The following is a 71,059-nucleotide window of genomic DNA, read 5'->3' as shown; positions in this document are numbered from 1 at the left end:
CTCTTACTTTACACAATAGGGATAACAATATGTGTATTACCTTTGCATTTCCTCTTAACAATACATCTTGGTTATCTTTCCTTGTTGGTACATATAAATTCACCTTCTTCTTTTTAACTGTTAAATGTTATTACAATGTATGACTATAGTATAATTTATTTGACCAATTCACTGTTGATGGATATTCAGATTATTTTCCATTTTTCACTACTGTAAACAATGATGTGATTCTTGTACATAAATTATGGCACTCGTGTGAATAGATCTACAGCACAGGTTGGTGGAAATAGCACTACTGGTATTTCTATTTTTAATTTTGATACATCCTGCCAAAATATCTGCAAAAAGATTGCACCAATTTACATTCTTACTAACAATAAATAAAGGTGCCTGTTTTCCCAAATGCTTGCCAACACTGGATATTATCCATCATTTTAATTTTTAAAAATCTTGGATTTCTTTGTTGCTTTATCTTGTATTTCTCAAAATTCACATGGAGCAGATCTTTTCAGATATTTCTTGGACGACTATACCTTTTCTAAAAATTCCTACTCATACGCTTTGTGTAATTTTCTATTGAATTGTCTTTTACATGTATTTATTGAATATTCTGCATATTAGCAATTTAAAACTTGGCTATGTTATAATTAAATTATCACAATCTGTAACTTACTTTTACATTTTGCCTTCATGGCATCTACAATATATGTCAATTTTTTAAAATCATACAGTCACCTTCTGTATAGCACAGGGAACTCTGCTCAGTATTCTGTAATATTGAGAAATGGGAAAAGAACTTGAAAAATAATAGATATATGTATATGTATAACTGAATCACTTACCTGTACACCTGAAGTGAAGTGAAGTGAAGTGAAGTGAAAGTCACTTAGTTGTTTCCAACTCTTTGCGACCCCCTGGACTATACAGTCCATGGAACTCTCCAGGCCAGAATACTGGAGTGGGTAGCCTTTCCCTTCTCCAGGGGATCTTCCCAACCTAGGGATTGAACCCAGGTCTCCCAGATTGCAGGCAGATTCTTTACCAGCTGAGCCACAAAGGAAGCCCCCCAACACAATATTGCAAGTCAATTATAGTCAATATAAAATAAAAATATAAAAAAAGAGGGAAAAAGAGAAAATAAAAATCATATAAACTAGCCAGGCCTTCCTTTTAGAGATTGTGAGTTTGGGGGTCTTACATAGGAAGGTCCTTCCCTCTCTGAGATTAAACATACTTTCTACAGTTTTTAACAATTTCTTTTAGTTTTGTTTTATTTATAAAATGTCAGTCCATCTGAAATTTATTTTTGTATATGGAATAAGGAAGGGGTTGAGCCTACCCCAACTGTCAGATATCAAACTATTGTAATGCCATTCATTAAGTAGTTGAATCCTTGGGCACTGATTAGAAGTATAGTGTATGACATAGTGTATTATTCGTCATACACTAAATTCTCAGATTGGTTTGTGACTACTACGCTCTCTCTTGTTCCTTGAAACTATCTGCATATTTCTGTCAATGCTTCAATATTTTCACTGATACATTTTTTTCACGTTCTTTTTTTTTTAATTTATTTTTAATTGGGGGAGAATTGCTTTACAATGTTCTGTTGGTTTCTGCCAAATGACAACACGAGTCGGCCAGAATCATACAGGTACCACCTCCCTCTTGTGCCCCCTCCCCTCCCCTCACCCACCCCTCTAGGTCGGATATAGAGAACAGACTTGTGGGCACAGCGGAGCAAGCAGAATGAATGGAGAGAGTAGCACTGACTTACCTCCACTACCGCGTGTAAAACAGATCGCTCCTGAGAAGTTACTGCTGCAATTTTAAAGTAACTTAGGGACAGTGGGAAAACTCACTATCACCTCTCCACATGTTTTTTAAACACTGTGGCTAATCTTGACTTTATTTTCCAGTGAGTTGTTAGAACTGACTGATCAAGTTCCATTAAACAAAACATTGGAAGTTAGCATGGGATTGCACTGAATTTGCAGATTCAGAGGGAAAAAGAGTTAACATCTTTGCTGCACTGAATCTGAGGATTAATAGCAATTCATTCACATAACATTCTGCTTCAAAAAATTTTGCCACTGACATTGGGATAAAGATAAAACTCATCAGTGTCTGATTTTCACATCCTATCCTCTCAAATTTGGCTTAGCCACCTCACTGAATTTATTTCCCTTTACTCTTATCCACAAAGTTTCTCAAACAAAGTAATCCTTCATTACCTTTGCTAGGCATGCTTCGCAATTAGAAGAGAGAAAGCAGATATATCCTTTGTCCACACACCTTCCCTCTGAAGCACTGGCTTTGTGGGTCTATCTGCACTCCACCATCACCATTCAGCAAAGCAAGCATAGGTGTATTCTCTCTTATTAAAAAGTTCTGATGTTGAGGGCAAAAGGAGGGAATTTCTATGGTTAAGCAACCTATGACAACATACTGCTCCTTCAGCATTCCTAGGCCAGATAACTTGGTGTCGAACAGGACAACAGATAACAGGATCCAAAACTTAAGAGGTCTTGTGTGCATACATGCTAAGCTGCTTCAGTAATGTCCAACTCTTTGTGACCCTACGGACTGCAGCCTGCCAGGCTCCTCTGTCCATGGAATTCTCCATGGACATCTTCACTCATTCAGACAACAGAAAATGAAATGGTCAGATGGCATCACCGACTCAATGGACGTGAGTTTGAGCAAATTCCTGAGGATGGTAAAGGACAAGGAAGCCTGGTGTGCTGCACTCCATGGGGTCAAAAAGAGTCGGACACAACTTAGCAACTGAACGCATCCATGGAGACATGTTCCCATGTCCATGGAGAATCCCACGGATAGAGGAGCCTGGCAGGCCACAGTCCATACAGTTCATCAGATCAGTCGCTATAGTTCCCCTGATCCTCCAGGGGAACCTTCCTGACCCATGAATCGAACCTGCATCTCTCATGTCTCCTGTGTTTGCAAGTGGGTTCTTTACCACTGGCACCACCCGAGAAGCCCTTGAAGAGGTCTTGCTGCTGCTAAGTCGCTTCAGTCGTGTCCGACTCTGTGCGACCCCATAGACGGCAGCCCACCAGGCTCCACCGACCCTGGGATTCTCCAGGCAAGAACACTGGAGCGGGTTGCCATTTCCTTCTCCAATGCATGAAAGTGAAAAGTGAAAGTGAAGTCACTCAGTTGTATCCAACTCTTAGCGACCCCATGGACTGCAGCCTACCAGGCTCCTCCATCCGTGGGATTTGCCAGGCAAGAGTACTGGAGTGGGGTGCCATCGCCTTCTCCGTGAAGAGGTCTTATTGCCACCCAAACTTGTAACATTCAGGATACATTTCTCACAGAATCTCTGAGGAGAGGAGAGGAATATTAAAAAGCATCAGAAGAGGTCAGAAGAACTAAGATAGTAGTACCTGACGAGAATTAAACTGAAAAATGCTTCCGAGGAGCTGGGAGCCAGTTCAGCCAACAATCTGGCGAGAGCCTGCATTACAACCAAGCAGCCGCAGAGAGGGAGCAGAGGACCAGGAATGGCGAGGGGCCAGGGTGACCACACGAGGGCAGCAGAGAGCAAGCTAAACAGAAACGCTCTGGGTAGGCGTGAACAGGTTATTGGAACCAAATGAGTCCGTATGGCCAAAGTTATGGTTTTTCCAGTAGTCATGTAGTTCTGTGAGGGCTGGACCACAAAGAAGACTGAGTGCCAAGGAATTGTGGTGCTGGAGATGACTCTTGAGAGTTCCTTGGAGTGCAAGGAGATCAAACCAGTCAATCCTAAAGGAAATCAACTCTGAATATTCATTGAAGGACTGATGCTGAAGCTCCAATTCTTTGGCTAGTGAAGAGCTGAATCACTGGAAAAGACCCTGATGCTGGGAAATATTGAAGGCAGGAGGAGAAGGGGATAACAGAGGATGAGATGGTCAGATGGCATTACCGAGTCAATCAATGGACATGAGTTTGAGCAAATTCCTGGAGATGATGAAGGACATGGAAGCCTGATGTGCTGCAGTCCATGGGGTCAAAAAGATTTCGAATACAACTTAGCAACTGATCAACAACCTAGACCCAAAGAAACGCTTTCTATTCAGACAATGGGCACAGAGCAAGATTGTATTGCACACCAGGTAGAACAGAAATATTCCGCACGCATCTGCTCTAAGGTGAAGGGGCACAGAAAGAGGTAACTAACATGGGTTGCATTCTTAGCTAGGAGTTTTGCATAAATGTCTTCATTTAATCTTCACGACAAGATGGAAAATAACAAAGTGGAACGCTTAACAAGTGAAAAGATTGATCTCAAATAAAGGAAGTGGCACAGTTGATATTCAAGCCCAGGAAAGTCCAACTTCAAAAGCCATGCTTTGTCCTGCACTATGTTATAAGAAGTCAGGAATGGCTCCTTGCAGCTGGACCCAGAGCCTGTTTAACTTCCTTAGAAGGACACACAGCCACTACTGGCCTCCGTCATCCACACCACACTAACCAGGGTTTCAGGTGATAAAAGGTAGTGGGGTACTAGTCCACCAAGAAACCTTCAGACTGGACTCTCTGCTGGCAAATCTCAAGTGTCACCTGGCCGGGGAACGCTACTGGAGGGGTAGCAAGCTCTGGAATTTCAGGGCTTAGAAAGGTCTTAGGACCAACATGGATCACAGATGATCATGAGTCAGCCAAGGAAGACCACTTAAAAATCAAGGGGAGCAGAACAATATACAAGAGAGCCTGGAACAGACTGATGTTCAACTCATAAACATCAGCCACGGCCTCTCTTACCTCCCGGGACCTGTTTTGAACTCAACTATCTAAGAGGAAAGAATCAGGGAAGAGGTTCTGAAATGATAAAGGAATTGGCAGAAGGTTAAGAATTAGGACACTTTACCTGACATATAGGAGGTTGAGGAGCAATTTACTAACAGTGTTGCAGCCTCTAGAGAGACGTGTCCTAAAGGCTAGGAAAGAGAAAGAGAGGTCTTCTGTCATGAACCAGAGGGGAAAGCCTTATATGATAGTAGGAGGTTCTTGGTTGTAAAATCAATGTGTCAAATGAAAGAATGTGGACACTCTTCTCCAAATGTGATGAAGGAGAGAGTCCTCTTCCATGAATTCGTTCAAACAACACTTAATAAGCACCGATTACGTGGCAGCAACCTAACGTGCACCGTCCTTTCGGTTTCTGCCAACACATCTTGGCAGATAAATTGACAGGGTTTCTTTCTTCATGAAGCTTATATCTACTGGGAGAAGGAATACAGACAACAAATAAACCAATGATAAATTATTTTTAAAAACAGCAGAAAATGCTAACTGATCAGAGAAGAAATCCACTTCAGTATTCTTGCCTGGAAAATCCCATGGACAGAGGAATCTGGCAGGCTACAGTCCAAAGGGTTGCAAAGAGTCAGACACGACTGGCAACTGAGCAGAGGAGCTAATGGATTACAAGGGAATGGGAAGGCTTCTCCGAGGAGGAGACATTCAAACTGAGATGTGCAAGCAAGAGCAGCTTTGTATAGAGCAGAGAGGGAAGTTTAAGATCAGGAGGACCAGCCAGTGCAAAGGATTAGGGTGGGCATGAGCTTGGGTGTTAGAGATACAAAAAGGACAAGCTGGGAGTGACAGTGTGGCCGAAAGGTAAGACGAGGTCAGAGACATAGGCCAGGGCCAGATTGCAGAGGGTTTTACAAACACCGAGAGGAAGAGTTGAGGAAATTATGTGTTGAAAGATTCGGTGATATGTTTTGGTTTTAAAACTCAACACAATAGACTATTTACAGATACAGCTCTCTCCGGAATTAGTGAGTTCCTTGTAAGGATCCACAAGCTGTGGTGTGCTGTTTCTCAGGAAAGTCAGGACTGAGACCTCATCTGAGAGCCCTTAGTAGCAGTGAGGTCAGGAATTTATATTATTACCATATGGAATGAGAAACTCCAGGATACCTGTGTTATTTTTAACCAGTGCCCCCACCTCAGGGCTTCCTTGACATCAGGACTTCTCTGGTGGCTCAGCTGGTAAAGAATCCACCTGCAATTCAGGAGATTCCAGTTCGATTCCTGGGCTGGGAAGATCTGCTGGAGAAGACATAGGCTACCCACTCCAGTATTCTTGGGAGTACCAGCTCAGCTGGTAAAGAATCCGCCTGCAATGCGGGAGACCTGGGTTCGATCCCTGGGTTGGGAAGATCCCCTGGAAAAGGGAAAGGCTACCCATTTCAGTATTCTGGCCTGGAGAATTCCATGGACTGTATAGTCCCTGGGGTCGCAAAGAGGACTGAGTGACTTTCACTTCACTCTCCACATAAGTCTTATGATCAGGCACAGGTGGATATATCAAGTTTCTCTGGATGACCAAGAACTCCATCAGTTAATGTGTAACTTGTAGGAAGTTACCAAATTTCCTGAGCTTCATTCTTCACCTGTAAAATGGAAATGCTAATACCTATAAGATACAGGGCTAGCGTAGAAGACTACAGTGATGTAAGCATATGCAAAGTTCCAGGCACGCAGGAGGTGCTCCATGGATATCGAAGGACTGTGTGACCAGTCACCCTTCAGTATCCACAAGGGACTGGTTCAAGGCCCCCGCCCCCACCCCAGCATACCAAACCTGCAGATGCTCACGTGCCTCACAGCTGGCCTCCGCATGGTCAGGTTCTGCATCCTCCTATACAGAGGGCTAACTGTATGTTTGTTGGGAAAACTCCACACGTAAGTGGACCAGGGCAGTTCAAATTTGTGTTGTTCAAGAGTCAACTGTATATGAACTCCATGCATGAATGAAAAGCTAAATATATACACCCAGTTCATTCTCTGCAATCCTGTTTTGAGCCTGCAGAGAGCTCTCTTACCACCAGCAGAGAGCCCGGATCTCAAAGAACGGAGGTGAGATCTGGTACCAAAACCTAGTCTCCACCCGCTGCCTCCTACTTAGCCTTTCCTCTTCCCTCCTGCTCAACTGGCCTAGCTATTCAGACTCATGACTACCCCATCCCTTCCCACCCCTTCCTTCCCCTAAAACGAGAAAGAGCGTGCTCAACTTTTCTTCCTCTCCAGCCTGGCCTGAAGATGACCCCAACTGCTTGCTGGGGAGATGGTCTGAGTAACGGTTGCCCTTAAATGCAGGCGGTTTCTGCCAGGAACTGTGTGGAGACCAACCTCATCCCAGTTTGTCTGGATTTTTCCAATTTTAGCACTGAAAGTCCTAGAAAATGCCTCTGGCAAGCTGGGACAGCTGGTCAGGGTACCTAACCCCTTCTGCATACAACTTACCGTTGCTTGGCGCCGCTGCTTGCGTCTGTATCCTCCACAGCATCGTCTACGCGTTGTCTACATGTTGACCTCTGGGTCCAACTACAGGAGCCTGGGGTTATCTCCACACTACCTACAGGATCAGACAAAACCACCCTCAGTGGGTCCTACTCAACGTCATGGAGCTGGATTGGTGGTCCCCAGAATGGTCAGGCTTCTGAGTCAGATGCTGTGTAGCCTCCAGTCCACCCATCCACTACGGCCGGAGTTACCACTCTACAACGCAAATCTGGCCCTGACATCTCCCTGCTAAAACCCTTCCGTGACTCTTTGTCATCAGGATAAAGAGCAATCTCCAACATAAACTCCCTTCACAATCTAGCCACAACAGACTATTCTGTTTCTTGTTTTGGACATCCTTTTCACAGTTGGCCAACTCCCTAGGCATTTATTAAGGTTTTCTATAAATTTAATCCCTGCCTCTTCCCCGATTCTAAGATGCCTTATATATCGCTGCACTGTAGCGATATATCACATGGTATAGCGATTCTGCACTCGCCTATCTTTCCTACTGGACTCTCAGTTCCTTGAAGGTAGGTTTCATGACTGACTTATTTTTGTATTCTCTAGAGGCCAGCACTAGACATGGCATCTTTAAAATATTCACTCTGACTTTATGATTCTAAAGAGAAAGCCATTAGTGTCAGTTTGGTCTTTATAATCATGGACTTCGCATCCATAAGTATTATCCTATCCCTGACCCTTGCAGTATTCCTCTTAGATAAGATGAGGCTCAAAACCAGGGTGGGAATTGGAGATGGGGTAAGAGCATCCACTGATCATTTCGTTTTGTAATTATAAAAATGAAACCTGGGTTTATAGATTTTTTTTTTTTATAGACTGCAACAGAACAGCTGGGTCAAAACAGCCACTTTGAACTAGCACCATGCACTGCACATAAAAGCTCAATAAACTGTAAATGCATGAATGAGTGATGAAAGAGTTCTATTCTGGACAAATGATTTTTTTGTCTTCTTATACTTCAGTGTGACTATAAAATGACAAAACCCTTATTTGATTTTGTTTGTACTAACAAATAGATCAGAATGCCACTGCTCAGAAATTTTCTAGGGCTCTGGGAACTGCCTTCAGAACCAACATATTAGTCAACCTTTAAGCCATTACTATTACTTAATAGGCAACTCTCGTCTTTGTATGACCCAACATGAACTGTCACTTATCCATAAGGCTTGGATCCCAAAGGTCTTTGGCTATTTTCAAAATTAAAAGCTAACCTCCAAGGATGGAAATTTTCCACAACTGAAGATATGCAAAAGGAAATGGCAGGCTCTAAGTCAATTCCAAGAATTACAAAATGTTATCTTAAATAAGTGGATGAAAATATGTGTATTAGAGTCATTCACCTAATTTGGGACACACTGTATCTATATGAACACATACAAACTCAGGAAATATACCAACGAAATTAGATTATATACATGTTTTTGTTTCTGAAAAAAAAAAACTGATCAAGCCTGTGTGTTTGTAAATATATCGTTGCAGCTTAATTCAATAGAATTAACTGAGAATCAACTACTTTTTCTCTTTCTAAGCTAAGCACTGGGAATAATAAGATTCATGAAATATCATTCTTGCCCTCCGTGAGCTCACAAAAGAGAAAAACATGTAGACAAACCATCACAACACAGAGGGGAAGGTGTAACAGTGGAAGGATATAGTCAATACAATGGCAGCACCTAGCAAGGAGTGATTAACTCTGTACAGGAGGCTTCACAGAGTCAACGACACCTAATCAAAGTTTGGGTGAATAAACACAAGCACAAGTTTCATCAGGCTTAATGAGATGGGCAATGCAGGTATAGAAAATGGTAGGCGTAAGGACACCGAGGCATGAAACAACGCAGAGAGCTCGGGAAATTACAAGTCCTTTGATATTGCTGGGACCCAGGATGTAAGGGGACGGGTGCAGAGATCGTTCGTTGGAGAGGCCACAGATATCCATGCACCCAAAATGTGTATTTTCATTTGTGGATGATTATACGTGCCTACTGTCTTTCCAATATACATCAATCCGCCTGTAGCCAAAGCAACAGTGGCACACATACTTATTACCTGATTTTATTTTTGCCTGAATTCATCACATAAAAGTTCCCAGGTCTGCACTCATATTTGTTCTATTCCCCTATTGTGCTCTCCCCTTTCACTCATTTCCCCCATTTGCTAGCTATCTTGCTCTTTTCCCCTTTGTATAGTGTCCTCCCATATCGATCTGGGTCCATCTGTAGTCTTATGGGTCATCCTCCTTTCTAATATCAAGCAACTCCCCTTCTCTCCTTTAGAACAAAGCTCATGTGACCTCTTCTCTAACAAGCCTCCTGGGCTAAGTCTAGTGGTTAAAAATTGACGCTGTGTAGTAAGACCGATCTGTCTTGGAAACCTGTGTCTCTCATTCAACATTTTTGTGATTTTGGCTTCTCTGGGCCCTGCTGTCCTCATCTGTAAAACAGGGGTGAAGGCACACCGCACGGGGAACTTGTGAATATTAAAAAGGACAATAAAGAGTTTAGCATGGAACCTGGCAGATCCTTAGCCTTTAACAATTATTGTTCACGATAAATTCAAATTGTCTAGAGAGCTTCATGCTTAAGTCACATGCATATATATGGTGATTTCACTGGTAGGTGTTTATTTTGACTTTAAGTGCTTTCCCGATGCACTGTGGGAGGTAGGACTGCTGTGCTGCAAAACTCCAATGGGAACAATGGCCCCAGGGATGGCTCAACATGGGAAGTCTGGGGAGGAGAGAAGCCTTTTCCTTTTAGTTTCTTTCCATAGTTTGATTATTTTAACTCTGTAAACACATGACTTTAACGTTTTAAAGTGGCAATGGGATTTCTGGGCATGGAGAATTTGGGCTTTTTGTTGGCTTGTTTGGTTTCTATTTTGTACCACTATTTATTTTTTTTTTAAGCTTAACTAATAATACACTCTCAAGACATTCAGTAATTTAGAAGTTATTCAAGTCAAAATTAGTTAGGATTTTGGGAAAAGCCCAATCAGAAAGCATTTGTTAGCAGAAAAAGAAATGAACACCAACAGTAGGTTTGGATTCACTGTTTACAAATTACATAATCTCATTAAACCTTTGTTTCCTCATATCTGTAATGCAGCTAATAATCTCAACCGCATTAGGGTATTTCAGGTATTAAATGACATACCGTGCAAGTAAAGGACCCAGTGCAGTCTGGCGTACAACAGATTCTCCAAAAAATGGTATGTGCTTAGTTGTCAGTTGTGTTCGACTCTTTGTGACCCCATAGACTATAGCCCACCAGGCTCCTGTGTCCATGGGGATTCCCAGGCAAGAATACTGCCACGCCCTCCTCCAGGGGATCTTCCCAACCCAGGGACTGAACCCAGGTCTTCTGCACTGCAAGCAGATTTTTTACCAGCTGAGTTACCAGGAAAGCTTCCCCCACTCCCCTTCCCCCAAAAAATGGTACCTACGACCATTTTTATTATGAACAAGTTGCTGTCCCAAATTGGTGGCTTACAACAGGTTAGAATTAAGATGCTGCTTAAAATTAACAATTAAATTGGAGTTGGTATTAGGATTAGTAGTTAGAGTCTATAAAAGATTAGGGTTAGGGTTGAAATTGGAATTCAATTAAGGTTAGAATTAAAACACATACAAAGGTTTTTATTAAGGATAGGGTTAATTAAAACTGGATAATAGAAATAAGAAGCAGTATGAGGAATCTTGGGTTACTTGGGTGGAAGATTAAAGAGGAAAGCAAATGTGGAAACCTGTGTAGAATTTACTGATAAAGAAAAAGTCATACAGAGGCCAAGGGTTAGAGGGCAAAGCAGAACTGAGCTAGGGTTCGGAGGTTTTTTCCTGCAGGTGCTCTCACCCCCCTCCTAGATGAATATGTAATATTCACCCCACTCAGCCCAAGTTCCTGCCCTCCTCCATCCCCAAGAGGAGCCACGTGGGGAAAGGAATGCCCAGGGCCCACACAGCTGCATCCAGCCCAGAACCAGTGCCAGGGCCACATTCCTCACCCTCAGCCACCCAGGCTATTGCTGAGTGGACAAGGGCACCCAGGAGCCAGCCTTCTCTCCACTCCTCTTCTCTGCTCCCCCCAGTTCTCACTGCGGTGACCAGTTCTTGAATCCCACAGACAACCCACTCTAGACTCTGTGCAAGTCTCTGGGGTACACTGACTGTGTATCATAGCATTTTACAGTGAAAAGTAACCATAGTGATCACAGTGCAACATGGATACTTTTATTTTACCTGTTTTCTGGCTGAGGATAATCCTTGTAGTTCAGGCTTTCTTTGTAAAACTCTTTCCTAGTGAATGTGCTGCCTGTAAGAGGCTGGGTGCCCAGGGACAAAGAGCATTAGAATGGTTAGAGGTAAGGAGCTGTTCCAAATGGATCCATCTGCCTCTGCAGGAGACATGACCCTTTCACTCTGAGATAGCCAGGAGTGGGAATTCCTCAAAGTGGACACTCCCAGAGAAAAGCGATTCTCCTTATCCCTCCTGCTCCCATGGGTATATCTGCCTTATTTATCCAATACTGTAACCCCTCTACTCCACAGCTGTGTGAACACAGAAGTCACCTAAGTCCTCTGTGTTTCATTTCCTTTATCTGTTCAACAAGGGGTATTCATTAGGTAATCTTGAAGGTCCCTTACAATTCTAATACTCTTTTATCCTGTATTTCTAAAAGCCAATGACTGCTTCATATTCCCAGATCCTAAAGTGCTGCCAAGATGATGCTGATGATGCAGAAAAGAGAGAAGAAACTAGTAGGAAAAGAGCATTCCAGAGTCTCATTTGCTCACGCTTAATACTCTCCACAAAAGCTCTCCCCCTCTCCTCCCACCCTTGGTTCTCTTCCCTTGCAGTTACAGTAGAGGGTGGGGCCAGACCAGCAGAGTCATTAGAGAATTAAAGGACAGGCAGAAGCGGATCAGCAGAGCAGCAGATGGAAAAGGTGATTAGTTACAGAAGCTTGGGACCTAATCCTACATCCTAGCGTCCCAATCCCACCCATCCCCACTCTCATTCCCCCCAACACTAACCTGTCCTCTCTTAATCCCACTTAGATGATCTTTAAAACTTCTAGCTCCAAAGATAACACTCTTTATCCATCAAGACTCTTTAACCAGGATAGCATGATTCTTCTCTGAAGCTTCATTCTCTCTTTGAAAACACACCCACTCGTTCCTTTTTGCTGCATGACTAAATTCACGCCAACCTAATCCCACCTTAGTCAGAAGGTCCATTTTCCCCTATATCTTCCCTCCTGCCTATCCCATAGCACAGCCTCTCCTCTTTCTTATACCAGGTGTCCTTATTGTATCTTTCAAGCACGCTTCCCCTTCCATCTCTGACTCAGAGATTTCAAGGTATCAGAGAACCCCCAGGGAGACAGAGAACCCCAATGCAGCAGGACAGTTTGGAGTCACTGAGATGAGTCAAGGCAGACAAGTCAGACAACCCAAGGTGGTCAAAAACTGTCTTATAAATATTTCTTAATAACCACCCAGACAATGAAGAAATGTTCAAGAGGTAGGCAGAGCTCCTCTTCCAGAAACCATGAGTAAATTCCACAAACAGTTAGAAGAAAAACAGAGGGGCAGCTTTCTGGCTATCCTTAAGGGTCTTCCTGGAGAATATTCTCTCTTTTCCTCTCCATCAGTGACTAACATTTATATAGAGCTTTACTGATTACAGCGTACCTTCCACATCCTTGTTCCCTGGTGGCTCAGAGGTTAAAGCATCTACCTGCAATGCAGGAGACCCAGGTTCGATCACTGGGTCAGGAAGATTTCCTGGAGAAGGAAATGGCAACCCACTCTAGTATTCTTGCCTGGAGAATCCCATGGATGGAGGAGCTTGGTAGGCTACAGTCCATGGGGTCTCAAAGAGTCGGACATGACTGAGTGACTTCACTTTCTTTCCACGTTCTTGTCCTTGAGTTACTAGGGGACAGAGACATTAAGTCCATCACAGACAGCTGCAAAAGCTGTCTGAGAGGGAGAAAGATTCAGTTCAGTTCAGTTCAGTCGCTCAGTTGTGTCCGACTCTTTGCGACCCCATGAATCGCAGCATGCCAGGCCTCCCTGTCCATCACCAACTCCAGGAGTTCACTCAGACTCATGTCCATCGAGTCAGTGATGCCATCCAGCCATCTCATCCTCTGTCATCCCCTTCTCCTCCTGCCCCCAATCTCTCCCAGCATCAGAGTCTTTTCCAATGAGTCAACTCTTCGCATGAGGTGGCCAAAGTACTGGAGTTTCAGCTTTAGCATCATTCCTTCCAAAGAAATCCCAGGGTTGATCTCCTTCAGAATGGACTGGTTGGATCTCCTTGAAGTCCAAGGGACTCTCAAGAGTCTTCTCCAACACCACAGTTCAAAAGCATCAATTCTTCGGCACTCAGCCTTCTTCACAGTCCAACTCTCACATCCATACATGACTACTGGAAAAACCAATAACCTCAATAACCTCAGATACTCAGATGACACCACCCTTGTGGCAGAAAGTGAAGAGGAACTAAGAAACCTCTTGATGAAAGTGAAAGAGGAGAGTGAAAAAGTTGGCTTAAAGCTCAACATTCAGAAAACGAAGATCATGGCATCCGGTCCCATCACTTCATGGGAAATAGATGGGGAAACAGTGGAAACAGTGTCAGACTTTATTTTTGGGGGCTCCAAAATCACTGCAGATGGTGACTGCAGCCATGAAATTAAAAGACGCTTACTCCTTGGAAGAAAAGTTATGACCAACCTAGATAGCATATTCAAAAGCAAAGACATTACTTTGCTGACTAAGGTCCGTCTAGTCAAGGCTATGGTTTTTCCAGTAGAGAGGGGGGAAGATTACTCAAACATTAAAGATTAGCATGGTGATGCAGAGTCAGTGCAGAAAGGGGATGGACCCAGAAGTTAGAAGACAGGCACCCAAATCTCTCATCTAGGGACAAAACTGGCCTTCCAGGATTGGTTGTTGTTCTGTTGCTAGGTTGTGTCCAACTCTTTGTCACCCCATGAACTGCCCTGTCCTTCAGTATCTCCCAGAGTTTGCTCAAACTCACATCCATTGAGTCAGTGATGCCATCCAACCATCTCATCCTCTGTCATCCCTTCTCCTCTTGCTCTCAATCATTCCCAGCATCAGGGTCTTTCCCAATGAGTCAGCTCTTCAAATCAGGTGGCCAAGGTATTGGCACTTCAATGCAATATCCAATGAATATTCAGGGTTGATTTCCTTTAGGATTGACTGGTTTGATCTCTTTGTAGTCCAAGGGACTCCCAAGAGTCTTCTCCAACACCACAGTTCAAAAGCATCAATTCTTTGGTGTTCAGCCTTTTTTATAGTCCAACTCTCACATTTGTACATATTACCCAAGAGACTAGAGGGCATTTCAAAAATCATATTATTCCATGTCCTGGCCAACACTTGTGTTTTCTACTATTGTCAGTCTAATCTTGGATAGATCAGTTCATACCCTTTGAATCTCAGTTGCACCTGTGTAATAAGGATTGTACCAAATATTTTCTAAAAAATACTCATATACATAAAATTCTTTGATTCAGAGATTCTAAAATTTAGGAGTGTATACCTGAGGTAAGTTGGAGCAAAACTGACTCAGGAGGATCTCTTTCTGAGATCTACCAAGAATCCTCCAGAGATCTTCAGTCACAATTAAAAAGAAAGAAAACCCTGGGGGCTTGGAACTCTTGAGCCAAGAGCAAGTACAGACACCCTACTTCTCTCATTCATCTTATATCTGGCCTCAGGGTCAAGAACTGCATTAGCCAATGTAAGGTCCTTAAGAGAGTAGCTTCCTGAGAATCTATAGATCACACCATTCACCTAGAATCTTACTCACTAAAACTTGAAAAAGGAAGGATAAGACCCTCTGAAATATAAAGAAGAAGCATATTCGAAAAGGTTGGGAGTAAAGTCGGGGCATGGAAAGGATTAAGGGGGGAAACCACTGAGTTGCGTTGTAGGCTGCTCAGTTCGGCAGAATCTGAAGGGAAACCGCTGTTTTTAGACTGGGAGTAATTTCTTTGAGGGACTGAGGGAAGTGTTGATTCCCATGGCCTGGGGGCTTGCTGGAAGATGCCTTTCAAAGGAAATTGCCTGGGGCCGCAAATTATTGCTGGACGTCTAAGTAGGGGCTCTTTCGTCAGAGGAACTAGGGATGTTAGTGCTTTGGAAAAAGACCAGGGTAACTGGTTACCCACTGTAGAGATGTCCCTGGGCACACTGTTGATAGGGGCACCCTAGGGGCATCCCACTCCTGGGGATCCCCAGTTGCCAAAGGAAGGAGGGCGGGGCTGGAAGCTCTCGGGCTAGTGGGCACGCCCTTGCCCAGGCCTGCAGTGGCAGCTCCCGCCAGCTGGCCCCAGGCCCTGCCCGACTCCCCTCCCTCCACCCCAAGTCTAGGAGGGGTGGGCGCCGGGTCCCACTGCTGAGCCAGCTCGCTCCCTCTGCTCCACGCCCGAGCCGGGCTGGTGGAGCTCCCGGGGGAGAGGGTGGAAGGCACCACGAAGGCGCGGAGGGGGTGCGGCAGGCGGGGGGAGTGGGGAATGCGGCAGCCGGTCCCCCCCGCGCCCAGCCCAGCCCCCCGTCACCCCCCCTCCACCTCCAACCGAATGGTTTGCTCCGAGCGCCCTATTTAATCCCCGCGACTGCAGCAGCGCCGGCTCCCTCCCGGTCCCCGCCTCGGCCCCGGGCTCCTAAGCGGCTCGGGGGCGCCCTTTCGGTCAGTGGCGTCGTCTACCCCCCTCCCCAGCTCCAGCCCCCAGGGACCCAGGCTCGCCAGCGCCCTGCCAGGGAGCCGGCCGGGAAGCGCGATGGGGGCCCCTTCCGCCCTGCCCCTGCTCCTGCTTTTCGCCTGCTGCTGGGCGCCCGGCGGGGCCAACCTCTCCCAGGACGGTGAGTGAGGGAGGGGGCGGCGCCAGGGGAGGTGGGGAGGGGCCGGGGCGGGGGCTCCGACCGGCGGAGGGGGCGGAGGGAGCCCGTTGGCTTTGTTTGGAAGCGGGGGTTCGAGTCGCCAGCCGCTCCTGATACCCTGTGTCTGTCTCCGAGCATCCGTGTCTCTGTGGATCGTGGGGTGTGCCTCGTATGCCCCCTCCTTGTACACCGTCGAGTGTGTCTGCGTGTGAAGTCGCAGATTTGGGTCTGTTACAAGCCGCCCGGGGTCTGGTTGTGTTGCTGTCCGTGTGCGTCTGGGTGTGCGCGTCTGTGTTGGTGTCTGGCTGCGTTTCTGTGTCAGTATCTGTGTGTATGTCTGTGTCAGTGTGTGTTGGGGGCGGAGTGAGATTTGTCGCTGTTTCAGTCAGGGCGTGTGTCGGCTGTTTGTGTATGTATGTCTGGAGGGGTTGGGTAGCCAGTGCGGTCCCCTGAACTGCTGTATGCAAACATTCCTGCTCCCTCGACCGTCCCCCCACCCGCGGCGGAGCTCCAAGTGGGCACGGAAGGGGGCCTGGGTGAGGCTGTGGAGGGGGGCGTGGGCAAGGAAGTGGGGGGCTTCTCTCTGGAGCAAAACAACAACACTGGGCGGAGAGGGCCCCCGGATGGCAGTGTCCCTAACGGTGGCAGAAGCTGGGAAAAGAAACCCAGACGGGAGCGGAGGAGGGGGAGTAGCGGGAGGGAGATTGGGCAAAAGGAAGGCTGAAGATATTTGGGCAGGAGGATGCATGGAAAACCCAAAGCTTTCCTGGGCTGAGAATTGAATTTCCAAATTTGAGGTAAGGTGTCTCGCCTAGCCCCCTCTGCTTCAGTCGGGAACTCAAACCTTCTTGGGTTAGTCATGGGAGAGAAGTGAAAGAAGAGAGTGGGGGGAGAACGGAGGCGGGGCCTGGGGTGAGGGGGCTAGGGGCCCCCCTCCCGCCCTGGACCGGGCTATGTAGGTCAGCGCTGTGGGGGCACCTCAGCTTTCTTAAAGCTTGCTGACGCTTACCGGGGTGGCAGGGGACAGTTTGTAGGGAGACCGGGAAGAGAGACACAGCTCAGAGCCTCAGGTCCCCGGAGGAGGGAGGGCAGGCGGTGAAGGGACTAAAGGAATGCATCCTCCAGTCTCCTCCGCCCCAGGCAGAGGCGGACTGGGCTGGGGGAGGGGGAGGGGGACCGGGACCTCTGCGGAGCCAAGGGATGTGGCGAGAGTGAGGGGGAGGGTGGTGGCCTATGCCCGGCCAGATGCCAACGAAAAACAGAAAGAACCGCAGGGGAGGAGAAAGGGGAGGCGGCTCCTGGGCGATGGACCCAGTGGCCAGCAGGGATGGGCACAGGGCGGGGCGGGGGTGGAGAGGGGAGGGGTTGAAACTGGGGAGGATGATGTAGAGAATTTCATCTGAAGGAAACAGGCGAAGAGCCAGGGTGCTGGAGGAATACTTGCTCCATCTCGCCTGACCTGCTCCCCAAGTCCTATCTCCATCATGAAGAAGGAGCTTCTGGTGTTATGGGGACACTGGGCAGCTTGCAGGCTGGCTCCTTCTACTCTGTATCCATTCACACTCCCCAAGGGAGTTCCTACCCAAGTCACCACAGGGCAGAGGCCCCTTCTCTCCCCTATGTGGAACCCCCCTTCCCCGGGATGGCTGTAATGATGACCCTACTCACTGAGGAGGTGAAGAGAGTCCTGCGGGAGGGCAGGCTAAGTGCAAGGCAAAGGAGAGGTTGCTGGGTGCGGTGCACATACCCAAATAAGGACTCTCTACTAGGCCTTGACTTTCACCTGCAGCCCCTGGCCTTCCCATTCTGCTACCTGTGTTTAAGAGAGACAAGTGTGACCCAAACTGCCTCTGTTTGGCAATGGGAACTGATGGGGCAGGCTGGAACCTCAACAGAACGAAGTCATCCCAGAAAGCTGTCAGCTCTTCAACTCTAGGATATAAACAAGCACTGGAGAAGAGAGTAATCTGTATACTAGCCAGGTCTTTCTTCACCAACTGCACTCTTCTTTCTTAGTCCTCAATCTGGGGGCTCAGCCCCTACTCAGGCTTAAGATTTAGAGGAAAAGAAATGATTTATCCTTATAAATATATATATATATATATATATATATATATATACATACATACCTCTCATAGCAGTGGCTTGAGGGAAGAGTGGAAGCCAATACATTTTGAATGGAGAATGTCTGGAGGAGGGATTGAGAATTTGGAGATGGTTTAGAAGATCTGTTCCCAAAAAGTCAATCAAGCATCATTGTCCTTCTAGAGCATTATCTGTCCTGACAGTGGACATGTGTCTGGTTGTAATGTCTCAGGATGCACTGATGCACAAGAGACACAACCATGTACCATCTTCTATCCAAATTAATTCTACTTCCTAGCTTTGGGGTCAAAACAGGCCCACTCTGATGTGGGAAGCAGGTGTATAGATTTAATACCCCCAGGGTGGTGGTCCTGATGACCATTCTGCCCAGGCTCATACAGAAGGTGTGTCTAGGACCCCTGACTTGGGGTTCCTGAGGGCCCTCGGCAGGGAGCTCAGTGGCAGCACACAGCTCCCTGGAGTACAGCATACACTTTTTTAGATTTCATCAGACTGAACAGAGATTGAGAGGCTGGAGAAGGGCAAACAATTGTTATCTGAGCCTGACCATTAGTGCCGTGGCTTGAAACTCAGGGATGGTTTAGACATTCTGAGTGAGCCACCTGCCCCTTCCTTCTCACATTTCTCCCCTAGTGTTGGCAGAAGTTGGCAGTTCCAGGTTTGGGGGATTACAAGGCCCGTGAACTTAATGTATCCTGTTGTTGTCTCTCTGGTGAGCTGTTCGACATTCAACATTGCGACCAACCTCCCTTGGTTTTTCTTTTTCAAATTTTTTCCAGCACTCTGTGAGTTGATCTGGTACAGAAACAGACAGGTGGGCAGCTTCCCTTTCCTTCAGATCAAGATATAGCAGTTTAACCTTGGAGTGCACTGCCTCACACATGAACATCTTTCCCTTCCCGATGACCTTCTGTCCACTGCCGTCCATTCTGCAGCCCCCTGGCCAGCTGCCCAGTGTAGAGATCATGCCCAATGTGCCGGAGAAGTCCAGCAGGCATTGCTCTAGAGCTGCCCACGGATCTGCTTGGCAGACCTACTGCACCCAGTTTCTTTTCCTGGTTGCAGCTGTAGCTGTTCTCATTCTGTTCTCTTCCCAGTTGCAGCTGGGAATCCTTGGGAAGGAGATGCTCTCCCTTCAGATGTGGCATTTTCTGGCACAGAGAATCTGGAAGTATCAGAGAGACACTGGTATCATAGAGTTTAGTTAATTCCATACAGAACCAGTCTGTCTGATGTGGGACCCAAGCTGTACATATCAACTGCCTATTCCAGCAGTTACACCAAAGACTCTGTCCTGAGTTTTCCCTGGGGCTCAGCAGCACTGCTGGGCTCGGTAGTTCCTTTGGCACAGTGGTTTTCTCACTTTTATCTTTAAAGATGTGAAGGTTCTTTATCAAATAAATAAAACAGATCAAAGGAAAACTACTGTTTTTGAAACAGATAAATAAGACCTGAAACCCTCCTGCCCTTCTTCTTGACTTCCCCTATATTTCCCCTAATCCTTAAGGCACAGAGGTTCTGCTACATACAGTTTGAAATCCTCTACCCTAGACTGACAATAAATGAGACAGTTCACTATCCTTAGGTTCTTGTTCTCTGTCTTCCTCTCTCTCCTCTTCCAACTGAGCAAGAAAGGAGGTCCAAATCTAATTTCAACAGTGCCTTGTTGGAGACAGTCACTATTCACTTGAAGAATGACTCATAGTTCTGCAGCCATAAAATTCCACAGATGGCATCTTTTTGGTGTTCTGGTCACTCTGAAACAGCAGACCAGGTCGTTGTGCCATTGCTCTGAAAATTCTTAGATGTGATTGTGGTACCCCTTGCCATCGCTGCTTTCTTGGAGTCCAAATAATATGTACTGGAATCAAAAACTTCTTGTCCTTAGGTCACAAAAAATAACCTAAGGAAAAAACCCTCACAGTTATAATTGGAGAAATTAAACCCCCGGGGGCTGAAGCTAGTCACATTCTTTGTTGTTTCCTACTCCAACAGAACCAAGTCAACAATCCCTTTTTTGTCATCTATTTCTCAGTAATGGAATTTTACTGAAGAATGGTAATCTAGGCTCCAGGTTTTCCATGAATGCAAGCTGTAGAATGCACCAATTCCTAACTGACCATTGAATGAAAAAGCCAGGGTATTAGAAAGTTTTGGTAATTATATCTTCTCCTTTCATCTTTTATGCTACAAGTTAACACTTCTCGTTTCATCACTGGCTATAGGTCCATGCACTGGAACATTTTGTTTCCAAGATGAGGTCATGTCCTAGAGACCCATCCATAAACTCTGAGAATAGCAATCCTCATGAGAATGCTTATAAGAGATAAGAGAAAAACAAACCACTAGAAAAAAAAAAGCCTGGAAAAGCAAGCCATCAGAAAAAGATTCAGGTCCCTAAGAACTCAGTCAAATTAAAAGCAAATACTCCATGTAACTGAAAAATAGGGAAGAACAAGTCTGTGATCAAAGACCTGCCTCTTTCAGCAGTAGAGATGATTTTTTACCAGGTCAGAACCAGCTGATGCTCAGGGATTTTACAACCCAAGTAGAAACCCAATCCAACCCTGTTCCCACAAGGAGATCCATCCATTCTAGCACCGAGATAGGAGTCTTGAACACATGAAACTGCTGAGATTTTTCTTTTTTACAAAATGTAAGATCATTAAAGCTATATATTCTTCACTGAAGCAACAGGCACTGAAAGAGAGAGCTATCTGTCCCTTTACCAAAATTTCCCTAAGTCTAAAGAGAGTGGCCAAATTTCCCAACTAACACAAAGACCTCTAAGTCCTGAGGACAATGCCCTTTTTACAAGGCATAACCCATTATGCTTTTCCATGTATGATCAAGATTGGATTGTTCACATCAATCTGGGGTGCCTTAGAGCATTTGACTGATACATGCCATACCCTTTGTTTGTTGTTTAGTCTCTAAATCCTGTCCCACTCTTTTGCGACCCCTTGGACTGTAGCCCACCAGGCTCCTCTGTCCATAGGATTTTCCAGGCAAGAATACTGGAGTGGGTTGCCATTTCCTTCTCCGGGTCCCGTACCATACCTAACTGTAATACACATTTTGGCTTCCTTATGTCTGTTGTCTCTGAGGAGACACAGGCTTTGTGGCACTGTTTCCCACGTTAAAAGATACTCTTAATGTCATTCATAATTGGTTGCAGCAAATCAAAACTCTCTCCACCACCACTGATTCTTATGTAATTTCTATAATTACTGAGGCTTATGTTGACAAACTCAGTCCGGTGGCGGTCCTCACTTTTTTAGCACCATCTCTGGGTTGCATGTATGGTAGGTTCAAATAAAGTACTCGAGAAGGCCTTTGAGAGCAAATGACGGGTGTGGTGTGATCCTAGCAGAAGCCCTGATGTCTGCTCTTTCTCGTTGAATTGTTTGCGATTTGGCTGCCTTAACCCATGATCCTGGTCTTCCTGTTCTTTGTGGAACAAACCACAGGTGCTTTGAGCTCTCCATGGTGCTAGCCCCTGACAGGGACACTCCAGGCTCTTCTTGTTGCTCTCCGTGGTCCTGCTCCCCATCCAAATTCCTAATCTCTTTACTCTCCACAGTGCAGCCCTCAAAACAGAGATGGGATTTCCCTCCTCCTACCACAAACACACACATGATCTTGGCTATGACTCCTGACTGGCTCTACCAGCAAGAGGGGAACAAGACCAGATCTGGAGAGTCTCCATAACCACCTAATCGCCTATAGGAAGGGGACAGAAAAAAAATAATAATAATAATAATTCTGAGGTAGAAAAGTGCTGTTTGCAATGTTCAGGAGATGAGGGCCTACAGTGACCTCAAATGGCCTCAAAAGAACCGGATGTTTTGCCATACATGGACTCATAGATTTAAAACAGAACTACAAACAGTCGTGGCTTAGACTGAGACAGCATTGCTCATGGAGTTACCACATGTACACTATACATGTAGAATGCAAAATGAGTCCTACTCAGTTATGAGCACACACCTCTTAACACCACTCTGAGCCTGACAACCGACTCAAACTGTCCTGTCATGATACTCATTGTCCCTTTCCCTTCGGCCTTAGCAGTAAACGTAAAGACAATATCTAGGTTGGCACCTCAGAATAGATAATAGAAGAATGCAATATGGGAGAGGCATAGAAAATAAATACCAAATCCATGACTCATGTTCCTCATCATTATAGCCATCTTGTATAGACTAAATGGCCTTAATGTAACCATCTTATCCCAGAGTCCAAGTCCTTGGCCATATCTCAGAAGATGCATCTTTAAACTGGACTCTGCTACTCTTTTGGGTGATCTGCCAATAAGCTGATGACGTCAAGTGCAGCAAGGAGCCAAGAATGCTCAGCCCCTGCCAGTCTGAGACTAGACAGCCTGTTCCTCCCATCACATCAGAGCTATACAAGCTTCTCTTCCCCTCAGTGATGGTTTCCCCCTGTCAATTCTGCATAATAGTTCATATAATAGTTAACACTTATGAATGACCTATACAGAGTGAAGCTGGAGAGACAGGTTTCCAGAATTAATTTCCAGTACCCCCCTTCCATTTCCTTATTTGAAACAAGGAGAAATTTCATTCCTCAAGGACAGGTAATGGAAGTGATTTATCTCCATGAGTGAGCTTTCAAGAAGACAGAATTAGGGTTATGGTAACAGCTGGAGTATCTCGCATCTACTCATCTCCCTGAGCCCCCTGTTCTCATAAAGAGCAGACATGTTTCTGAAAGGATTCTAATGCAGAGATTCCAGATTTTTTTTCAATATGTGTATCATGCTTCTGTGTGAGCGCTTACCTCTGGAGTTCTTTAACCCTCTCATCTCACTCCATCTTTCTCCCAGAGATCTCCAGGAGAATGATAAGAAAGCTAAGTAACATAAAGAACTAAAATGTTATTTTCTCTCAGGATTCATTTTTCCTTACCCCAGCTAGACCTACACTAATTGTGTATTGATTGCTAATTATAAGCACCTTTGGCTCATTTACTTCCAGTTCAGGGTCAAAAAAGGTCAGACATATCACCTCACCCGAGGGGAAAAAAAAAGAAATCAAGGCTGGTATCTCAGCCATTCATCTCTAAGCTAACCATTACTTAGCCCTCTACTTCCTTCATACAGCTGCAGATATCAGCAAGGTAGAATGGAAAACTAGTCCTTCCAACACCACGTTTTCCTGGGAATATGCAGATCCTTGCTTCTTGCCTTCATTTTTTCTTCTGGGATCTAGCTCTTTACTTCCCATTTGGATTCTAGAATTCCAGCCAAAGCCTCAGAGTGAAAAAGCTTCAGAAGGTGAACTGGTTTATTGAGTCTCTAACTTAAATACCCAACCCTCCTTGGAAACCCACCAAGAGTCTAACAAAGACCTAGACGACAAGTTACTTGAGACTTAGCCTAGCCTAGGTCAGTCTTTGAAGAGCAAGGTTTTTTCATTATCATAAAATGAGAGGACTGTTTTACCATCTGCTCCTAATCATTTGTCCCTCTGCAAATGTAAACAAAGCATGAGACAACTGCACTCACTTGTTCTTACTAGTTCTTACGCTAGTTCTTAAGGATGAGATATTTCCAAACACATATTATATGTTTCCTCCACTCATCTCATCCTATAATCTCAACCAAATATAAAAACCACCATCATTAGCCCATGGGCCTCACACATTCTCATTTATCCTCAATTGGTGCTTCATGCCAACTCTCTTCTGGTTTCCAAGCCCTGCAGTCCAGTGTCAGTGACAGATGGACTGAGCTCAGCCCTGGGGAGAAGAAGATTCTGGCCCTCTCCTGGGGAGTCTGAGCAGGATTCTGAATTCTGCTTTGAGGAGAATCTCTGAGTTTAAACCATATGGTTTGCTGGACAGACGTAAGGGGTTCTGATTAATAACAGGAAAGGGCTCTGTATCTGGGTCATAAGAAAAGCTGTGTTTATAACAGAAAAAAAAAAGGAAAACAGAGATACAAAGAGTGAAAACTAGTCATCATGTGTGTGTTGAGGGACACGTGCTGAAGGGGAGAAAGAGAGCAACCAGGTTGAAATATATATGTATCTTGGGGAACAGAATAGAATGTGCATCCACTTTAAAGATGAGACACTCAATGATAAACAGAGGAGAACTTTGGGATGGCAGAATTAATGACCATTTCAGGGACTGTGATGTCCGTAGGCTTGAAGGAATGTATCTGTCTCACAAAAGAGGTAAATTCCCAGGAAGTCACAGAATAAGGCTAATTGAATAATGTGCCACTTGCTGCAAAATACATTTTTAGGTGAGAAAAGTGAAGAGAAGAGACTAAATCTCAGCTGGGATTGGCAGAAGAGGGGGACCCAGAGCAGTGTGGGTGTGCAGAGCAGTTTTTTCTCCATGTGATGCTCCTAATCACTGCCCTGAACCTGTCATCCACACCCTGACTCTGATCACCCAGTGAAGAGAAACAGTAAAAACAAGTCAGTAAAATGAGAGCCGGCAGAGAGCCAGCATGCTCTCATGCCTGACTTCTAACAAATTAAACTTTTCCACAGCATTGTCATCCCACCACACCAAGCCCTCAGCCTAAACTATCTACAGTGCGACATTAAGAACAAAGGAGAATAAGATACAGCCTGTTAAGAAGGGAACTCATTCATCTGTTCAGACAGGTTTTGTGGCTCTGGACAATTGGGAGCCAGGCTTTGGCACCTGGATGAATATTCCTTAGGGAATCTGTTCTTTACTTCTCCCCAATGTTCCTGGGCTTTTCTGCCCATTCCCAGTTCCTGTTTTCTCATGGCTAAACATATTTTCCAACAAGTTAAACTTAATTACACTTTCATTTACTCCACACTGACTCTTATGTTTCCTTTCCCAAGTACTTTCTTAAGATGGGGCGATTCTTTCCCAATTCTATTACAGACGTGTGAGAGCAATTACATACACCTAGAGAAAGGGTATGGACTTCCCTGGTGGCTCAGATGGTAAAGCGTCTGTCTACAATGTGAGAGACCTGGGTTCAATCCCTGGGTTGGGAAGATTCCCTGGAGAAGGAAATGGCAACCCACTCCAGTACTCTTGCTTTGAAAACCCCATGGACGGAGGAGCTTGGGGCAAGCTACTATCCATGGGGTCGTAAAGAGTTGGGCACGACTCAGCGACTTCACATTCACTTTCAGAGAAAGGGTATAAAGTGCCTACACTTGGCTCAAGGGACATCTAAGAGTTCAAAATCTGGCCTCCTGACGCTCTGTTGCGTTAGAACGCAGACCCAGGTCATACTGTCCTGCTTTCTGAGGATGTGAACATGGTGGGAAGGGAATGAGGAGATGGGGGTCAAAGGATGCTTCTAAAATGTTTCAAGGTTGATTTCATGCCCGACCTTAGGGGCTTGCCTGAGAAATAAATGGTAAGAGTCAACCCCCTGCACGGAACCTGTGCTCCCAGCAGCTCTTACAAAGCCATCCGCTCTGCTGTGTCTCATCAACCCTACCCAGCCTCTTAGTACAGAACACTAGACGCCTGTCTGGAGCACATAGCCCAGTCCTGGAAGGCAGGAGCTAAGGCAAGGAAGGGGCTCTTTTGGGATTAGATCCCCTTCCTTTTTTGTCTCCCCACTGCAGTTCTCGCTACAACACTGTGTTGGCTCCAGAGGGGCTTGTTTGTGTTGGGGGCCAGCCCGGGGCTCCCTCCCAGTGCTAATGCACTGAGAACACTGACTCAATAGCAAATCAAAGCAACAGCTGTCCCCACCTCCTTCTCTGCCACCCACTTCCCAGTCTCTGCTCCTCAGAATCTTAACTAAGTCTCTGAGGGGCCCCCCTCAGCCTACTGCAAGCCCACTTCTGCCTCCAGATTTTTTCTGTCACTAGCTCAAGAATAGGATAAGCTCCTCTGCGGCTTTCTCCCTTCTAGTCTCTGTCTCCCACATCACAGTCAGGCTAGCATCCCCCAGCTCTCCACACAGATGCTAACACTCACACAGCCCACCCTCCTCATCACCCTTTTAATTCCTAAGGGCATGGAAGCGGCTTCAGCCCCATGGCCTCCTCTTTTGTAAGAATCTGCCAGGAAGACGGTGACATCTGTAGGGTGACATTATTCGCACCTTCTGCTTCTGCATTTCACCCCAACGTCTCTAACCTGCCCAGCATTTAGCAGAGTTACTTCCCTGGAGGTCCAGTGTCCTAGGGTTCCTCACAGCAATGCAGAGGGAGATGGGAGGCAGGAAGAGTGGAAGTCACTGGAAGTAAAGTCACACTAAATGGTAACTTCACTTCCAAATTAGCTAGTGCACAGGACTGACAATGAGGACAGAAGACTGGGCTTATGAACCCAGCTACCACTAACTGCCTATGTGACCATGCTGAGAAGTTTCTAAGCCTCTGTGAACCTTGGTTTTTCGTCTTTAAAACAGAAAGTGTGCACTAGACACTACTTGGGATTTTTATCAACTCTAAAAGAACCATAGTGAAAGCGAAAGTCGCTAAGAATCATAGTAAAAGTGAAAGTCACTCAGTTGTGTCTGACTCTTTGCATCTCTGTGGACTGTAAGCTGCCAGGCTCCTCTGTCTGTGGAGTTCTCCAGGCAAGAATACTGGAGTGGGTACCCATTCCCTTCTCTAGGAGGTCTTCCCAAACCCAGGCATTGAATCTAGGTCCCCCGCATTGCAGGTGGATTCTTTACCATCTAAGCCACTAGGGAAACCTAAGAATCATAGACAGGAAAATATTTTGGGAAGAAAGAGGTGCAAGAAAAGAAGGTAAGGAATTATTGAACTTTGGTAGTGGAGTCAGAAAGGACATCAGTTACATTCTCGTCTGGAAGACTCAAAATGATCTTAGGAATAACCAACTCAGGCCAGTAGGGGTCAGTAGAAAATGACCAGAATATGAGAATTGATTGCAGGGCTTTAGCAAACAGATATAGTTACTCACGGCATCTTAAATGTGGGTTTTTTTAAAAAACACTTGGATATGAGAAAACATTTGGGATAACTGTTTTTTGTTTGTTTGTTTTTTAGTGAAAAGAGGGTTAACACCACAATGTGCTTTTTGTTTTAACCTCAACCTCACACCCTCTGCAGGCAAGCTAGTCAACTAGCCAACCACCCTAAAGATCCCCTCCTCCTCATTCAGCCTGGAAAAGCTAAGTGCCACACCATTCCAAGGCCAGGAAACAAAAGCCTTTCATTTCTAACACCTGCTTAGGATGCAACCAAAAGGTGTCTGCCAGCCTACAATAATAAACCTGTTTGAGCCCAGATTCGTCCCTTCCAAACCTAAGTCTCTTGAATCACCTAACAGAATAAGATCCCTCCTTCTATAAAGATCCCTTGTTCTCTTGGCTACACTATACCAAGCTACTGTGGCTAATCAGTATGTTAGAGACTCCTTACAGGGAAGGTGCTCTTCCCTACCCTATTCACCATCCAGTTTGACTTATATCCTGTATCCCCCCACGTCCCCCCCTCTCCCCACCCCAGGGAGAGTAAAGCAGTGCCCAAAGGGTAGTGACTTCTTTGGGCTAAGAGGCTGTTGGGAGCCAGAGAGAAAGTAGATAAACAAGACTCCAGAAGGGAAAGTCAGAAAACAATAGAAATAACGGAGGGAAGGAGGGAACACTGAGAAGCTAAGGTCTCAGCAGGCCAGCCAGAGAGAGGGTGGCGGGGGCAGTGAGCTGGAGAGGAGGCCGATCAGGAGGCAGGCAGCTGAAGCGTGACTGAGCTCTGAGGCTCTGAAGTGGATGTGAGCTGGAGCATACCTGAGCTGAGTGAGGAGATCCATTAGGCCATCGTGTTGTCTGTGAGGGGACAGGAGCCTGCCCTGAGGAGCCACAGGAAGGGAAGGAAGTGCACCTGAGAAAACAGACAAGCCGTGATGACAAAGTAACTCTTACCTCTATGGCCCCAGCTTCCTTTCATCTGACTGCTCTGTCATATTGGGAATAGAAGCGAACTGGGGACTTGGGGAAGACAAAGTTGAAAAGGAATGCAGAGCAGGAAGTGAGAGAGAACATTCTGACACTCATGCCCTCAGAGTCTTCGACTAGGAAATTACACAGTGCCTTCTGCAGAAGTAACGGAATTCCTGGCAACCCAAGAGCAAGCGTGAAAAATGCCGTTTACAGAGAGTTCTTTGCGATCAGGATGTTATGGTCTAAAGCTACGTAGGTCAAAGTAACTCCCTTCCCACATCTTGGAGTTATGGATTAAATTGGGCCTCAGATGAGATTGGTCCACTTTCTTCCAAATTCAGAAGCAGACATTCACTATTAAAGAAAAATATGGCTCTGGGCAGAAGGAAAGGATGCAGGCACTGAGTTCTAGTTCTGAGCTTGTCATGGCCACTCCCTTCAGAAATATCTGTAAGAATCCACTACAGAGCTAGGGTCAGGGAAGAATCAAGAGTGAGATCACCTGGCCGGGGAGCCCAGCAATGGGGGTGGGGAAACCCTTCTAAAAGTGGGTCCCTTCAGCATTCTGGGCCACAGCCCCCAGGGTGTTTTTCCCTTGGAGATAACACTCCTCCACCCACCTGCCATGGTAGTCGTGAGGAATAACAAGGAGGCTGGGATGAAGAATATTTTTAACTCTGGAGTTAGAGAAATGCTGAATCATCACCATCACCATTAACTCCTACGCAAGGAGCTGGCGTTCTCTGTAATCTGGGAAGTGGAGCTCTGGACCCAAGCACTGCAAGGCCAGCAGTGGTTATGCAGGGGAGCTCTGTTCCCTTGTCCCAAATGTGCACCTGTGACTTTATATATGGCCCTAAGGCCCATGCAGTGTGGATTCCCAAAACAGACAGGGCAGAGAAAATACATCAACCAAGCAATAAACTTTAAGCACATAAACTTCCCTACTATCATCACTTAAATTGGAAACATAATACATTTTTATTCATTTCAGTTACTCATGTATTTATTCAATAAATATTTATTGAGTACTTACTATGGGTAAGGCCCTGTACTATGGGTGAAAGACAAAATCACAGGTGTCAATGTATGCTTTAAAAGGCACATTAGTACGTCTCCAGTTTCCACCTCTGCTTCTCTTAATATGAACAATCATTCAGAAGGAATCAGAGTGAAAGGGCTACTTAGTCCTTTAAAATGCTGGGAGTCCTGAAGATACTGGAACTCATGGGTAAATAGGCCAAGCATTAAGAAAAGCCCCAGACAACTGAGAGCAAACAAGAAGGCAATCTTAGTTCATAGCCTAAAGCTAGAGTGCCATGAAAATGTGAGGGGATTCTGTTTTAACCAGACACATCTATTGCTTGCTTAACTGAAGAATCATCCCAGCTCTCTGAGGTGAGCCCCCAAAGGTATAGATGAAGATGCATTAAGGAATCCAATTGAAAATATAACTCAGTGGGTATAAATCATACCAACACCACAAGCTCCCACTTCCCACTTGCTACACTGTTAATTTTTATCGTATTGCAGGTGACTGTTGTGAATATTGTTTAGGTGAACAAACCTTGGCTAGCAATGCAGGAAGGAGTCTTTCCAACTATACCTTCTGCCCCCCACCACACACACAAAGCACATGCTTCTACAAAGGGACACAGTGTGGTGAAGATGTGCAAAAAAATGTCTGGGCTTTGTGGTCAGAGATATCTAAATTTAAAGGCTGCCCTATCTCAGTACTTATTGGATCTATCATATGGAAAAGTTACTTAAATTTTCTGAGTCTTAGTTAACTCATCCTTAACATATGCATAATAATATCTATTAAAGGGTTGTTCAGGCTTCTCTGGTGGCTCAGGCAGTAAAGAATCTGCCTGCAAAGTGGGAGACCTGGGTTCGGTCCCTAGGTCAGGAAGATCCCCTAGAGGAGGAAATGGCAACCCTCTCCAGTATTCTTGCCTGGAAAATACCATGGACAGAGGAGCCTGGCAGGCTACAATCCATGGAGTCCCAAAGAGTTGGACACGATTGAGTGACTAACACATACACACAGGTTATTTTGGAATAATGAAAACAGAGCACTTGGCTTGGATAATGACACATATAAGGTAATTAATAAATAGAGATTCCACCCCCACCCCCCCCACCACCACCACCACCATCTTGTAACCTTCTAGAGCTTCAGCCTCTGGAATATCTACCATCTTCCTTGGTTCATTTCTTCCTAGCCTGTTTAATTTGCTCTTTCCTCTTCACGGACATATGTTGAACCTAGTTACCCCAACTGAAGGTGTTCAGCATCTTTGATTCATTCATTAAGGAAATATTTATTAAGCACCTTCTAAGTGCAATATGCTCTAATAGGGCTGGTACCAAATATAGAGATGAATCAGATAACAACACTACCTGAAGAATTATTATAATTTAGGAGGGAAGCCAAACTTTTAGCTCAAAGTAAAGATTGATGCATAATTTAAGAAAAGCAGATAAAATGTTGTAACAACAACAACAAAATCAGAAATGATTTCCACCTGAGGCAATCAGGGAAGCCTTCTTAAAGGAAGTGCCACAAACAGGCTTCTAAGGATGGTTAGAGCTTAGATGTGTGCAGATGGGTGAAGGGCATTATCAACAGAGTGACTGTGGGAATGTGAACTTTGCTGTAAAGCAAAGAGTTTACAGAAAGAATTCCAAATAGCATCATATGTCTGGGATATGGGCTGAGTGAAGTAAAGAAGAGACAAAGCTGAAAGGCACATTGGCATCAGACCACAGGATCTTGTGGATGTTATGTGCAGACGATGGGATGTCAGCGGAGGTTTCTAAGCAGGGAAACAACATGAAGTATATGACTGGAGCTCTCTCTGTTGTCAGTTTTCCTATGTGAGTAACCTGGGCCTCCCCTTTCTAATGGGCTTATGGTCTCAGAGTCTACATTTCCTTCCAGTGACCCTGCCTGGAGAGAACTGTCACTATTTCCACTTCAAAGTGCATGCCACCTTTTCAGAGCCCTCTCTTAAGTTCTTTCTAGTCTGAGCCCATTGAGGGAATTTATGCTGATGTCATAAACGATTGGCAAGATCTAAATCCAAAGAACAAGGCTTTCACAATCCAGGTTATAATTTCTGCCACTTATCCATGTTTCTATGAATAACATTATATAATCACTCATCTGCTCCCAGGAGAGTGGCTATTCAGAATTTATCATTACAGGTGTACAGTTTTATAAAAAAAGCAAGAAAACTTTCAGGCATATTAACAGACAATTCTCAAGAGGAGGCAGGAGATCATAAGTACTTTGGAGAATTAAAGGGGAAAAGATCACCCCTCGCAGGAAAAAAAAAAAAGCTATTTCTTAATGAGTTTCTTAAAATATAGCAAACCAGAATGAGTTCCTTATAAACCTACAGAGACAATATATCAAGCATATTCCCAACATGCCATTTATTAGAGATTATTTGTTTAGTTATCAGACCCCTCAACTAAACGATTCAGTCTGGTTTGAATGACCAACATCATCATTTCATTTATTTATCCTACGCAGGAAAAAAAAAAAAAAAAAAAAGCCAGCAAAATGCAGGAGGAGGGGAGGGATGAATGTAATGTAAGCAAGGAAAAAAGCAATGGAGGAGAAGGCCGAAAACAGCACAAATGGAATAAGGAGCAGTAGAATGAAGACTAAATCCATGCTGTTTGGACAGAAGACATGCTCTGCCTGAGTGAGAATGGACATAGCAGAGTGCCAATTGTGACTGAATGAATTACCAGAGGCAATTAAATGTATTGAGGGCCCACTATAGGCTAAGTACTGAAGACACAAAGATGAGAAAGGGAAGGCTCTTGCCCTCTTCACCAACTCAAAGTTTAGATAAGGAGGCTGATAACCAAAGAAAATTGCAATACAGTGGGCTGAAACATTGTAAGAAAGAGAAGCTGCTGAAAAGCTTTAAGAGCACCAAGCAGCAGGAGAAAGAGGATCCTTGAAAGGAGCCCTATTTGTGTGCCTTTAGGTAAGTCACTGAGCCTCTCCAGACCTCACTGCTAAAAAGGGACCCTATCTGGCAGCCTCTCTCTCAAGGTGGTTTTGACATGAATTCATGATTGGAAGTCCACTCTGAAAACTGAAAGCCTTTATGCCAACGTAAGAGAAGGCTATTTTCTCCCTTTGAGCAAAGGTCTGTTTAGTGCTTACTTCGTATACTGGGTACCAATACTGTAGGGCTGAGCACTGACCCCTCTCTGGCTTTCCTTGTCCCTCCACCATGCCAAGCTTTAGGACAACCAATCTGGGTTCCCACTGAAGGACCCACAAACAGACTACTTGGAAAATACCATGAAACACTCACCCACTTCCAGTTGCCTCCATGCTTGAGGTCCACAGAAGATAGCAGGGTGAGAGCCTGGCCCTCGGGGAGAGTCTCTGAGCACCCTCGGCGATCTCATCCTGGCCGCCTTTCTTTCTCCCATCTTCATCTTTTCTGCCTCTCCTCATCAGCACTTTCCTCGTCCCCTCTCCTGTCGACTTCTACCTACTACGGATACTTTTTTCTGTTGTACTCCCCCTTCCCATTTGGGCATCAGTGCTTCTGTTCGGGAACAGAGTCAAGTCTCCAAACTCCTGCAGGATGTCTGAGAAAAAGTGAAGAGCGACGGCGTCTCCGAAGCTGTCTTTAGAGCCCTCTCCGGAGGCTAGGACTCCTTCTAACACCCGCTCCCTTCCCCCGTCTGTCTCCCTTCTCCCCTCCCCCACGCCCTCCTGTCCCTCACCCCTCTTTCCCTTTGATTCGGCAGATCTCTCCCTCGTTCCCTTTCTTCTCGTGGACCCTAAGCCCACTTCCCACTTCTCTTTTTGGTCTGCCACCCGTGCCACCCCGTACCCTCCCCACCCCACCCCCACCCATCTTCCTGGGTCCCACCACCCTCTTCTCGTCCTTTCCCCTCCCAACCCCCACCTCCGCTGGCTCCGGAGCCGGCGCCAGGAGGTGACGACTGGCGAAGTTCTGCCGGGACTCCGGCCCCGGGACAAGGAGCAGCTCCGGACTCTGCTCAGCAGCCGATGACGTCATGGAGTTTTGCGTATGTGATTGGCTACTTCTGGGTTTACGACGGGCGATCCTGGAGAGATTCTGCGAATTGATTTCTTTGTCCCTCTGCCTCTCAGGTTGAGTTGGGGGACTAGGCCATGGACACTGTACACTACTTCACAAAAGGGTTTAGGAAGAGAGCCGTGACTCAGGCCTTGGGCGTGTGTTGTGCCAGATGAGGGAGCAGAGTCAGTGATATAAAGTGGTGGGTGGAACTGAGGGCGGAGGAGGAAAACTTGAGAATCTGAACTCTGGATAGAAGGTAACAATCTGGGAAGGCCTGGGGCAACTTGCAGCCCCAACTATGGTCTCTTGTCTTCAGTGTTGAGGGTTTTTCCTTGAAACAGAGCTTGGGCTTTAGAAGCAGGCATTTAATTTCCAGTCTTTGTTCTGTTTGTAGGACCTTGGGCAAGTCATTTCATTCAGTCTCCTCTCTGTGAGGTAGAAATGATAATACCAATATGCTTATTTAACTGGTTTATTTAAAGGATTAAATGGAATCTTCTAATTATTAAACCTGTCATTGCTTTAGTAGAGAATATGGTGTAGCAGAAAGAATCCTGGATCTGAAATGAAGAGCCTTTGTTATCTTTCACGTTTCTGTATGACCTTCACCAACTCACTTTTAACCCTTGTGGGCCTCATCGTCCTCTTCTGTGAACTGGGAGAACTGGACCCGGCGATCTCTAAGCTCACTGTTGGCTCTAACATTATATGATTGACTGCTACAGCTTAGCATCCTCCTTAGTTCACCCTTTCAAAGAAGGACTTCACTTCCTGTTTCAAGACTCTAGTTAATTTCTCCCCTTTGTGAGAAGACCACCTTCTCTTAGGTACCCCGGTGAACGTGCTTTTCATAGGGGCCAGTCCACTCCCCCATCCCCAGCAACGAAAGTACAGATCTCAAACGACAGCAGCTCACATGTAGGGCTCATCCTTGATGGAGACTCTCTCCCCAGGCTACTGGCAAGAGCAGAATTTGGAGCTGGGAACTCTGGCTCCACTCGACGAGGCCATCAGCTCCAGAGTCTGGAGCAGCCCTGACATGCTGGCCAGTCAAGGTGAGAATCCAGGCCCCCTCATCTCAATGTGCCTCAGTTCCCTCAGCCATTCTCCAATCATCTCTCACTCATGTTGCTTCCACCCCGTGTGCTCTCTCCCCTCATTACCACACAACTCTTCCTCCTCTCCACCTGACAGTTTAGAACTTAGTTCTACACCACCAACTTCTCTGGCACCTACTCCTCCTTCCCTTGCTCCGGTACAGAGACCTCTGTTTCCCCTACACCTTTTTCCAAAAATCAAATGATTCTGGGAGGACTGTATTATGCAGAATAAAGAGGTTCTGGAAGGACACGATTGAGGTAGAATTCTTCAAAAGAAAAGGGACAATGGGATTACTAGTCAAAAATCACTATATGGTGAGCAGTAAATGAAAGACTTCCCAACACTTCCGTTGAAATATTTAAGGAATATGTCACTTCCACATTTATTCAGCCCACCCAGTCTCTGGCTCTCTAATATCAGAGTTGTAGTTTTAGTTCTCAAGTTAGACGATTACCTGAGGAGCATTTTAGAGAAAAGAGCACTGCCTTGCAAGTCAGGAGGATTCTAGTCCTAACTGGAACCATCGATCAGTGGCATGATCTGAGACAATCACTTCACCTACATTGCCTCATTGTCTCCATCTGTAAAATGAGGGAATTGGATACCATGAGCCTTAAGATCCCTGACCGTCCTAAATTTTATGATTCTAAATGCTAAAACTGCCAGCCAGGCTTTGGGCTCCCTTCTGGAGACAGCCACCCAGAGCTGTTGGTGCTTGGTGTCAACGCTGGCAGGTCACTTTCACTCCTCAGGGCCCCCTCTGTGCCAGGAGTGCTCATTGAATATTCATTGAAAATGCAACTCTGGGGACCAAGAAAGACAGGAGAAAGCAGATAAAGTAGGGATAAGGTTGGTGCCATAGGGAGTATAGGGATTTTTAAAAATTGCTCAATTAGGGAGTGTAGGAAGTATGTTTCTTTGCTTCCGAATCACAGATGACATTGCTGGTTAAATAACTTAGCAGGATAGAAGAAATTGTGTAGATGTTTCAGAAATCAGAGCTGGAAGGTCAGAGCTGTTGGGTCCTAGGAAGTCAGACCTGAAGATGAGGGAATCAATATTGGGAATCAGTCCATGCTGGGGGGCACATGGGACAATATTGGGTGAAGGAAGCAACTGTCACACAGGCTGAGGAGCTCATAGCTCGAACTGGTTGGAAGGCATATTTGAAATTCAAAGGCCTCATCCATATTTTATCTTATTATCTTATTTTGTTTAACTTGACTAAGGAGAGAGGGATTAGAAACCATGTCCCTCCATCACATCAAGGGAAAACTTTAATCCATTCTTCTTTAAAATAACATCAGGATGGTGAGTTGGGTTTGTGTGTTGATTTGGGAAGTGGGTAGCACGGATACCGAGGGGAATATGTTAAGGGAGCTGATGACTAAAGGGAAGCTATTGTTGGAGGAAGTGAGAAGTCTGTGTCAAAATGTTCCTGTTTTGTTTTGTTTTATCTTTTTTTGTTTGTTTATTTTGCAGTTTTATCAGCTAACTCTTGTGTAAATGAATGTGTAACCCAAGGGCCGACTTGGCCTTTTCTTCACCTTTAGTTTGGGGATTATTAGCCACAATTGCTTCTCCTGTTCTTGCTCTCATATGCAGGTGGTGGTAGGAAGGTAAAAGAGAATGACAGATTTGTATGTGTGTTTTCAAAGGTGAATGGTAGCACTCCATCAGAAAAGACACATGTGGAATGGTGTTTGTAGATTTTGGGTGCCTTTATTCCTCTCCATGTTTGTGGCCCTGTCAATTCATTCAGCAAATATTCAACAAGTAGCTGTTTTTCTGTGCATTCAAAGCAAGAGGAAGTAAGGTCTGTCTTCCCCTACCCCCACCTTCACCCCTATTCCTTCCCCCGTGATGTGTTAAAAACAATACAAAGACATGAGCCTTGGATGGTCGTAATTAGATGAAGTGGACTTTAGCCCAGAAATGGGTGGAGGGGTCAGCACTGTATCTGGAAACTAACCGTCTTCTACTCCTGCAGACAGTCAGCCCTGGACATCTGATGAGACAGTGGTGGCTGGTGGCACCGTGGTGCTCAAGTGCCAAGTGAAAGACCATGAGGACTCATCCCTACAGTGGTCTAACCCTGCCCAGCAGACTCTCTACTTTGGGGAGAAGAGAGGTAGTGTCCTATGAGTTATCTCCCTCCCATGGGCTGAGGAACGGGGCTGCAGAGCTGAGAGGAGATGTCCCTGCAGTCCAGAGGCTAAGAAACATGAAGGGAAGCTATTTGGGGAATCAACAGGCCATGGGCTCCTCAACTGGTTCTAGAGAAACTTCATTATCATGGCTCTGACCCAGGTCATGCATGGTCCTATAGGGTCCTGCCCAAACTAAAGGGCACCCCAAAGGAGCCCTAGAGACAGCTGATGACAGTGTTGCCCCAAGGTAGCCCACATATTCAATCTACTTTTCTGAGTATCTCTGAGGCTACTGAGCCCAAGGGCCTAGGAAGGGGACTGAATATCCTAAAGACTGCTCAAACTCAGGAGCAGTTTGTTTTTATTCTTTTCCCCTGCCCCAAACCATGCTAGACCCTTTCTCAGAAAAAAAAAAAAAAAAAAAAAACTGGCTAGGATTGGAAGATAAAGATGAAAAGTGCCAGTAAAAGTCTTGCTTCCAATTCTCGCGATTTTCCCCAGCCCTTCGAGATAATCGGATTCAGCTGGTTAAGTCTACACCCCATGAGCTCAGCATCAGCATCAGCAACGTGGCCCTGGCCGACGAGGGCGAATACACTTGCTCCATCTTCACTATGCCCGTGAGAACTGCCAAGTCCCTCGTCACCGTGCTCGGTGAGGCTCCCAAACCCCGATGTCTCCACGGCGTGCTTCCTTGCAAACAGATCTCCCTGGGTGGGCCTCTAAAGCAGCCTAGAGCCAAGCAAGTCTCCAAGCATGTTGGGAAAGTTCAGCCTGTGTTAATATTGCAATGTAATGAAATGCAAAGCATGCTGGGTGTAATTCTCATCTTTTCTCCTTTACTTACTGTTTGCTCTGGGACAAATCTTTAACTCTCTTTGAGCCTGAATTTCCTAACTTGTAACAAAAGGATACTAGTGTCTGTTCTACTTACCTCTGAAGACTGTGTGATGAGACACAAACCTGAGAAATATGTTCAGTGTATGATTTTGATTTCCAAGACAAGTACCCTCATTGTCTGCATGCTCTCATCTTGACCCCATGTTTCAATTTCCTTCTTTGCTTCCCTGAGCCTCACACTATGTCTGTGGCCACCCGGTTGTGCTTAGTGAATTGGGTCATGTATCAGCTCAGGTACAGTAACTCTCTCACCACTGTACCTTTTCCCTCTGAGGGAGGTCTTTCCTCCTGGTCCTCAGGAGGTAGACCAAAGAGAAAGATTATTTCTCTAGCCTTCTACCCGTCAGGAACCAAAACAGAACCCAGATATCCTAACCCTCTGAGAGTCCATCCCAGCAGGGAGAGCTGAGGGTGCCTCTCCTTCCTATCCTGGCCACCCCCTGTTCGTGGCAGGAATCCCACAGAAGCCTGTAATCAGTGGCTACAAGTCATCATTACGGGAAAAGGATACAACCACCTTAAGCTGTCAGTCTTCTGGGAGCAAACCTGCAGCCCAGCTCACCTGGAGGAAGGGTGACCAAGAGCTCCATGGTAAGTTCCTCCTGCCTTGGGGGCGATAGGAGGAGGTGGTGCTGGGGCAGCAGGGAGGAAAGGGAGACAGGGGTACATGTCTGTCTGTCTGTATACGTGCACATAAGCCATGGTGTAGAAGAAGAGAAGGGAATGATAGATACTCTGTGTACACTTGTGTTTGAATGTGTGTGCGTGTGTTGGGGCCTCCATCCTCCCTGTGTGTACATAGCCATTTCACAACTCCCTAAGTCTGTCTAAGTCGAGATGCACCATCTGTATATCTGCGGTGGGGCCCACACAATCCCCGCGTGTTAGGGCCCACTCTGTCTATGTGTGTGTGCGCATGTGTCTGTTTCTGCTCTCTAGGGGAATCTACCCGAATACAGGAAGATCCCAATGGCAAAACCTTCACCGTCAGCAGCTCAGTCACCTTCCAGGTCACCCGGGAGGATGATGGCGCAGACATTGTGTGCTCTGTGAACCATGAATCTCTAAAGGGGGCTGACAGATCCACCGCTCAACGCATAGAGGTTTTATGTATGTCATGGGCTTGTGGGTGAAGAGGATCTGGTATAAGATGGGAAGTAGGGGAAAGAAAGGGCTTCCCGGGTGGCGCTGGTGGCAAAGAACCCACCTGCCAGTGCAGGAGACTAAAGAGATGCGGGTTCAATCCCTGGGTTGGGAAGATCCCCTGGAGGAGGCGACCCACTCTGTGGGGTTTCCATGGACTGAAGAGCCTGGTGGGCTACAGTCCATAGGGTCGCACAGAGGCAAACACGACTGAAGTGACTTAGCACATATGCACGGAGAAAAGAAAAGCGTGGGTGACTGTATATGAAGAACCAGGCACAGATAAGTAAATAGGGAAAAAAATAAGTGTGCCAGTGGTAGGCCAACAGTCAGTCAGCAAACTTTTTCCAGCAATGGTCCACATTTTAGGTTTCGAGGGCCATGTGGCCTCTGTCTCAACTAATTAACTCTGTTGTTGCTGCAGGAAAATAGCCATAGATCATATGTAAATAGTGAACATAGCTGTTTTCCAATAAGAGTTTATTTACAGAAACCTGTAGCTGGAGGGATTTGGCCCAATAGGTAAATTTACTGTCTCCTGGGTTAGGCCAGTGTTATGCATCTAAATTGTAAATTATAGCAGTAACCGTAGCAAATCAGGAGTCCGGAGACACAGATTCTCATCTGCCCCTCCACCACCTCCTAGCTGAGTGATGTTAGGGAACTTAACCCATTGAGCTTGGCTCTTTATTTGGTAAATGAGAAGATGGACATGGAATCACTAAGGCTTCCTCTTGGTCTAACATACTAGGAGTTCAAGAAAAGAGATGGTAGGAAAACCACTCTCGCTGGCATCATTAGCCCTAGATTTTCCCCAGTATTCCCCCCATCTGCCCCAGCTCTATGGTTTGGGGGATTCTGACCTGAAATGACCACTGCCACAATCTCTACTCCCAACCTTTCTAAGGATCCTCATCCCTTTATGGAATCTGCCTTGAAAACAGATAGGAAGTTAAGCAGTTTTCAAAAAGAACTTTTCTGAGTAGATAAATCAAGGGGAAAAAAAATAAAGTGCAAAGGCAGAAGATAATGAGTTACAAAATAATGCATTTATTGTCCTAACTTTTCTAAAGACTGGGTACTTTTCTCAAAGAACTCAGACCCTTCACCTCTTTCTTATGGAAGATCCAGGCCTGACTCCAGTGCTATTTTAATCAATTGCCAGACCCATTGCTGACACTTGAACGTGCGGTTTGGGGTGGCGTCACTGTCCATTTAGCAGATTCTCAATCTGGAAGCAGACAGCCTGGATTCCAGCTGCGGTGACGGCTGACTAGCTGTCACTGTCACCAAAGCATTTAATCTCAGGGTGGCCCCTGTCTACTTCAGTGAATTTTCATAAGAATAAATGAAGCACTATATAATGAAAGAACTTTGCAAACTTCAAAGGTCTATATTGCTCTAAGTTGTTCCTCTGATTATTAGTTCTGAGTGTAAAGCCCCTGACCTTGAGCTTCTTGTCCTGGCCCCTGGCCAGGGCTGAAGAAGGCCCTCTCGTGTCTGAGTCCCAAAGACTTCTCTGTTAGGTACCAGACCATCTGGCAGTCACTCTCCAGGGACCCTTTTGGCTTCCATGTGATCAGCAGTCAGTCAACAAATGCTATACTCCAGGTACCACACTGGAGGTTTCTCTGGCTGCAGGGCCCCGGAACACCCATTCTCTCACCTGGCCTGATTCTCTTTGTCCTGTTTGATTGGACTGAAACACGTTCATTAACCAGTTGTTAAGGTTGGCTCTATCCTTAGGGGGAGCTCGGCCTCTTTATCTGTTGTTCTAAACCGGCATCTGGTTGTATTGTTCTATGCGGCCATCTGGACCCAGCCTCCTAAGCAGCCCTCCAGCATTGGTGGCAGCTGCCATTATTCCTTCCCAGAGCCATTCTATATTGTGTCAGTGCCTTTTTGTAGCCAAAATATAACCCCCATCTCTTGCTCTTTCCAAGCTCTCGCTTCATTTTTGGACCGGCCCCCTAAAAATGATGTTTTGCGTTACAGCAGTGCTTCCTGTTTAAACTGCCTTGCAGAGAGGATGGAGAGATTGTAAGCTCAATCAGTGATCAAATTCAAGTTTATTTGTTCTGTCAAAAATATGTATTAAGTCCCATCTATGTGCTAGGCACAGGTGATCCCGTAATTCCCCTTCTCAGCTCTCTGTTAAGACATCCCTCAGGTCCCTAGCAAGGACAGACATGACCCTACTTCTGCAGGGTTTTTGTACATCCAATGGCAGTAGTAGTCTTTGCTCATAGAGGCGGGGGTGGGGTGGCCTTGGTTGCACAGCCTCTTGGACTCCTAGGCCTTTAGAGGTGGACGCTGACATGCATAACTGAATGGTTTTGAGATGGAGGCAGTCTAAATGGCATGGGAGTTTCACGCTGACACCGTTTCGTTCTCTGCAGACACACCGACAGCGAAGATAAGGCCAGACCCTCCACATCCTCGCGAGGGCCAAAAGCTGTTGCTCCACTGTGAGGGACGTGGCAATCCCGTGTAAGAGGATCCGTTTCCTGGACTTTAACACACCTCTGCACACGAAGACTTCACCTCAAGTCTTCCTGTCTCCTTCGTGCTGGGCCTCTCATTTTCCTTGACACTGTCGAACAAGGCCCATCTTCTGACTGTTTCTCCTGCAAAGCAGCAGAAGTGGGGAGGGGCTGCTCCCCAACTGAGCCCCTGAGGTTCCCGTAAGGAACCAAGCCACAGTTAGATACGAGCTCGGCAGTCTCCCTCGTCCCCAGGCTGGGCCTCAAAGGGTCACCTCCCCCTCCCCCTGAGCAGCTCAGTGTCTCTGGCCCCTTGAACTGCTCAAGCCCCCATCACGCTGTCCTTGACTTCCCCATTTGCAGTTCTTTTTTCTCCTCCTTTAGCTCCCAGCCCTGCTCTTTCCTGAACACTCCGGATTTCTCTGCCTCCACAGCCCCCAGCAGTACGTGTGGGAGAAGGAGGGCAGCGTGCCACCGCTGAAGATGGCCCAGGAGAGCGCCCTGATCTTCCCCTTCCTCAACAAGAGCGACAGTGGCACCTACGGCTGCACAGCCACCAGTAACATGGGCAGCTACAAAGCTTACTACACCCTCAACGTGAACGGTGAGCCCTCCGTAGCTCTCGTCCAGCAGACCCCTTCTCCTCTCCTCTCCTCTGCCTTCTGGTCCTCTGATCATTCCGTCTCCTGATAGCCTCCCCAGACCGTGGCTGGGAGTGGTCTAGGGGGGGCAACAGTCCACCACTGGAGAGCCCGAGGACTTTGGCTCCGGGTCCACTCTTGGATGCGGAATAAGGAAAAATCGATGGGATGGTGGACTTTCATCTGCCTTTGTTTAGCAGCGATAACCCAGGTGATACCATCCTTCAATCTTTGCACTCACCTGGCAACAAGAATAAGAATTCTGTGTGCCCAGGCCCCAGAGTCACTCATGTGTGAGTGTAGAGAAATCTGCCTTTGCAGCAGGGCTATCCTCAGAGTCACTCCTCCTGTGACTAATACAGGATGGACGCTGCTACTGCCATCTCCTTTTCTGAGTATCTTTGACATGCTATAGAGAATCCATGCAGAAAACAGATAAATTTGTACTATGTGGAGAGATAGTTAGAATCTTTTTCTCAGATGAGAAAACAGAGACTAGATGATGTTCCTTCTCTGAACTCCTTCCCAAAGGTGTGACTACAAAATTCAGCTTCAAGAAAAGTGCCAGGCTAGGCCTCTTCATGGAGGGTTTTTTTGAAGACCCACCCCCCCCCACCCAATAACAGTGGGGGTTTCCCAGGTGGTGCTAGTGGTAAAGAACCTCCCATTACAGGAAATGTAAGAGACGGGGGTTGATTCCCTGGAAGAGGAAATGGCCTCCAGTATTCTTGCCCACTCCAGTGTTCTTGTCTAGAGAATCCCATGGACGGAGGAGCCTGGCGGGCTACAGTCCTTAGAGTCACAAAGGGTCGGACACGACTGAAGCAACTGACCATTCAGCACGTAGTAACACTGAGTCCCGCTAGAAACTCAGGCTTTCCTCAGAAGAGGGGAGATGCGTTGTCAGGGGAACATCAGAGACTCCCTTACATGAAATGTCCGTTAAAGCAGTGTGGAGATAGCAATCAGGGCTCCCAGGGATAAGAGACCACCGGAGGTCTTGGGCCTCCAGGGGCAAACTTCAGCAACACAGGAGCTGCTCAGCACAACAAACAAAGCTATTGCAGGGTGCCAGCAGCAAGGACAAGGCACTGAGCTTCTGTGTCTGCCCCCAGATCTCTCCAGACCAAGTCTGATGACCATTGGCAGAGAAGGAAAGTTCCTGTGCCCTTGCGGTTGGTCTCTTGCTGATCCCGCCACTCTGTGCTAGAAGCCCAGTCCTCTCTGACTGGTCTGCTTCCAGTGCTGACACCTGGTGGTAGAGTTAGTTACTGCATCTGCCTCCAGAGAGAACTCCAAACCGGGTTGACTTCCAACTACCTGCAGTGAAATTAAATGGAGTTATACCTAGAGACCGGAGAAGGCAATGGCACCCCACTCCAGTACTCTTGCCTGGAAAATCCCATGGATGGAGGAGCCTGGTGGGCTACAGTCCATGAGGTCGCTAAGAGTCGGACACGACTGAGCGACTTCACTTTCACTTTTCACTCTCATGCATTGGAGAAGGAAATGGCAACCTACTCCAGTGTTCTTGCCTTGAGAATCCCAGGGACGAGGGAGCTTGGTGGGCTGCCATCTATGGGGTCGCACAGAGTCGGACACGACTAAAGTGACTTAGCAATACCTAGAGACACCAACCTGTAATTAATGAACCCAGAGGTCATTTTCGCTGTGCCAACCTAGGCTTTCCTAGGGAATTTTCATTCTTACGGTCTTTGGGATAATTATCTAGAATTGATTTTTAATACAGATTATATCTCACATAACCTCACTGTGTTTCCTCCAATTTGAACCATCACACCCACCCCTCCTATCATAAAGCTGCAGGGACCTTCTTCTCCCTCCCTCCCAAGCAGAACATAAAAGCCAGAGCATAATTTTTTTTTTTTTTTTTTTTTTTCCCAAATAAGGTGGAGACAGGCAAGGAGCTAAAAAGCTGGCCCAGCCAAGCCAGAGGAGACATACGGTAGGAGAGGGAAAATGTACGAGCAGTCAGTGAGGCATCAAGACTCAAAGTGAATCTATGAAAAAAAATAATAATAATAGTAGCTCTCCCATGGATGGGAGAGCCTTAACTACAGCTCGTATAATTTTGGACACATCAGAACTGTGTCCCAGGCATGGGCACTGTCTCCTCAGACCTGTGGGGCTCTGACTGTGACTGCGGCTCTCCTCGGCATGCCTGGCCAAGCCTGTGCTTGAGAATCTGTCCTCTGTAGACACTGCTGTGGAGGACAGATTCTCTGTATCTGATGACAGAGACCATCAGAACTCAGAGGAAGAAGTTCTGTCCTTGTCCTTCCCACAAACCTTTGGATGGTGGGGAAGTGAAGATGGAACCCCAGACCTCTCTGATAAGAGGAAGATTGGGTCTTGCTGGAACTCTAAACTCCCTGACAAGAAGGAACAGTTTTCTTTATACAGGGAATCACAGTCCACCGTCTGTCCACAGGCCACGTGCCTATTCCTGTCTCTGACATTTTTCTCACTGCTCCTTTCCAATCTGAAATCAGGACAATGCATGATTAGGTTGAGAAGCCCCCCTAGAAAAACCAGCTCAGCATACCAAGCAGACAGGAGGTAAGAGGGTATGGGGGATAGGGAAAAAATATCCTGATAACCCAGAAATTCAAAGAAAGACACCGACAGAGAGAGAGAGAGAGAGAAGATGAGAAATGATAGAGAGATCAAAGTGTGTTGATCTTTGACCAAGGTGAGGCTTCAGGTTCACAAACTCAGAAGGTTAAATGTGAGCATATCTTCCCAGATCTGACTGTGTGCTCCCTTCTCCCCCCAGACCCCAGCCCGGTGCCCTCGTCCTCCAGCACCTACCATGCCATCATTGGAGGGATCGTGGCTTTCATCGTCTTCTTGCTGCTCATCCTGCTCATCTTCCTCGGTCACTACTTGATCCGACACAAAGGTCAGAGGCACGAAGGAGCATCAGGAGGACTTGAGAGTGGTCGGGGAGATCACCAGGGGCAGGCAGGGTAGGAGCGGGCTGAAGGAAGGGCCTTCGGAGTCTCAGTGGGCTAGAGGGTCCGAAACCTTCGGAGCATTGGTGGGAGGAAGGAACACAGCCAACCTGTGATAACTGAGCACCGCCAGCCCCATAGTCAAGCCTGATCACTTGGTGATCATCCAAGTAAAGTCAAACCTTCCCACTCAGTCAGCTGCTGCTCCCATGCCGCTCTGCTTCCAGCGCCGCTTCCAGACAGAACTGCCGGAACTCCGCATCTCCCTCCTGTTTCTCCCTGCACTTTGCTCCTTTTGGTTCAGCCTCGTGTTTTTTGTCCTTTGAGCTCCTCACCCCTTAACCCCATACCATCGCTTTCCTTTTCTCTCCTCTGTTGTATCTCTTGGAGAAGGCAATGGCAGCCCACTCCAGTACTCTTAACTGGAAAATCATGGACGGAGGAGCCTGGTAGGCTGCAGTCCATGGGGTCACGAAGAGTCGGACACGACTGAGCGACTTCACTTTCACTTTTCACTTGCATGCACTGGAGAAGGAAATGGCAACCCACTCCAGTGTTCTTGCCTGGAGACTCCCAGGGACGGGGAACCTGGTGGGCTGCCGTCTCTGGGATTGCACAGGGTCGGGCACGACTGAAGTGACTTAGCAGCAGCAGCAACAGCTTGTATCTCTGCCATCTCTCCCTCCCCTCTCATATGCCTTCCTCTCAGATTTAGCCCTCTGTTATTTCTTATAAGCTAGCTGCCTCGGTCTTAGTTGCATTGCAGCACATGAAATCTTTTTAGCTGTGGTATGTAGGATCTAGTTCCCTGACCAGGGATTGAACCCAGGCCCCCTGCATTGGGAACACAGAGTCTTAACCACAGAACACCCAGAGAAATTCCTGGCCAGCAGCCTGACTGTGTGGACTGGTTAGATGCTAGCCAGATCTCAGCAGTGCTGTTGTGGAGCCGACATTGCAGCTTCCCTGTTACCACTGTATGAGCACACACGTGTGTATACACACATACACACACACATATACACACACATACACCTTTTTTTTTTTTTTGGCCTGTGTTATAGACGAGACTAAACACAAGCTTCATCAATTCTTAGTAGTGTGTTCAGGTGAGAGATATCAGCAGCAAGATGCTAATTAGGGCAGGTGGGGAAGAAGAAAGCTCTAGATAGGAGAAAAGTTACAGAAGCAAGGTGTGCGTGAGTGGGTGGGAAAATGGACAGGGGGGCCTCCGAGATTCGGAAACTGCTCCTGAAAGAAGGAGCCTCTTCTCTCTCCCCAGGAACCTACCTGACACACGAGGCAAAAGGCTCCGACGATGCCCCAGATGCGGACACGGCCATCATCAATGCAGAAGGCGGGCAGTCGGGCGGGGACGACAAGAAGGAATATTTCATCTAGGGGCGCCCCCCCAGGGACCCCATGGGGACGTCTGGGGCCACCACCAACCTGGACTTGTACAGAGCGACCCCAGGGCCGCCCCTCCCGCTTGCTCCCCAGCCCCTCCCCCACCCCCCTGTACAGAATGTCTGCTTTGGGTGCGGTTTTGTACTCGGTTTGGAATGGGGAGGGCGGGTGGGGAGGGAGGGTTGCCCTCAGCCCTTTCTGTGGCTTCTCTGCGTTTGGGTTATTATTATTTTTGTAACAATCCCAAATCAAATCTGTTTCCAGGCTGGAGGGGCAGGGGCCCTGGGGTGAGGAAAGCAAAAAAAAAAAAAAAAAAAAAACACAAACAGAAAACCTGGAGTGTTAGGAGGAGGATGAGGAGAGGGTTAGGGCAGGAAGGAGCTGAGTCAGTTTAGTGGGGGCCTCTCACCAGCCCTCCATCATGAGGGTCTCTTCCTCGATTTCTCCGGGGTTGGGGAGGTTGTGAGCAGGAGGCAGGAGGTGGCTTTTCCTCTGTAAGTCGCACACCTTGAGCTCTGCACAGAGAAGGGACCACCTGACGCCCCTCCCCCACCCTAACAGGAAAGGAGTGAAAGGGGGGCAGCCCAGGAGATGTGACCTTCAGGTGGCATGCAGCCACATGGGGGCCCAGGGCTTCCCCACGTGGGAGGACTTAGGTCCCTGCAGGAAGGGCAGATCTGGAAAGAAAGGATGGCAGAGATGGCCCTCTCTGCCCCCGTGCCCCACCACCAGGCCCCGATGGTGAATGAAGCCAGGCCCTTTTCCCAGGAGCCACCCTTGGGGGATAGCAGAGCAAGGCTGCCCCTCCTTGCTCTAGCAGCTACGGGGGAGGTGCTGCTCTGGGCCCTAAACTGCATCTGCTTCCCCGCCCAGGGGCCCCTGACTCTCTCTCACTGGAGCCCTGGACTGTTGCACGGCAACCACTTGTCTTAGGCACTGCTCAGCAACTTCACCTCCCTGTCTTGTGCTGCCCTCTGCCCCCTCCTGTTCCCCAAGCCCGCCCGCCCTCAGCAGCCAGGCAGACAGAACAACAAAAATACTAAAAGGAGCTTCACTGCACTGAGCTGTTTCCTGCCCAGACGAAGGGAGTAGTAACGTGTGTGTCTGTGTGTGTCCGTGTGTTTGTGCACATGTGTATGTGAGTGAGAGGCAGAGGGGCTCCTGGGCAGGTGGGGGGCTGCGGGGCATGTGGAGGAGGGCTGTGGGAGCTGACAGTCCCTAGGCAGGCTGTGCACCTCACCTGGGATGTCGCTCCTTCCTGGTATTTCCATGCCGTCCCCAGCACCCATCTGTTATGGAGAAAACAGTCCCAGGGTGTGTTTTTGCTCAGTCGTCCACCATCTCATCTCTCCCTGAAACACAGGGCGTTCAACCTCTGCCTCCGTTTCCCCTTCTCGGAGCCACGGAGTCAGTGCCAAAGCCTTTGCTATGCATCCCTCAGGCCTCCCGCTGGCACTGACCCTGGAATGACCGCTGTCGCTTCTTGTCCCCATAGTCTGTACCCGGTGCGTTGAGGGCTAGGAGCAAAACTGCCTGTCTCCTTCCCATCTCCATTCCATCCCTGCTTTTGATTTTCTGTCTTCCTTGTGGCCAAGCCGGTTGCCATGGAAATGAGGCCACGCGTCCTCCTCGACAGCCGGCCGCCCCGCCTCAGACCCAGGGTGCCCCTTGGCACCCCTCTCACCCTCCTCCAGCATGTCCTGCTGTTCCGACAGCCCAGGGGCGTGCAAAGTGGGGGCAGCTGCAGCCAGCAGGTCTGCCCACCCCCTTCAGTTCAGGTAATACTGTCGTGAATCTTCCAGCCGCTGGTTAGGGCCCTGGGCCCCCTCCTCTTACAGCAGCAAGGCAGCCTAGGGCCCCAGGCCTGTGGGCTCCCTGCCTCCCAGCACCCGCTTTTGGGAAAATGACTTTTCCTCTTTGAGCTAAACCACTCTGTCCATATTACACAGAAGCCATATTTGTACCGGGGGGCGGGGGGAAAAGGGCCGTCGTGCTGTGTGTGTCTGTCTGGGGGTGGGGGGCGGGGCAGGGAGCAGGGAGGCACCGTGTATCTTTATAATCTTTCTAACTCTCCTGTGCTGATCTCAGAGGGGCCACCCTCAATATATCTGGATTATCCGTGTCCTTCGGCTGCCTCCTTCTTGCCACTCTTGCTCCTGTTGGGATGCGTGTGTGTAAGGGCTGTTCTGCACCTGCTGCCTCCAGGGGCGGTGTGTGCCTTGCCAGGCCGCTCTCTCCAGGGCGTCTTGTATGGAAACGACAGAATTCTGTGGGAGAGAAGAACGTTCCTTCGTGCCCTTTGGCCAGGTGCTTACATTCCAGTGTTGGGTGGGGTACCTGACTGCTCCCCACTGCCCTCTGCCAGGCCGTGCTGGAAAAATAGGAGACCGCCAACACCATTCCGGGATCTCTTCAACAGACCCCCAACTCCCTTTTCAATCCCCTTCATGTTGAACGTGAAGCTGAAGCTGGTGTCCCGGGAGAAAGGAGACCATCCCGGCAAGGTGACCATTCCTCTGCGCCTCTGCGTCACCTCCAGCCGCCCCTGAGTGTGCGGGGAAGAGGACTGGGCAGAATTAGCGCTAGGACACCCAGCGCCTTCTTGGACAAATGAAGCAGATCGCCTAACTGACCCTCTGTATCGTTCCAACTCGGATGCTCTATGAGTCACCCTTCTCCAAGTCCAGACTGAGCGTCCCCCAGTGAGGAACTGAAATGCAGGGCTCGGGGCGGGCGAGGGGGCAGAAGAGCAGAAGTCGTGTGAGAAACGGGGTGCTGCGGGGGCGGCACGTCAGAGAGCAGAAGCGTCCGTGTCGGGGGCCCTCCTGCAGGCTGCTGCCGAGAAATAGCTCTCCCCACCACAAGAAACTTTACATCTTGCTAAGATGCCAGGACAGTGTAGCATTTCCGGCACTTTCATATCCCCCAACAGGAATGTGAATATAGAGACTGCCCCACAGGCAACAGTCCCATTTTAAAGTATGCTATCCCATTGTCCCCAAGAGCCTCCTTTAACTTGTCACATCCTGTGTGCCTCTTGGTATGGAAGATGCATTTACTGTGCCCATAGGTGGCTGGGCAAAGGCCCAATTGCTCCCTGAAGCAGCTTCATTATACAACCTCAACGGCTGGCCCCCAGCCTTCCCTCCTCTCACACCAAAACACCCAGACCCAGAGAGCAGCACACACTCCCAGACACCTAGCACTCAGCCCAAAACCGAGCACTCAGATATGACACAGAGCACACAAGCCATCCATAAAGATAAGTACATCCCTACAGCGTGAATGATACACCAGGAGCCCCCTCCCAAACATACCGCTCGGGTTGCCGGCATCACATGGCTCCAGCCACAAGCACCACTAACACCCCCTCCCACAAACACGTCACTTTGGAACTATCTTTCCTTGGATCAAGTTCAAGGGGATGGAGAAACAGTGAGAGCCATCAGCTGCCCTTTCCCTCCAATTTCCCAGCACGTCTCTTATCACCGTCTCACACTTCACCTCTGGCCCCCTCTTCCTTCCTTGATCCCTTTGTGCTGGAAAGCCCCCTGGTTTCTCAGCCTCCCTTTCCACCTTCAGAAAAATACCCACTTTCTGGTCCCCACCTTTTTCCTTTCCCGAGTGTGGGTCCTCACCAGCGGACTCCAATCTCAAAACAGGAAGCCCCCGGGGTCAGTGCCCTAAGTGGTTCTGGGGCTCAGACAGGCGGTGGGCGTGGGGTAAACACTTCCTGAATGCACTGCCCGCCCCATGGCCCTGCCCAGAGCTGATGGCCTTCATTAGTCCCTGGCGCTTATCTTGGAACCACAGCCACTGACAGAACTACCCCAGCCCATCTCTCTGCCGCCCTGCACCCAGCAGCGTCATGGGGAACTGTCTTTACCGGGTGAGTGTGGGGCTGAGCCCACAGCCCCTCCCTCTCTGCCTCCTACCACCCCTTCTGTCTGCCCCTCGGGTCTTATACCTCACTCCTCTCATCTCTTGTCCCTTCCCTCGTTTTCCTTGTCCCCTTCTTCTCCCCGTGTCCAGGGTCCCCCTTCTTTGCCTCCTCGTTCTCTCTGTCAGTTGCATCCAGACCTGCTCCTCTCTCCCAGGCCTGCCCACTCCCCGTCCCTTGCTTTCCTGTGACTCTTGGCTCCTCCTGAGTTGCTCAGTCCTGTCCTCCCCCACCCTCTCCCCTGCACCCAGCTCTGGCAGCCCCCACTTTCCAGCTGCCCTTCTCTCCCTACCTGCTGCCCTCAGCTCCCAGGATCCCCTTCAGAGGGATAGCTGGAAGCTCTGACTGTCCCTTTGGGGATGTCCTCCAGGTGGCTGATGACAACTCCACCAGGTTGGCCTTTAAAGAGGAAGATTGGAGAGAATTTTCAGAGGACTACTATCCAGACTATAATGAGACCGACGTGGAAGCAGCTGCGCCCTGCCACTCCTGCCCGCTGCTCGACTACTCCTCACTGCCCTTCTTCATCCTTGTCAGCGTCCTGGGCATCCTGGCTAGTGGGACCGTCCTCTATGCGCTTCTCAGACCTCTGTTCCGCTGGCAGCTCTACCAGGACAGGCCTACCCTGGTGCAGCTGGCCGTGGGCAGTGCCCTCTTCAGCATCGTGGTGCCCATCCTGGCACGGGGGCTCAGTGGGGCTCTCATCACCTCCCTGTGCCACCTGGCTCAGTTGGTCGCCTATGGCTCAGCCTTTGCTCAAGCTCTGCTGATAGGGTACCATGCCTGCCTGGGCCCCCAGCTGGGTGCAGGCCAAGTCCCAGGCCTCAGGCTGGGGATCACTGTGGGACTTTGGGGAGTGGCTGCCCTCCTGTCACTACCAGTCATGCTGGGCAGTGACACTTCCCAAGGACTCTGCATTGTGACCTTCAGCGGGAAGTGGGAAATGTTGCGGTACATACACACTGCAGCCTGCTTTGTCATCTTTGTCTTGTTGCCACTGGGTTTGTTGGGAACCAAGGGGCTGAAGATGGTGCTGGGCAGGGCTCCATGCCCATGGGTTGATGGCTTGTGGGTCTGGTTCATTTTTTGGTGGCCTCAGGGCATGGCTCTGGGATTGGACACCCTAGTGAGGTCCAGGGCCATAGTACTGTCAACATGTCCAGTTCAGCAGGCCCTGGACATGCTGCTGGATGTGGCAGAAGCCCTGGCAATATTGCACTGCGTGGCGACACCCCTGCTCCTTGCCTGGGTCTGCTACAAGGCCACTCACACCTCCCCACCCTCTCTGCCTCTGCCTACAACACAGACTTCTCATCTGGACACCCTTGGAGGCAAATCCTAGCTCTCTGCCCACCTGTCAACCTGAATTAAAGTCTACGCTGTTTTTTGTTATTTATTTTTATGAAGCTGGTGGTTTCTTATTTTGTCTGGGGACGTAAAGTAGAAGGAGGAGAATGGAGAGAGAGAGACATTTCACACCAGACTCTGCTGTCAGCGTCTGCTTCTCTGGCTGGCCTGGGGAGAAAGTGAATGATGTGCAAACATCCTCAGGGCACACAGATGTTCTCTTGAGGTGTGGGGTTACTGCCATCTCAAAGGGCAAGAGCAGGGGGACCAGAATTTGAGGAGAGCAGCTAAATCTTAAAAAAAACACAGGTAGAAGAGATGGCTTAGCTAGTAAAGAAAGAAGAGATGCTGCTTCAGTGAGAAAAACAGAGACGAGTGAAGATGAACTGAGAGCATGACTCCTCTCTGCCTGGCCTGTCCAGCGTCCCTCTCTGCCTTCTATATGCCTTCTGTCTTCCTGTTGGCTTTGCTTAGAGATCAGGGTGGTGGTGGCGGAGGAGTGGAGGAGAGAAGCATCCTGGAGGACCTTACTTAGCCCCGGGAACCTAGCAAGATAATTCTGAAGCCACTTCCCAGGAGTCCTCTCTCTGAGGCCTGTTGCTCAGCATAGTCCTAATCCCCATGTGTGTGTGCGTCTGTCTGTCTAAATCTGTTAGAACTCGTGTCCATATTAGATGCATGCGAGTAATAACCGATGGGCTTCCCTGGTGTCTCAGATGGTACAGAATCTGCCTGGGTTCGATTCCTGGGTCGAGAAGACTCCCTGGAGAAGGGAATGGCTACCCACTCCAGTATTCTTGCCTGGAGAATCCCACGGACAGAGGAGCCTGGCAGACTACAGTCTATGGGATTTGAAAAGAGTTGGACACGGCGGAGTAATAACAGATGCCTGTGTGTATGCATGCCTCTCTATCAGAGTTTGACTTGCATGCTCCTGCGTGAGTGCTCTGCTCTCTCTTTCTCTCGGGCCTCCCCTCCACCTCATTCTGCTCTCCATCCTTGTTCTCAGGGTATGGAATCAGGATTTGTAACTCACTCCTAACTCAAATGAGTTTTCTTTACTGTGAAGCATAAGATACTTGATGAGGAAAGGCCTGATCTGGCTGGGCCATCTGCTTAGAATCCCCCAAATTTCCCTTCTAATACCTTTTAGCTCTCAAAATAAGTCATTTTCCCCACACAAATATATCCTTCTGCTTTCCCCACCGTACCCCTCTGCCCTGGGGACCTCTTCCCCACATATCCTCCCTGCTTATCTGGATGCTTCGTCAGCATGCTGGAGGCTTTTTCTCAGTCAAGTGTGGGTGATGATAGGAAGGACCATGAATAAGCCCCTCTCCGTAAGGGGGACAGCCTCTTTCTTATAACTGTATTTTTTTATTTATTTTTGGCTGTGCTGGGTCTCTGTTGCTGCATGGGCTTTCTCTGCTTGTGGTGGGTGGGGGGGCTACTCTCTAGTTGCAGGGCGCAGGTTTCTCATTGAGGCGGCTTCCCTTGTTGTGGAGCACAGGCTCTAGGGTGCTTGGGGTTCAGTAGTTGCGGTTCCCGGGCCCCAGAGCACAGACTAAATAGTTGTGGCACACAGGCTTAGTTGGTCCATGGCATGCGGGATCTTCCCGGACCAGGGATCGAACCCCTTTCTCCTGCCTTGGCAGGCAGATTCTTTGCCACCAGGGAAGCCCAAGGGAAACCAATTCTAATGGCACCAACAAATTCACCCTGTACCTGAGATGCCACACAAAAAATATGTCTCTCCCTCCAACCCAATCAAACACTGGGGAGGCTTGAGAAGGTACCTTACATCTATCTGAATCTAGGGATGTGGTTGTGTTAGTCACTCAGTCGTGTCCAGCTCTTTGAGACCCCATGGACTGCAGCTTTCCAGGCTCCTCTGTCCATGGGATTCTCCAGGCAAGAATACTGGAGTGGGTAGCCCTTCCCTTCTCCAGGGGATCTTCCCAACTCAGGGATGAAACCCAGGTCTCTTGCATTACAGGCAGATTCTTTACCTTCTGAGCCACCAGGGAAGCCCTGACTCTAGGTATGGCCTGTCACTTTTCAAAGATGGCCTATATGTGGTTTCTCCCCCCAAATCATTTCTGCTTGACTCTTTGGACTTTGGGGATAAGTAGGAGAATGCAGGAGAAGGGCAGAGATGAGTTACAGGATCCTTGGCAGGCGACTTGAAAGGCAGGAGGAATTTTCCTGGGTGGGTGCAGTGACAAATCCTCTCAACCCCCCACCTCCCGTCTCTTAGCAACCACCAGATTAGCTGCTGATTGGTGCATCCTAAATTGAAAGGCGGGATTTAGGGACCAATTGAGATTCGGGAGACATACTGGAACAGAAAGAAAGGCAGAGAAAATAGAGAAAAGAGAGATGAATTACAAACTTAAATTATGCTAAGATCTCCAGTCATAGTTTATGAATGTATCCCAGTGTTTTCTTTGTTGTAATTCCCTTCCCAGCCCATTCTCATAAATTGCACCCTCTAGCACCTGACCACTCTCTCAATCCTTCAGGCACTGGCCAACTCCCTTACAAGCTACTGGATTCGGACGCTGACCTAGTTAAGGGGGAGGAGAGGGCATTTTCAACTTGCCAAATCTTCCAGTGCCAACCTGATGCAAAGGAGGCTTAATTTAAGACCATTTGGGTTGTCTTATCTACCTACCCCCTCAGCCATGCCTCCAAGCAGAGATTCCTCCTTGCTCAGCCTGAGTAGAGAGACCCTCAGATACTCTGCCCCTCTTACATCACTCACAAAGGAAAGGCTGAGGCAGAAGCCTGGAGCTGATAAGAGGAAAGGACTGGTTGGAGATGTGTCCCCACAACTTTTGCCTTCCCATTCCGTCCCCTCTGCTTTGCCCCAGTTCCCCTGGGTGCTGGCCTTTCCCTGTGTTATCTCCATTGCATTCGGGTAGCTCTTCTGTAAGTCTAACCCTGGCCTTAATCATTTCTATAAGGCTTTCCTGGGGTCCTGTTATCCCAGTCCATTTAACCCACTGCACACCACCAACCACTTCCAAACTGCTCTGACTCAGGCATCTTTTCTGAAACCCTTCAGGAATACACCTGCTATTTCCTTTGAACCCTTAAGAATTTAATCTCAGGGATGGCAGGGACTTTAGCTCTGTATGAATTATTGGGCCTCTGGCTAAAGAAAAAATCCTCTAAGGAAGAAGACAGCCAGAAAGCAAGCTCTTGGGAACATACACATACCCTAGGGAGGGTTGCTCTGCGTTACTTCTTTATGGAGAGAGACTTATTTCTTAAGGGAAGATGGAAGATCACATTGATGCCCATAGTTCATTGATTTCAAACTGGAGCCCCTCCCAGAGGATTTCAGAAGCAAATACCTGGTCCTTACATCCTATTTCCCTGAAACCATAGCCCCATCATTACCTTCCTCAAGAAAGAGTCCTCAGAGGAATTCTGATTGAAAACTTCACTGGGATTTCAAACCCAATTCATTGCCAGCTCTAATTGTCAGGGATTTGCATGAAAACCATCGTATGCTACCTAATTATTCTGACAACAGCAGCCCGCCGTCTGGGCACAAGGAGAATCGCAGTTTTAATTAACAAGAATGCACCTTGCAGACGAATGTGACTGTTTAGGTTAATTAACAAGTCCGAGTCCTTCCAAATCATCTCTGCATGTCTTCTAGGTGATTGGGGCAGGAAGGACTTGGGGCATTCAAGGGGTGGCAGGGGGAGGTTAGAAATCCATTCGGCCAAAATGCGTGTCAGCTTTCATCCTCCGTACAGCTATTTGGTGAAGGAAAGAGGGAATCACCAGAGGAAAGAGGTTCTTGAAAAAATTGATTTAGGGAAATTTGAGGCATAGTTTTAGGGTGGTTTTAGTCATTTTTATGTCACCCTTAGACTTTTAGAAACCTTGTAGACATAGTTATGGAAAAGAGAGGAAGAAGCCCTGGTAATTCTCAAATATCTCTGATTCATTGTCCAGTTGTTTGGAAACTTGTTGTCTTCCAGGAGATCTCCGGCACTCCCCAAACTGCGATTTCTTCCCATATTTGGAGGTATGTTCCTACCCCATTTGGAAGTGTTAGTCAGCTGTGTCCGACTCTTTGCGATCCGTGGACTATAGCTTACTAGGCTCCGATGTCCATGGGATTCTCCAGGCAAGCATACTGGAGTGGGTTGCTATGCCCTCCTCCAGGGGATCTTCCTGAGGGATCAAAGTTGCTTATTCCCTAAGATTTCACAGATAATGTCCCAAATTTCACCCTTGCCCTCTTCAAGAATTATTATTTTTTTTTTTTCCCCTGAGTAGTTTGTTCTCCACCTCCTAGAAGAATACACTGCATGTGACTCCAAACTGCATGTGTTTGAAGGGCTTGGGCTTTCTCCCTCTATGTCATGCATTGTTAATGTATGGAGAAGAAAAGTTGCAGGTATCTTGGAAAATCTGGTGAAAATCGTGAAATCTCTCTTCAGGAAAATAGAATATTCCATCCCAAATTTGGTGTTTAGTTCTCCCGCACTGTACTCAGAGCTAAACTCACATGCCTTCCCTCTACCTATAGGGACTTCCATCAGCTCCTCCACACTCACTAAGCTGGAGGCCCATGGCCTAGGGCACTGTCTGTTCTCTGAACGGGCAAGTCCCATTTCCGCTAAGTGTCTTCACGTTTGACATCGCTTCTGCCCATGACTTTCTTTCCTGTGCTCTTTCTGTGACTGAGACTTTCTCATCCTTGAGATTTCGATGCAAATCTCACCTCCTCCAAGAAAGGCCTTCCCTGACATCCAGTGGGCTGTAGCCCCCAGCCACCTCATGCAGCCAGTGATTCCCCACCAGTTCATCTAGGATGTTTCCAGCATGGTGCCATGTACCACGCACTGAAATGGTCTTGTCTCTTTATTGGTTTGCTTACCAGCTTGTTGATGATCTACCCTTCCTCCCACTAGAAAAACAAGCACCAAGAGTGCAAGAACTTTCCCTGTCTTGTGACTGGAACATAGAGCTCGTAAACATATTGTGAGAAATGGTTTCCCTGATAGCTCAGTTGGTAAAGAATTTGCCTGCAATGTAGGAGACCTGGGTTGGATCCCTGGGTTGGGAAAATCCCCTGAAGAAGGAAAAGGCTACCCACTCCAGTATTCTGGCTTGGAGAATTCCATGAACTGTATCGTCCATGGGGTCGCAAAGAGTCGGACACGACTGAGTGACTTTCACTTCACTTCAGATATGAGAAATAATTAATTGTATAAAAATAAAGTGTGGTGCCCCACTCTGCAGGGTTTGCAGTCCCGTGGGGAAGAGGAGTAAGTAAGAAAAGAATTAGCACAGAAGAACTGCTCCAAAATGGAACTCCTCTCCCTTGGTCCCACAGGCCACACTTTCCACAGCGTGCAAACTGTTTGGGGGCCGAAGAGCTCAGAGGGCTGTCAGCACATGATTTCTGGAAATCCGTTTTTTGGGTCAACTTTCGGGTGGCTGGAGCTGAGGGGGTCTTTGCCACAGCTCCCCAGCCATGTTGGAGGAACGATGCATGCTTTCCTTTGCGACAAAGCTGCCGTGGACACCACAAAGCTGTGGGCCTCAGACAGCCAGGAAGAGCTATCATTCTTCATCTTCTCTTGCGGAGAAGTGAGTCCCGGGAGACTCCCCAGAGTTCTCAGAGACAGTCTCCCTTTGTCTTGGAACTGAATTTGGAGTCCAGCCACCTCCTTACATGTCATCACCCTCAGTGGGAGCACACACACCCTCCTTGAACCTAGAAGCCATTTCTGTCCCCTGCTGATTTTTCTTTTCCGTTCTGTCCCCTTCTCCTCTTTAGTTCCAGTTTAGGTGTCCCTGTGCCCTACGCCTTCCCGCCCTCTGAGCTCTGCGTCCTTCTTTCCAGTTCCGGCCTCTGTAGCCAGCATGCCTGCATGCACTTCCCTGCAGTCCTGGGTACTTTGTCAGGTTAACCCTTTAAGGCACTTGTGTTCAGTCGCTCAGTGCGGCCAACTCTTTGCTATTCCATGGACTGTAGACCCCTGGCTCCTCTGTCTGTGGAATTTTCCGGGCAAGAATATTGGAGTGAATTGCCATTTCTTTCTCCATTAAGGCACCTAAGGTTGTATAATTATGTATGAAAGGGAGCGAAATTGTTAGCTGCTGAGTCATGTCAGACTCTGTGCGACCACATGGACTAGGCTCGGCTGTCCATGGGATTCTTCACGCAAGAATACTGCAGTGGGTTGCCAAGTCCTCCTCCAGGGGATCTTTCTGACCCAGGGATAGAACCTGGGTCTGCTGCATTGCAGACAGATTCTTTACCATCTGAGCCACCAGGGAAGCCCTGGTGATATATAGCAATATATAATCATTATACACTTAGGGGTGTATAATTCATTCCATTTAAGGATGTATTGAGTGCTTTCTAAGTTAAAGACACTGTGAGAGGTCTCAGAGACACATGAGTGAATCAGACACAATCCTGGATACCAGCATCTCTCCAGACCCATCTGTTCCCCCCGTCCCTTTTCTTTCTTGGTTCTCTGGCTTTCCCAGCCCTCTTCAGAATAACTCTGAACATATCTGGATCCCAGGGCACACAGGAGTTCCACAAGGCACTCAGTCACATAGACACAACTCTATCCATTCTGCTGTTCACCAGCTACAGACCCTCAGCAAATCAAAGGCCCTGGTCAATGGGTGGTTCTGTCTCACTGTCACATCCAGAATGTTCTTTATGTACAGATACAGAGAAGATGCAAAAACAAAGGACATTTTTCCTTCCACACTCTTCCAAAGTGGGTGTGGTGGATTCTTGAAGCCAGGGCAATGAAGGCCAGTCATCCAGAAGAGAAGGGAATGGGTGTGGAGCATTGGAAAAGAAAGCTATTTACAAACCAATTGGTCCTTTTCTCTCTGTGACCTGAGAAAGAGGTGAGGATGAAGTGGACTCTCTTGACTCTCAGCATGGAAGCTTCCAAAAATATGACCATATTTCTCCTCTATATCCACTCCTTCAGGCCCCAGAACTGGGCTGCTCAATCTGCATTCTTGATTGATTGACAGAAGGAGGTCTATAGACAGCTCTGGAAGTGTGAAAGGAATAAGTTGCAGGGTAGGTCACTAATGAGACAGAAAAAAAAAATTCTGCAGAAATTAAATAAAATTTAACAGATTAATGCAAAACCTGTGTTATAAAAAATCAGTTGTACAAAAGCAGGATGGAAGAGGCCTGGCTCAACAGAAGTTCTTTTGGAAAAAATAAAAGATTTTAGAGGTTTCACTTGGCCACAGGCTAAAGATGACTCAATAGTGTGCATAGCAGCCAAAAAGCTAATGCAGAATTCAATTGCATTAAGAGACAGTGTCCAGGATGAGGGAGGACACATACCACCCTCACCTGCCCAGGACAGGCCATTCTGGAAATCAAGGGCTCTGGGAACCACATGTTGAGTCACTAATGAATCAGAGCTCTTCCTAGGGGGAGGCCAAGATGATGCAACTCCAAAGACTATGCCTGTTCCATACAGAGGGGCTAAAAGAACACAGATTGGTGCGGGCGGGGCAGTGACATTGGAAAAGTGTAGAAAAACACATAGCTGTCATTGTGTACCTGAAGAGTTGTCCTTGAGAGGAACATTAGACATATATGTAGCTGTAGCTTTAGAACTAGAAACACAGGATGGGGAGAAATAACAGAGATTGATTTTGACTGGAGGTTAGGAACAGCTTTCCACGACAGGACTGCTGATTTCAGGGATGGGGTGTGGCGTTCTTGACAATGTAAAACAATAACAGGTGCACACACACACAGTGTGCTCTGCACTGCTCTGTGTTCCCGCTTCACGGTGATGAGCACACCAGATGAGAGCCTTGCTTTTGTCAAGTTCAGAGACAAATAAGAGAGGCAGAGACACTAAGCACATAGATAAATTACAAATGCTGCTGCTAGAGAAAAGAACTGGCGCCACAGAGGAGCATAAGAGGATAGAACTGATACTGTGTCAGCATTTCACTGTTACAGAAAGGACTCAAGCTGAGGCTGGACAGTAACAAATCGTCAGAATATTTTCCAGGGATAGTCCATGCTTTGGGATAGATCCAGAACGAGTCCAGCAGCTTTTCCCCAAATTGGCAGTGCCACAGAACCACCTGGGGAGAGGTTTTCAACAGCCCTTGATTCAAGGCAAGATATCCTGAATTCAAATAGTTGGGACCAGGAGACTCTGAAAACCCTATGGTGATAGGTTAAATGAAAGAGCTAGACTAAAATGCTTTGATTCCGGTGACTGGGTCTCACTTGGGATGATTTTAATCTCTTTGCTTGCATCCTCGAATTGAAATCCTCTGGCTGAGAGCTGGGGTGCTTTGGTCTCTTCCAGACCTGGCTTGTAGAACAATGAAGGGCTTCTTAGCCAGATGTGCACCTGACCTGAATTTTTCCAGGAGGTGTGTACCTTTCCAGGCATCAATTGCTGCAGGAAAAAAAAAAAAAAAAAATTGTAGCTGGTGCCCGGGGTCCCTCTAGTGGTCAGAACTCATCATTTCAGCTCTACTTCTCTCCAGATCCTCGTTTGGCCTAAGAATTATTTTCTGACACGGGCTCTATGAAGATGAAGGGGCCCTATGAAAAGAAAGCAGAGACTCCTAAATACATATTTTAGAAAGTTATTCACCAGAATTAGCGTTAATAAATTGAAGTGCTAGAGCTAAGCAATTGCTTACCGAATTGCTCTTGCCCCTTGCCATGGCTTCATGCGTCTCCTGCATGGACCAGTGTATTTACTACTTTGCACCTGGAAAGCCCCTTGCCATGTCTTCAGTTTAGTTCAGTTCAGTTCAGTCGCTCAGTCGTGTCCGACTCTTTGCGACCCCATGAATCGCAGCACGCCAGGCCTCCCTGTCCAGCACCAACGCCCAGAGTTCACTCAGACTCACGTCCATCGAGTTAGTGATGCCATCCAGCCATCTCATCCTCTGTCATCCCCTTCTCCTCCTACCCCCAATCCCTCCCAGCATCAGAGTCTTTTCCAATGAGTCAACTCTTCCCATGAGGTGGCCAAAGTACTGGAGTTTCAGCTTTAGCATCATTCCTTCCAAAGAAATCCCAGGGCTGAGATGATCTCAAATTAGATAAATTTAAAAAACCAGAATTGACAACTCCCTAGGAAATCGGGCCATCAATTAGCGACTCCATGGGTCATTTTAATTCCCTGGGAAAATACAAAATGTATGAGAAATCATCATTTGAATAGAGCATTGGATTGAGCTGGGAGACAAGGTTCATGGCATTCTAAACATGTCACTTACCAGCTTTCTGAACTACAGTTTTCCCACCTGAGAAAAAGCAGATAATGGCACTGGCTTGCCTAGCTTACAGATCTGACATAAAGATGAACTGGCAGATGTGGAAGCTGTAAAATGAGTTACAGCTGGGAGGAAATACACTGCAATTAGTATTAAAGAAAATCTGCCCTGCAGGCAGTTGGGAAAATTGTCCATTACCTTCTGGGCCGTTCCACCAAAATGTAAGTTTTTACAAAAGCGATAGTACACATAACAAGCTGGACTGCTGGGACTCACCCCTCTACCCCTTCCTTGTGTCTCCACTTAGCCCTGTGACCAAAGGGCTAACAGAAGCTGTCTGAGACAGTTTAATAGGAAGCTCCCAAGAAGCATGCCTTCCCTTAAGAGATGCAATGAGTAAGGAAACAAAGGGCAAGTTACCTTAGCAGTACTGCTGGCTCTGGTCCACAGTGTAGGCCATTGACTGGAGTTATGCAGGTCCAGCTTCTTGGGGCAAGTGGAGGAACTAACATTTCCAGCCTTCTGAAGAGCCCATCGTCCGACAGGAAAGCCAAGCCTTAGCATGACACCTACAGTCCTGAACCTCCTCTCCAGCCTCACCAGTCATGCTGAACTCCAGACACAATGCCCAACTTGCCTAAAGCAAACCGCCTTTCCTTAGGTCCCTGTGCCTTCACCTGGGGCTGCTCCACACTTCCCCTTTGTCTGGCCAGTGCCTAAAATTGTTCTTCGAGACTTGACTCAGGTGTCCCCTTACCTGTCATCATCTTCCACGAGCTCTTAGGCTGGGTTTATGAGTTAGGTGGACCTGTTTCATGCTCCCAAAGTCTCTTGGGCACAATGGTTACTTCACTCTGTGTTACTTCACTCTGTCCCTGTCTGTCACTCCTAGACCAAGCATTTTAAGGGCAGAGGTGATGCCTTCCATATTTTTCAATTTCTATAACCTAGCCCAGTACTGGACACCAAGTATGCATTTTAAATGTTAAATATCTGGTGTATGTATTAACACACGTACAGAGGACAGAAGTTAGGTACCAAAAAGGAAGAATGTAGAAATGTCTAATCAGAAGTTATGTCACCTGTTCAAGCATAAGTTGTTAGGAACCAAAAAAATCTGAAGATTTGAACCCAGGTCTGTGTTTCAGAAGGACTTCAACTTTAAAGCCCTTGCTTCTTTCTCTCTTGCATCCATCTGATGGTAAGTCATCACAGCACAGCCCTCTCGCTATATTTTCCATCAGTGAGTCCAGACGTTCAGATCTGACCTCCGGGGAGGGACCGTAAAGTATCTCAGGTTCTGCCTTCTTGTTTTTTAGTTGATGGATGAGGCTCAAGGCTGTGGAAGTTTCCTTGTTTATTGTGATACTGACATCATGGTCTGGAACAGGTTGGGACTGGGAGGGGCTGGGGATGAGGAAGGGGACAGAGAACAAAAAACCCACCTTTTCCACATCAGATCATACTGAATCAGTGCGCTATATATTGATTGATCATCACAAGCTAGGTCCCCAAATTCTAAATCCTAGCTATAGGAAAAAGGTGGCCAGGAGAACAAAGGATATGCCTCTCCAGACACCCCTGGCCCCTGGCCCACAGGGAGAACTGGACAGACTCCATCACTTAGAGTCCACTTCCTCTGGCCTCGCCACAACAGGCCGTATCCAGATGGAAAAAACGAGTTAAGAGGATCTCCTATTTGCATACATTTACATGCATTTGCATATCCGCACAAGAACATGTAGTTCATTCTCAGGCAATTTTCAAGTAAATGTGATTATTGCCACCTTCAGGTTGTCATGGATAGATCTTGCTCTTCTCACTTTCGTTCTCACCCGCCCACAGTCCCTGAGCCCTGGATCAGTGTTGTGGGAAGGGCAGCGCTGACAGGTTCGGGAATACCCAGCTCCATATCAGCGGCCTAGAGACAGGCAGCATGGACAGCTCCTTGCTCAAGCAGCCTCGACTGAGCCCCTGTCCTCAGCCCAAGCCAGTACAGGCTGTTTAGTCACATCTGCTGTGCTCAGACTAAGGTAACAACTACACTGATCGGATGTTCTTAGCAAATTACATGATTTTTCACTGTTCCGCCAGTGGTGCAATACAATAAAGCCCCTTCCGCACTCAGGACAGTGGACATATCATATACAGTATATGAATGTAACTGTGAAGTCAACCACCAGGCTCTTGGTCCCTTTAGAATCTTTCCTCTTCACAATGTAATCCCAAGTCCTTGCCCCTTTTCTTGGAGAATGTTTTTCCCGCTATTTGGCTCACAGTGGGTTCTTTGCAACAGCCTTTTACTGGTGCAGAGGCTCACAAAGACACAGAGGGGAGCTTATTTGGTCTTTCAGGCTGTAAGACAGGCAGCTGGTGTGGCTTAGAAAACATAGGAAATAAAGGACAGGGTCCTTGCTATCCTCTCTGGCACAAGGAGAGAATCTGAGAAGCAATAGGACATTGGAGCTTTCCTTCTTTCAGTTGGTAAGTCAGAGAAAAGGCTCTCCTTGCTGGGGATCACTGTGCATTTGAATACTCAGGTAGCATATAAGTGAAATGAGAAGTATGTTTACCAGTTCCTTAGAGTCAACATTCTCCTATACTAATTTGCTGATCACCTAATCAACAAAGATGTTGTGTGTGCCTCAGGAAGCCCTGAGCTGAACTACAGTAGCTATTTAATAAATACTCTAATTTTGTTGAATGCAGCAGAGGTACTGTGCTAACATCAACTATGGGGTTCAGAAGCTAAAAATGTATACACCCTGCCATCTAGGAACAGAGTCTAGGAAGATATTCGAAATATTTTATTCGTGCATGCTTACATGCTCAGTCATGTCCGACTCTTTGCGACCCTATGTACTGTGGCTCACCAGGCTCCTCTGTCCATGGGATTCTCCATGCAAGAATATTGGAGTGGGTTGCTGTGCCCTCCTCCAGGGGATCTTTCCAACCCAGGGATCAACCCCATGTCTCTTATGTCTCTGGCACTGGCATGTGGGCTCCTTCACTAGCATCACCTGGGATGCCCCATTTTGTTCATATTTAATGATAAAAGCATGGAATACTATTGATGAAATTAGAGGCAATGAAGTCAGAGAGCAAAGTTGAATTCCCAGCTGTGTGACCTGGAATAAGTCATAGAACTTCTCTGAGTCGGTCTCCATTGACAGTGGATCAGCAACTACCAATGGCATAGGATTATTTGGAGGATTAAATTGACTGACATGTAAAGAACTTAACACATTGCCTGGCCCTGAGAATGCTTTCAAGATGTTAGCTCAAGTATAAGAAAGGCGTAATTAGGTAACAAAGTGTATGATTTAGAGTTGTACAATTTTTAGATTTAGAAAGAACCTTAAAAATCCTCTAATCCAATGTTTCCCAAATAATGCTCTGTGGACTGTTGCCAGTTTGTGACAATTTTTTTTTTTTTAACCAGTCTACAGCAAAATGTGAAAGCAAAAAATGCAATGTAATAGTAGGCTATTCTCCCCTTTGTGTTCAGTTTCCTTTTTTTAACAATCAGAACAAAGGCAGATGGTAAGAGTGTTATGTCAGTCCTCCATTTATGATCATTATTGTTATTGTTGCTGCTGCTATAGTTGTTTTGTTCATGAAATTTAAGTCCGAGGCCCACTGTGGTATCAGACCAATCTCCAATCAGTAGCATCATCTTATGAGCCGATCTCTGAACTCTACTTGAACCTTCCAGGGTCAGGTGCCATCCTGCTGGGAAATTCCTTCCCCTTTGAATCCTAGATAGTTAACAGAATAAACCCAATCCCTCTTCTACATGACGACCCTTCAGATAGTTGAAGACAGCAACCATGAGGGAGCCTGGGATAGTGGGCAGAGCCTTTGGCACAAACGAATTTGCGTGTTGATTTCCTCCTATTTCTGTTGAATAAGCCAAGAGTATCTACTGCTGAAGAATATTACAGGGATCAAGAAAGGTGATGTGTGTGAAAGCACTTTGCATATGATGATATAGCATGCAAATGTTACATCTATAGTTACTAGGGGCCCTGTTTCCTCCAGGAGGTCTTCATACAGCACAGCTTCTACACTCTACCATTAGTTTTTCCTCCTTTGGACATGTATGGAATGGTTGATGAATGCTTCCCACAAAACATCCTACCCAGCATTGAGCATAATCTAATCAACTATATGGGATGAAATGAGACAGAGAGCTGAATTGAGTGGTCTTTAAGGTGCCGGCTTCCATGACTTATCACCCTAACCCTACCTGTCCTGGGCACCTGTGTGCTGTGCACATGTACTAAGTCATTTCAGTCGTGTCCAACTCTATGCGACCATAGAGACTATAGCCTGCAAGGCTCCTCTGTCCGTGGGATTCTCCGGGCAAGAATACTGCAGTGGGTTGCCATGCCCTCCTCCAGAGGGTCTTCCCAACCCAGGGATCAAACCTGCGTCTCTTCCACCTTCTGCATTGGCAGGAAGGTTCTTTACCACAAGCGCCACCTGGGAAGCCCTCGCATCACAAAGGAGTCTTGTTTCTTTTCTGGCCAGCTAAAATCCCCAGAACCCTAGAACAGCTATTATTTTGGAACATCAAGAAACTTTCTACTTTCATTTATTTCATTTTTTTTTTGTTTCCACATTATGACCACGTTTAATCTACCTCTTACAACTTAACCCCCCCCCCTCCTTAGAGGAAATTAACAACTAAATAAGAGTTTAAGAGGACTGCCTTTCCTTTGATATCTGTTCCCATTTTTGTCTCCTCCATTAAGTCCAGTATTTCCTTTTTCTTCCTGTTACAGGAACATCCCCTTCAAAAGCCATATCTAATTGTTATTTTGCCAAAACCCATGCATTCTGCTCTTTCCCTTGCCTTCAGTGGCCTAAGGAGAGTTGTGGAGTAGATAAAAGCAGAGTATAGAGGTGAAGAGTGCTGACTCTGGAGTTAGCTTGCTTGGATTCGAATCCCAACTTTTTGGTTTTTCGATCCTGGGTCAATAACTTTAACCACTTTGCTTCTTAGACTCTTTATCTGTAAAAACAAGGTAAATTTTACAGCTACTTCATAAGATTCTCCTGAGGGATCCTAGAGTCAGTATATGTAAAGTGCCGAGAACAGCACCCGTCACAGAGCACATCCTCAGTAAACATCAGGCATTAATATTACTGTCTTTATAGGACTGTGTGCACTTCTAGATTTATTATAACTTACACTTTATTCCTTATACTTTTTGTGCGGGGCTTTGTTCAATCTGAGCTCATCAAAGTACTCCTTATGAAGCCCCACGGGTTTTGTTAGCTGCCTACTGCTTTTTTTATCAGGATGACTTAACAGTAATGTTATTTGAATTTCATTTCTTAGAAGTGCCCATACCATTAAAGAGTGGAGCTCCTTTATTATTTTACATCATGGGTCAAGAGATTACAACCCTTTGCTCTGAACTTCCAGAAATCTGCTCTCCTGGTGTCTGGGATACAGTGATCTGAATATTTTATCTAATGTATCCATACACTGTTTCCCGAAAGGAATTGATATGGTTGCCATATTTCAGAGGCTACCATCTCATTTATTATTAGTTTTCAGAAATGCCATAGGCACTTTCCTCCCTGCATCCTATAACATATGCATCATGATCCAGATCTTCCTTACTGGTCATAATTAAGTCCTGAGTAGCAGTTTCCTCTCACTGCTTTTTCTACCTACTGGGAGATTAAGTTGTCAGCAAGGCAAGGCAAGAACTCATCAGCTGTTCTGCATGAGACCTCCAGCAGATGTCCTGCTCGTGGAAGTCCCTCATCACCACTAGATCTTGCTTCTCTGCCAATTTTTGCAATTCAGAGAAAAGAGATTAGAAAGATATCTCTATGCCTATTGCACAAGGGCCTGCCTCATCTCCTCTGTAAGAGTGAAAGTTCCCAGAAGACTTCCTATTCTAAACACCTTTCGTGTGTTCCTGAGACTCTCCTAGATTTTTTTTTTTTTTTCTCATCAGCCCTTCCCTAGACTTTAGCACATTTCCTTGACATGAGCTGCTTTGAAAGAAGTATATGTTAAACAGCCCCTTCGGTATCCGACCCTGTTCTCTGGGTCAGAGCACTCACCACTCTTTCACAAAATGTGTGTCTCATCCATAGCCCTGCAGAGACTGTATGAGGCCTGGGCTCCTGGTAGACTTCTTACCATAGGCCTCTGGCTGATGCTGAATCGTCACAGCCAGTCAGCTGATCTGATGGTCAGGTAAATATGTTTCTATGTGTTTCCCATCTGCACAGTAATTCTTGGCGTCTCAGAAAAAGATCTTCTATCAGGAAAAAAATAATCATTCATAGTAGCAATGATCAATGTTAAATTGGAGTTAAGTTCCTCGAGGGCAGGGGCCAGTTCTCTTATTTACTCCAGTTAGCAAAGGAAGTCAGTGAAACAACAGCAATCATTTATTGAGCGTCTAATATATGTCAGGGGCTTCCCAGGTGGCACAGTGGTAAAGAATCGGCCTGCCAATGAAGGAGACGCAATAGGTAAGGATTCAGTCCTTGGGTTGGAAAGATCCCCTGGAGGAGGAAATGACAACCCACTCCAGTATTCTTGCCTGGAAAATCCCACGGACAGAGGAGTCTGGCAGGCTATAGTCCATGGGGTCGCAAAGAGTCAGACACGACTGAGCCCACACATACACACACTATATGTCAGACACTTCTTGGTATAAAGAATACAAAGATGAATAAGACATAGCCCCTGTTCTCAGGAACTCAGATGTATAGCAGAGATAGGCATATAAACAGGTAATTGCAACACATTGTGATAAGTGCTGTATGAGAGATATTGCTCTGCCTATTACTGGACATAGAGCAGAAACACCCAGCCCAGTTGGAGGGGAGTAGAGAAAATACTGCTTGCTAGAGTAGCTTCCGGTCAGCTTCTGGTGATGTTGAACTAAGCCTCAAAGCTTAGTAGAAAGTGTGTGCTTAGTCACTCAGTCATGTCTGACTCAGCGACCCTATGGATTGTAACCTGCCAAACTCCTCTGCCCATAGGATTCTCCAGGCAAGAATACTGGAGTGGGTTGCCACTTTCTCCTCCAGAGGCTCTTCCTGACCCAGGGATTGAACTTGAGTCTCCTGAATAGGCAGGGGGGTTCTTTACCACTAACATCACCTGGAAAGCCCAGCAGAGAATTTAGCAGAATGTAAATAAATGTCACCAGTTTCTTTCTAAGTGTAAAGATACCATTGCAGCACAAAATGAACCCCTTCCTGATTGGGAAAGTGATCAGCCTTTGGGTTTAAAGACTGAACAGGAAAAATTGCCAGGTAGCAGTGGAGGCCCAGACCATAACCTCCTAAACAGGTTTTTAAAAAAATGTATGGAGCCTGTTGGGGTCCAATGCCCTATTAAATAAAGAAAATAGAATTGTCCCTTGTTGGAGAGGATCTGCGAGAAGAGGGAAGAGGACCTGGGGGAGACACAGGAGAGAAAAGTGCTAGGGTCCTAAATCTCTGAGAGATCAGTTCAGAGAGGAGAGGTCAGGGCTGGGATACAAGAGCGCAGGCTGCCTGGAAGTAGCACCTACATTCGAGAACCACTCCAGCAGTGGCTGCTGGGGACAATCCTCCCGCAAGGGTAGCTGGCCATCCACAACTGGAAACATGGCCACCCTTGCTCTCTGGGGATTCAGCATCACTATGTGCAATCTGGTCTCTGCCTCAGAGATGCCATTCACAGTTCTTCAGTCAATGCAGTGCACCCAGCACTTGAGGTTTCTCACCTAGGCAATGCTTTTGGAGACTCCAAGTCCGTTTTTGAGCCCTTTTCAAAAAAAATGTTTATTTCTAATTGAAGGATAATTGCTTTACAATATTGTATTGGTTTCTGCCAAACATCAGCATAAATCAGCCAAAGTTATACATATGTTCCCTCCCCCTTAAACCTCCCTCCCACCTCCAACCCCATCCCACCTCTCTAGGTTGTCATAGAGCCCTGAGTCATACAGTCATACAGCAAGTTTCCACTGGCTATCTGTTTTACATATGGTAGTGTATATGTTTCCATGCTAGTCTCTCCTTTCATTTCACTTTCTTCTCCTTGCCGATGCCCACTGTCCGTAAGTCTGTTCTCTATGTCTGTGTCTCCACTGCTGCCTTGTAAATAGGTTCATCAGTACCGTCTTCTGGATTCCATATGTATGCTTTGATAAATGATATTTTTTTCTCTTTCTGACTTACTTCACTCTGTATAATAGGCTCTAGTTTCATCCACCTCATTAGAACTGACTCAAATGCATTCCGTTTTATGGCTGAGTAATATTCCATTGTATATATGTATATATGTACCAGCTTCTTTATCTATTCATCTGTTACTGGACATCTAGGCTGTTTCAATGTCCTGCTGCTGCTGCTAAGGCGCCTCAATCATGTCCAACTCTGTGCGACCCCATAGACAGCAGCCCACCAGGCTCCCCTGTCCCTGGGATTCTCCAGGCAAGAACATTGAAGTGGGTTGCCATTTCCTTCTCCAGTGCATGAAAGTGAAAAGTGAAAGTGAAGTCGCTCAGTCATGTCTGACTCTTCCTGACCCCATGGACTGCAGCCTACCAGGCTCCTCCGTCCATGGGATTTTCCAGGCAAGAGTATTGGAGTGGGGTGCCATTGCCTTCTCCGTTTCAATGTCCTAGCTATTGTAAATAGTGCTGCAATTAACACTGGGGTATGTGTGTCTTTTTCAAATATGGTTTTTTCAGGGCATATGCCCAGTAGTGGAATTGTTGGGTCATTTTGGGTAGTTTTACTTCTAGTTTTTAAAGGAATCTCCATGCTGTCTTCAATACTGGCTGTATCAATTTACATTTCCACCAACAGTCCAGGAAGGTTACCTCTTCTCTGCATCCCCCCCAGCATTTATTGTTGTAGATTTTTTAGTGGTGACCATTCTGACTGGTGTGAGGTGATATCTCATTGTTGTTTTGATTTGCATTTCTCTAGTGATGAGCAATGTTGAACTTCTTTTCATGTGTTTATTAACCTTCCGTATGAAACTTCAAGTCTTTAGAACCCTCTGGTCACTTAATAAAGGTCCTAGAGGGATTGTTTCAGATTTTCTTCTATCACACTCCACTGGGTAAGGAGTTAAAGAATCTACACTCAGTGGATGGTCTGAAGCAACCCGGAGACAGTGAAATGGGTACCTAAGGACCAGACAGGTGAGAAGAGCAGGGAGGTGAGGATCCAGGCAGAAGGGAGAACCTGAGCTGGCGCAGGGAGGAACAACATCATGGTCTAAGCAGAGGACGGCAGGTGGGAATAATGGTAGCACCAAGTGGGAGGCAAAGGGTGACAGGGGTGGGAGGGAGGAATTAGACTTATGGGGACCTTCAAAAAACAAGTTAGGGAGCGTACGTTTAATCCTATAGGCTGTGTAGACACATGAAAATATTTTGAGTAGAGATATGAGATGATCTGGTTTGTTTTTAAGATATTGAAGACAAATCACTTTGGGGATTGTATCAGTTCAGTTCAGCCGCTCAGTCGTATCTGACTCTTTGAGACCCCGTGAACACCAGGCTTCCCTGTCCATCACCAACTTGTTCAGATTGTATAGAAACCTGCTATAATCAGCCAGATAAGAGATAAGATGGCCTGAACTAAGAAAGTGATGCTAAGGATGGGGAAAAGGGGATGGATCTGAGGAATATCTAGGCAGTAAAATCAGCAGGACAAGCTAGGAGAGAAAGCAAAGAAAGGAGATGGAGCAGTCAAGGATGATGCCTGTGTCTGTAGTTCAGTTCAGTTCAGTCGCTCAGTCTTGTCCGACTCTTTGCAACCCCATGGACTGTAGCTCACCAGGCCTTCCTGTCCGTTGCCAACTCCTGGAGTTTACTCAAACTCATGTCCATTGATTCAGTGATGCCATCCAACCATCTCATCCTCTGACATCCCCTTCTCCTCCTGCCCTCAATCTTTCCCAGTATCAGGGTCTTTTTAGATGAGTCAGTTCTTCACATCAGGTGGCCAAAATATCGGAGATTCAGGTTCAGCATCAGTCCTTCCAATGAGAATTCAGGATTGATTTTCTTTAGGATGGACTGGTTTGATCTCCTTGCAGTTCAAGGAGGTCAGCTTTCTTTATAGTCCGACTCTCACATCCATACATGACTACTGGAAAAACCACAGCTTTGACTAGATAGACCTTTGTTGGCAAAGTAATGTCTCTACTTCTTAATATGCTGTCTAGTTTGGTCATAATTTTCCTTCCAAGGAGCAATCGTCTTTTCATTTCATGGCTGCAGTCACCACCAACAGTGGTTTTGGAGCCCCCCAAAATAGCGTCTGTCACTGTTTCCACTGTTTCCCCATCTATTTCCCATGAAGTGATGGGAC

At 47.0% G+C, this 71,059-nt stretch overlaps 2 protein-coding genes across 4 annotated transcripts; both read left to right on the top strand.

Moving 5' to 3' along the window:
* The first annotated feature begins 16,046 nt into the window (after positions 1 to 16,046).
* Positions 16,047 to 46,186, top strand: CADM3 (cell adhesion molecule 3). 3 transcript variants are annotated; one of them, XM_068964898.1, is made up of 10 exons: positions 16,047 to 16,231; positions 34,288 to 34,389; positions 36,426 to 36,566; positions 37,087 to 37,239; positions 37,939 to 38,076; positions 38,425 to 38,595; positions 41,028 to 41,118; positions 41,546 to 41,715; positions 44,550 to 44,675; positions 46,010 to 46,186. In XM_068964898.1, the coding sequence occupies exons 1-10, from the start codon at positions 16,150 to 16,152 to the stop codon at positions 46,126 to 46,128; spliced, it is 1,293 nt and encodes a 430-aa protein (XP_068820999.1). In that variant the 5' UTR covers positions 16,047 to 16,149; the 3' UTR covers positions 46,129 to 46,186. The 3 variants fall into 3 exon arrangements, with proteins under 3 accessions (XP_068820999.1, XP_068821001.1, XP_068821000.1); XM_068964900.1 differs by lacking the exon at positions 34,288 to 34,389 and having other exon boundaries at positions 38,425 to 38,457; XM_068964899.1 differs by lacking the exon at positions 34,288 to 34,389.
* A 3,786-nt stretch (positions 46,187 to 49,972) lies between these two features.
* ACKR1 (atypical chemokine receptor 1 (Duffy blood group)) lies at positions 49,973 to 51,416 on the top strand. Its single transcript, XM_068966727.1, has 2 exons — positions 49,973 to 50,023; positions 50,445 to 51,416. Exons 1-2 carry the CDS (start codon positions 50,003 to 50,005, stop codon positions 51,414 to 51,416), a joined length of 993 nt encoding a protein of 330 aa, XP_068822828.1. The 5' UTR covers positions 49,973 to 50,002.
* Positions 51,417 to 71,059: the final 19,643 nt, after the last annotated feature.

Source organism: Capricornis sumatraensis, chromosome 2, assembly GCF_032405125.1.
Source record: "Capricornis sumatraensis isolate serow.1 chromosome 2, serow.2, whole genome shotgun sequence".
Taxonomy (NCBI): domain Eukaryota; kingdom Metazoa; phylum Chordata; class Mammalia; order Artiodactyla; family Bovidae; genus Capricornis; species Capricornis sumatraensis.
This window is presented reverse-complemented; position numbering and strand designations above follow the sequence as displayed.

Excerpts from the sequence above, each read along its gene's own strand:
- CADM3 (XM_068964898.1), top strand. The coding sequence starts at position 16,150 with ATGGGGGCCCCTTCCGCCCTGCCCCTGCTCCTGCTTTTCGCCTGCTGC. Across the intron at positions 38,596-41,027 it reads TCAACGCATAGAGGTTTTAT|ACACACCGACAGCGAAGATA; the intron begins GTATGTCATGGG and ends CGTTCTCTGCAG. Across the intron at positions 44,676-46,009 it reads CTACTTGATCCGACACAAAG|GAACCTACCTGACACACGAG; the intron begins GTCAGAGGCACG and ends CTCTCTCCCCAG.
- ACKR1 (XM_068966727.1), top strand. The coding sequence starts at position 50,003 with ATGGGGAACTGTCTTTACCGG. Across the intron at positions 50,024-50,444 it reads TGGGGAACTGTCTTTACCGG|GTGGCTGATGACAACTCCAC; the intron begins GTGAGTGTGGGG and ends GATGTCCTCCAG.